The 51,988-nt window shown below is 42.3% G+C and overlaps 2 protein-coding genes across 5 annotated transcripts; one reads left to right on the top strand and one right to left on the bottom strand.

Moving 5' to 3' along the window:
* Positions 1 to 3,883: 3,883 nt before the first annotated feature.
* Positions 3,884 to 28,954, bottom strand: LOC117806134 (nardilysin-like). Of its 2 annotated transcripts, XM_034674844.1 has the most exons (32): positions 28,849 to 28,954; positions 28,040 to 28,265; positions 27,336 to 27,582; positions 26,960 to 27,041; positions 25,991 to 26,144; positions 24,448 to 24,521; positions 24,184 to 24,279; positions 23,864 to 23,986; positions 21,947 to 22,004; positions 21,197 to 21,270; positions 20,499 to 20,568; positions 20,137 to 20,214; positions 18,289 to 18,409; positions 16,735 to 16,793; positions 16,144 to 16,198; positions 15,949 to 16,053; positions 15,378 to 15,501; positions 14,985 to 15,071; positions 12,794 to 12,913; positions 12,591 to 12,642; positions 11,970 to 12,120; positions 9,551 to 9,678; positions 9,176 to 9,338; positions 8,964 to 8,995; positions 8,545 to 8,683; positions 8,384 to 8,431; positions 8,240 to 8,292; positions 7,065 to 7,148; positions 6,735 to 6,825; positions 6,371 to 6,487; positions 4,916 to 5,005; positions 3,884 to 4,825 (listed from the first exon to the last, which is right to left on the bottom strand). In XM_034674844.1, the coding sequence occupies exons 2-32, from the start codon at positions 28,225 to 28,227 to the stop codon at positions 4,601 to 4,603; spliced, it is 3,288 nt and encodes a 1,095-aa protein (XP_034530735.1). In that variant the 5' UTR covers positions 28,228 to 28,265; positions 28,849 to 28,954; the 3' UTR covers positions 3,884 to 4,600. The 2 variants fall into 2 exon arrangements, with proteins under 2 accessions (XP_034530735.1, XP_034530736.1); XM_034674845.1 differs by having other exon boundaries at positions 28,040 to 28,882.
* A 5,379-nt stretch (positions 28,955 to 34,333) lies between these two features.
* Positions 34,334 to 51,201, top strand: LOC117806135 (SLIT and NTRK-like protein 3). Of its 3 annotated transcripts, none has more exons than XM_034674847.1 (7): positions 34,334 to 35,032; positions 37,878 to 38,170; positions 38,367 to 38,618; positions 38,848 to 38,963; positions 39,235 to 40,152; positions 41,450 to 41,669; positions 48,671 to 51,201. In XM_034674847.1, the coding sequence occupies exons 2-7, from the start codon at positions 37,955 to 37,957 to the stop codon at positions 49,802 to 49,804; spliced, it is 2,856 nt and encodes a 951-aa protein (XP_034530738.1). In that variant the 5' UTR covers positions 34,334 to 35,032; positions 37,878 to 37,954; the 3' UTR covers positions 49,805 to 51,201. The 3 variants fall into 3 exon arrangements, with proteins under 3 accessions (XP_034530738.1, XP_034530739.1, XP_034530740.1); XM_034674848.1 differs by having other exon boundaries at positions 34,334 to 37,369; XM_034674849.1 differs by having other exon boundaries at positions 34,905 to 35,162.
* Positions 51,202 to 51,988: the final 787 nt, after the last annotated feature.

Raw genomic sequence — 51,988 nt, 5'->3', positions numbered from 1 at the left:
TCCTGATCCAAAAGAGTGGTGGGACACTGCTGCTCTCTGTTGAACAGGCAGACAGTAGGGCGAGGCAGATTCTTATATTTCCTCAAAAGCACAGAAGACATATGGAGAAGACACAATTTTTTTGGGTTTGTCTAATGATTTCCATTAAGTGGCATCAATTTGGCCTAGTGTTTATCGCATGGCCTTTCAACAGAGGCGACAGTCTTCAAAGCGGACAGCTCAGGTTTAATTTAAACCTGCATCTCCTTGCAGCATGTCATACCCCCCAATCTCTCCCTGTTTCCTATTTTGTCCACTGTATTTTCTTAACAAAGGCATTGGAGTCCCCCGTAACACCTTCATTCTTTGCTTTTATAAAACATGCAGATGAAGCCCCAAATGTAGATTTGTGGCGAAATGTCTTAGCAAGTCCTATTGGCTTAGGTCAGTTTCAGACATAATTTTACGCTGTCATCAAGGTAAAAAACAAGAAATCAATGAGTCAATGTCCTTGGTGAATGACCAAATACGGAAATACTGATTCATTTATTGCAACTCTGGCAAACTGCATTTATAGTGCTATACATGAAGGCTGTCTGTCAGTCAAGGCAGCCTTGCAAGTAATTATGCAAAACTTGCAACCTTGGTGTGAACACTTCCCCATTGGCCTCATTTCTCAAGACTGGACATTGCTAGTTGGTGTTTAGTGCAGTAAATGTAAGCTAGTGGACAGTAGGGTCCTTTCTGACCAGGCTGTAATTCTGGGCATCTTAACATTGGAATCAATGGGGATTCTTGGGCTTTTGCAACCTGCCTCAAGTGGACTCCTGATGAACTGCTGCTTATTCAAACACTGCAATTGTGAGCATGTTAGCATGCCAACCATGGCACCTCAAGAGCTGTTATTTTTTGCATTTCTTTCCAGAATGAAAAAAACAAAACTATTCTGATACTATCAAAACTACAGTTTATAAAAATATTTTTTTTGCCTTGAACAAGAATGAAATCTGAAAAGAGAAAGCAGTCAGAATGTCACAGTTTGTTCTGTTTGAACTGTGAGACCTTTTATCGCCAGAGACAGGCAAAAACTGTCGGTTACAATCCGTCACAAGGAGACTATAGCTACAGTAAATCATGTAATAGTGAAACCACAGAGTGTTTTATTTCTCAGTGAAGACTTTTTTATATACAGCAACTCTACAGAAGTCGAACCAAAGTAATGGAAACATTACCTGGACATAGAGAAGGCTGTAACTCTCAAGTTTCTAAATTGAAGATGTTAGAGTGAATGGCAGGTAGATTTACACCTTATTCAAAGAGCTGTATCAGTCATCACTTTACCAGAGGCTTCAAACGCTTCAGAAGTGTTGTGGAGTGCTGTGTTTGACCTTGGAGCTAACTGCCAAACCTTAATCCTCTGTTCTTAAATGCTCCGTGTGATTTTCTTTATGAAAGATTTCTTCGGAATTTGAAAACCAGTTTCTCCTGTACTGTTTCATAGAGCACACAGTCCAGGTCATATAAAAAACATGTTAATAGAAACATGTCCTTTCTAATATTCAGTTTACAGTTTCCCTTCAAAGCAGCTGTGTCTGTGGTTTAGTGTAATGTAAGACTAGGTATCCTATCCTCAATATCCTGTATCCCCCACTGAGGACATTAATATAGTCGATCAACCAGGGAAGCACAGCTCAGATAACAATTAACTAAAAGCTAATTAGATCTGTTTGTCATCACAAAGAATGCTCTGTGGGGCTGTAGAGAAGCTCATTTTGCTTCCATATTACCAAAACCTGTGAAAAGGGAATTCAGTGAAGTATCATTAATGAGTGGAACAGCACCAGAAAGATTTTTACTTCTCTCCAGGTGGGGCATTCTTTTTGTACTGCGCCCAAGTTCAAAGAGCACAAAAGTATGAAGATACGCCTACCTTTAACTTTTCTGGGACTGGTTGCTTATTTCAGAAGATCTCTCTTCACAGCAGACAGTCAGACTTACAGGCTGAACTACAAACATTAAGAGTGGCTTTGTTTGTATCATATGTCCAAGAAGCTTAAATTCAGGGGTCCCTGAGCAGAAGCAGACTGTGACACCCACCCTGCAAGAAAGAGCTCTACTGCAGGTCATTGACCTCATCTGCAATCAGACTGTTTCACACCAGCACTACGATGTCACGTTAGTCACCCCTCTGCAATAACCAGGTTCCATTACACTTCATTGTAGCTACTTTGGGACTTTTGCACTACGTCTGTCTTCTCGGGTCATTATCTATGATTCATACACACTAAAACATTTTAAGAATTGTATATGTAAATCATTTGAATGCAAACGTGTAATGTGTGCATACTCTCACTTATATTTATATACATTTCCATATGTTTATAAGGTACTCTGAATACTAAGCATCACTCTGCAGCATTCCCTTCACCATGTCATTTTAAAACATACTATGTTTGTCTTAAGCCAGGGGTTCCCAAATTGGGGGGTCGGGACACGCTGGGGGGGTCGCGAGATACAAATGGGGGGTCATGAGATGTCTGCCAGAATGTTTTTTTTATTTTTTAAGTTTTCTAAAATTATTACATTTTAAACATTAAAGTAAAAAATATCTACAAAAATAGTAGCTAACCTTGAAAATAAAAAAGTAATGAGTTTTCTCCCTTTCTTTTGTCAGATGACTCCTAAGTTTAGGATTAGTGAACAGTTAATTATCGATAGCATCAGTAGCAATAGGTTAATTCATAAATGCACAGGAAACACAGACACATGCTCATATAGGTAGGATAATTTTCTGCAGATCAACTAAATGAAGAAATCACTTTGAGGGACAGTGGGGGTCGTAAGTCTTTGGCACCTATACTTTGAGGGTCGTGGGCTGAAAAGTTTGGGAACCCCTATTTTAAGCAGCCTGTTACCATTTTTGTATTTTTCTCTGTGCATAGCTTGTCCATGCATAACTAGGAAGTGTACATAGAGTATTTTTTTTTATATGTTTTATTTTTACCTGTAATATAATCCTGTTTTAACTTTGGAAGTATATTGCCGTATTCTCCTGGCCTTTGTTGTAGGCTGCTGGAACAAACAAATTTCCCCCAATGGGGAATCAATAAAGTATATCTCATCTTATATCTTACCAAAAATTGAACCTGCATAGAAAAGTTTGTGTCAGAACTTGACGTACCTGCTCAGAGCCTTGATCTCAACTCCATCTGACTTCTTTTAATGAACTGGAACGCAGCCCAAAACCGGCTGTTAGATTTAAATGGAAGCAGGTACCAAAATCTTGTCGAAGCATCCCTACGGGAGTACAACAGAAGATTTTAGGATGAGATGTTGAACAAGCCCAAAAAAGTCCAGTGTGTTGACGTCCGTACATATTTGAGTGATTTTTTTTTTTAACTGTCTGCTCTCCCAACAAGTGTACAGGTAATCATTTTATGTGAGGCAGGTGAAGACTTTGCCACAGAAAAAGGCTTCCCTGTGGGCATATTAGTCAATTCTGTTAACATGCTCTGCTGTGCTGGGCTCCGGATTAGTTTTTAATTACACTCAATAGTGCAGAGTCACCAGGCACAAGCCTGACACAATACCACCCGCAACAACCTTTTCCCCAAGGAGAAGAAGGTAGAGTGTGTGATTGATGTACAATTTACACATAAATTAAACCTGAGTAAATTAAACAGCTCCCAGCGTACTGAGTCACCAGCATACAAACACCTCTGACTCTTAAAAGACCTTGCTGTTTGTCACGCCGTGCATTCTGACATTACCGTCCTCTGTTGTATTTGATGTGACTTGTGTGTTAAGGAAATTGCAGTTGTAAAAGTTTAACTGGTGTTCACAGAACGATAAAATGAAGTCTGGACCTCAAAGAGATAAAGCACACAAATAAACTCATAAAGTCTTTGGTTTCACAGGTTTGATTTTATGTTGAAGAAGAGGTCTCAAAAATGTGTTTTATGTAGTCAGTTCATTGCTTCATTGATTCACTCATCCCTCCTTGATTTATTTTTTTGCACAGTTTCATACCATGGCATAATCCAGGTCGGCTAATACGACAGCAGAGTGCACCGAAGAGCTTGAAATCCAGCACACAATCACTCAAACACACACACCTCTGGAGTTCAAGGGATTCAGCAATTCTGCAGTTTTCACAGTTGATTTGTATTTTCAAATTGTATTAGGCTCACTGTGGGCTCCAAAACAAACACCAAGGAAATGCAGGGGTTGGGTGTTGTTATAGCAGCAGAGCTAGAGAGCCAAATAAATGAGAATTTGATCCAACGATCTTCATTCAGAGTGGGATGGTAAAATGGATAAGCACTCCCACACTCCCAGTGTCTGAGGATCTGAAACAATCGAGTGTGAGACAGCAGAATGGATTATCATTTATCACTTTAAAAAAATTCTATCATCACTTCCAGGCACTTTGCCTATACACACAATTCGGGTAAAATCTACAGCTGGGGCCCTGAGACAGAATCCAGGTCCAGAGAGGAGCTGAGACTGTTTCAGCCTTCCTTTACCCTCACATATTAAGTGCCTGCATCTCTAATGAGGCAGTCCCCTCTGTGAGAGGCACAGCACAGCAATCTATCTTTGTCACAGTCTGAGCGTGAGGTTACTCAAGTATCTTGTGGTAAGGAAAGAGGGGCAGGTCTTTAGTGAAAGCAGGAATGTCCATGATAGCTACAGAGCCAACCATCTTGGGTGAGGCAGCAAGGAAGGTGAGCTTTGACACCTCGCCGTACGCAGAGCTGTTGACATCTTCCTTTTTGCCCTCCTCTCCTTCTTGTTTTTTATCATCGCCCTCCTCATCGTTTTCTTCAGGACCAAAGCCCACCACCTTCAGGAAGCAGGGATACATTCAGTATCAGACAAATTTTTGATTAATGAAAATACCTTTCACTTCCTGGATCAAACATGCATTGCTTACATGCACGCTGAGTTTGCGGCTGTTTTCTCCTTGTTGCTCTTTAAACCAGGAGACCAGCTCAGACCTGGTCATCAGCTTCAGTGCTGCAATCTAAACACAGAGAAACACTAATGGTGAGATGGGATGATAGTTCTGGGGGATGAGTGAGTGGTGGTTTTTGTTGACTTATGATGAGGTGTAGTGGCTGTGACTGAGGGCAGAGCAGTGACACTTTAAATTAAAATTGTAATGTAATTTTAAAATATTTCTAATTTTCCTTTTCTTTTCCGTTTAATTATATTTGTCATTTTAATTGTGTTCTTTTATGTCTGTCTGAATGTCTCCAATGCTTTTAATGTGTTAATGTAAAGCACATTGAGTTGCCCTCGTGTATGAAATGCGCTATACAAATAAAGCTGCCTTGCCTTACCGGGTATCGGTACCGTATCGCTTCAAATGTGAAAGGTACCCATCGCTATTTTCAATACTATTAAACTAAAAAATAATATGTTGTATCGTTTCAAAGTATGTGGTATTGAAAAGCATTAAAGCATTGAAAAAATAGACAATCTTAACTGTTCCTGTAGGAAAATTTCTCCACACATTTAAAACATGACAATGTGTCAGTTAGTTCATTCATCAGTTTATTTTTTAGCAATTTGGACAAAATTCAAATTAGCAATTAAAAGGCAGAATAAGTGGAATTAGTTGACTACCATATACAGTATTAACCCAATATTCAAAGTCAAAGGGAAGAAGGCAAGGTCTCTACATATACAGAAACAGTCACACACATATAGTCATAAGTGTATGCAAATCCCACTTATTCTGCCTTTAATTTGGCTTTAAATGTGACTTGCCATAAGATAATGTCAAGTGTATGACACGTATATGTGAAGCACTTTGAACTAGGCAGACGTGTGTTTTACAGGTTAGACATCTTAAATAGGGTAAATATATGTGACCTGTGAAGCTCCAGAACTTCACCTCTTTGCAGATTTGTTTCTGTAAATGTGTAAAAAAAAGTCTAATCCTCCTTTATTTGAAATGTCTAACACGCACCACACAATGAATCCTTGCTGTGTAAAATGTAAACAAAGGCTATGTATGAGTCCTGCTGTTAATGGCCTTGTCTGACACCTTCCCACTGGCAGCGTTTACAGGCATTGAAAATAACTATAGAGAAAAAAGTCAATCTTCTCTCTGATGGTCTTGTTAGCTTTTATGGGTCATATAGAAGCGGCTGTTTTAATTATGAGCTAAAAAACCCTCACAGCAGCTTCAAGAAAAAGGCACAACATGGCAAACTGAGAGTGGATTAAGTTGTTACAGAACGAACACATGATCCACAAAAGCCTAAATAGGATGTATGCATTCTTTTATTGGCTGAAGTTGGGTGTGTGTGTGTGTGTGTGTGTGTGTGTGTGTGTGTGTGTGTGTGTGTGTGTGTGTGTGTGTGTGTGTGTGTTTCCTCACCTCTTTGTTGAGCCTGTCAAACACATACTGCTGCGTAACCACCTCAGCCCAGTTTCTGTCCACCTCCTCTCCGAGGTGCGTGTCCTCGCACTGCTTCAGCTTAACTAAAGCCGTCACCTGTACAAAACACACGGATGCGATGCACAGTGTTTCTACACGCTGCACAAAGCAGACCTGAGTGTGCGACTGGGTCTCACATGGATACGAATTTTTGTTATTAAACCTCCAAACTAACTTTAGCTGCAACTTTTGACACTTCTGTAACTTTTGGGTTATGTAAAAATTGCTGGAACTTTTCCTCTTTTTCCATAACAATGGGGAAACTCACAAATACACAAAATAAAACACACACACAGACACAGACCTGAGTATTAAAGGCCTCCTCAGTCAGCGAATCGAGTTTCTCCCCAAATGAAGCCAAGAACTCTTCAATCTTTAACTCCACCAGCTCGGTACTGAGAGAGAAAAGTTCAGGAGAGGTAAGAGATATATTACATGCTATAGGCTGTATTTGATTCCTTTAGTCATTTATCAGCTCCGCTCGCTTCTCTTTGCAGGGCCACACAGATAAATCGAGCGTGGGTTTGGGTGAGTGGAAAGATATGTTATACCTTGGTTTTGGGGGGAAGCGTTTTAGATAAATCCTATCTTGCTTTTGAGCGGATGAAAGGTTACGATTGTGTTGCAGACTCACTTGAACTTAGTGGCCTGTGTTTCCACGGTGACAGAGAACCCAAGAACGCCTGAGGTGTTTCTGCAGGTGGGGTAGACATGGTACCTGCAGAGCGCGACATGAAAGAAGAAAGACAGCGGTAGAGGGGAGATGTTGAGAGGGAGATAAACAGAGAGAGATCAGAGTGACTACATGAGGGTGAAATCTCTCACCGGTCGTGACTGTCACTTTAAAGTGGAATCAGTCAGGAAGTGTGATTACAAAGTAGAATAAAACATATTCAGCTAACAGAAGAAGTAGTTTTTAATGTGGATAAATACAAAATGTTCCACTGTTGATGGAACAGATAAGGATTCAAAATGACTAGCTTCTGATAAACCCTTCTTATCTGGACATGCTTCTAGTTCTGGGAAATAGAAAAATAATGATTCATTATAAAGACAGAGATGTGTAAGAAGAAGATAGAAGATATCTGTTAGCATCTCTGGTTTGTGCACAAACAGAAACAAACAAAAAATGTTAAACAAAAAAAATGTAGGAAAGAGGTTTGGCAGAAAGATTTCCTGTATCCTGTTCGATATCTTGTCTGGAACATCTGTGCAGAAGAGTTTTTAAACAAAATAATGATAATCTGAATTCTTTTATGGCACATTTGATATTTAAACCTTATTTTCATTGTGGCTCCAAAAGACAGATTTGAAAAACTTGAAAGCTTAAAAAGCTCAAAACATCAAATTAGCAGTAAAGCATGAATACCGAAGGTTATATCCAATCTTTTAAAAGCTCAAGTACTCATCCAGTTGAGTTTTTCCTAACAATAAATTAATGAGGGTTCAACAGAAATGGAATTGATGTTTTTTTTTTTTTGCCCACATGTCATAAATAACAGTTTTTATTAAAGCTGCTGTGAAGAACTTTCAGTTTGTTTTGATTTTGCCACCCCTTGAAAGCTAATCCTGCTTTTGTGTAACAATGAAATGTGTCACTCATTGTGGATATTTACTGTTCAAAATGTTTGCCTAGAGGTTTAAGTGCGCGCCCCATGCATAGAGGCTACAGTCCCTGTGCAGCGCTGGCTTGTTTGACTCATGGCCAAAACTCTGTCTTCCCCCACTCTCTGCTCCTCATAATTCCTGTCTCTCTTCAGCTGTCCTATCAATAAAGGCAAAAATGCCCAAAAGCATAACTTCACTAACCCCAAAGTCTCTTTGGTCCTGAGGAAGTCAAAGCAAGGTTCCTCCATGTGCATCTGAAAGACAACAAAAAGTCAGTCAAGCATGGAGGAACAACAGAATGAATAAAATAATATTTAATGAAGCGGGGGAAAAAAAGGCACACACCACCAACAGCTCCATCAGTGTGTGTTCCTTCAGCGCCTTCAGGCCAGACTTGAAAAGAAAAAAGGAGAAAGAAAGAAAATCTGAGTGAAATAGTTCACTTATAATAAACTATCTTGTATTACTAGTTTGTTAGATTTGGTGTATTGCAGATGTTGCCCCACCTGGTAGTACACAGTGACCTCAGAGTTGGCATCTCCCTTGTTGAGGGATTTGACCTTACAGATGTGGTTCTTCAGAGGAAGCTCCACCACTCTGAACATCACCGGCACCTCTACTGGCAGCTTGGAGAACTGCAGCTTTCTGGCGGAGGAGGTGAGGGAGAGAGCAAAAGAGGACGATGTAGGCAAGAAAACAAAATAGATAAGGAATTAAGGAGGAGAGGAGAAAAGGAAAGGAAAGAGGAGGAAAGTTTGACAGGAGAGGATTAAGAAAAAAAGCATGGATAGAGAAAGTTTAAAGAGCAGCATGGATTAAACAACTGAAGCTAATGCAAATTACAGTGTTTGGAGGCCAACAGATCTGTTTGATTATACAGTGCTGGTGTTTCATTAGGGGGTTTATTCAGTGATGGCTGACTCACTCTGTGACATACTGAAGGAACTGCTGTGACTCCTGCAGAGGAAATACAATACCAGATAATGAAGAGGTAGAGATCAGACGCAGGGATCATACAGACATGACAATAATGTGAAGTACACTCACACTCAGCTGATACAAGTGGAAACAGAAGCATTAATTGACAAATCAGATAATCTTATTTGTTAATCAGTCCATTTGTCTGTGTTCACTCACAGTGCTGCTGAAGTTGCCCTGCACCAGACCCTCAGCGTACAGCTCAGCCCTGAAACTCCGGCTGAACTCCATCAGCTCCTCGCTGCTCAGACCAGCTGTCAGAGCCTGATATTTCTCCACCATGGACCAGCGGGAGTGCTCCAGGATCAGCAGACGCACATCCCTGAGTGAGAGGAGGCAGTGACAGAGAGAGAGAGGGAGAGACAGAATCAGAAAAAGGATAACAAAAGGCAGAGAGGTTTTTTTCTCATTCAGGACTGTCACACATTTCACCACTAGAAGGCATCACAGACTTGAAGATAAGTCAACAAAGAAAATGTCAGACACACACACACTCACTCACAAACAAAAAGAGAGAACAGACAAACGACTCACTTGCTGAGTTTCTCAGGTTTAATGAGGATGTTGAAGTAGGTTTTCTTTAGCTGCTCGGCGAACATGCTGAAGACGCCAGGGGAGGCAGAGAAATCAGCCAGGTGGTCAATGATCAGGTGGAACAGCAGCTGAAGAAAGAAAGACAGAGAGACAGGGGAGGTGAAGAATTACCATAATCACCATGCATGAGGACAATACAAACACCTGTGTGTCGAGAATACGTACAGCACTATGCATACATATCATTGTGTCAATCCAGTTTGGATGTTTTCACACTGATGTTCCATCTAATGTGGTTCAGAGTAGGCTCAGTAACTCACTTAAAGAAGGAGCAGTTTGATACTCTGGGAAATATCCACTTATCTGCTTTCTGTCAAGACTCAAACTACAAAAGTGTTTCAGTTTAACGTCTAAATGTGTGTGTGCGTGCGACGTCATAACCAGGAGCCAGCTGGATTAGCTTGAGCTTTGGAGGCACCGGAAACACATTATTATCAGGATAAGCAAAGTGAGCTGGTTCTTTTTAAGAGGGTACTCAAACACAGGTAAATACACAATAATTAACCCCTGACTCACTAACTGGATGGCAGTCTATACCCCTACATTCCAATTAATTACAAATACAATCAGTACCATCATGGAGGGGAAATAAGGCAATTGCATGAGGTAAAAAAACAACAAAAATGTTTTTTAAGAGTAAAATGGAATACAAAATTACTTGTTTTTCTCCTTTGGCATGCAAAGCTTTCTTATAGAAAAGTTGGCATTCTAATATCAGTATACCTCGTGCTACGCTGTGTCGCACACGATGAAGTCTGAGCCCGCTCTGTCAGACAAAGTACATCATGATATTATTCCTTTACTACTATTCTTTTAAAGCTATTATCTGGGACATTTTGACTTTATTTGACAGGATAGCTGACAGAAGACGGCGGGAAGAGAGAGTGGGGGAAAACAGAGCTTTGTGAAGAACTCAGCACTTGGTAGTTTGGTGCATTGATGATGATGATATTGAGATTACATGAAGTTGAAGACTATGTTGCTGCTGATGCTTTGGTGGTGTATGTAAATATATAAGCTAACTGATACTTTTCACCATACTTCACCACTGATTCGATGGGAAGTATTTTGTGGCACTGACGAATGTTGTGTCACCCTGTCCAGATCTTGCTTGTGTTCTACTTTCCCTCAGATGTATGCGGCTTTTGACCAAAGTGTCTGCTTAATGAAAGTGCAACATTGTAACTGTAAGAGCCATATTCATGTTTTGGGTCAAGCTGTGAAACACAATGTTTATTGTGCCACTGGGTGTCATCGTTTCGCTGATTAAGGGCACAGGTATAAAAGTACGTCACCACCTAGGTATCAGATGTGTGTCTTGACCCGGAAGGGCAGTTGGTTTTTGACTGTTGTCTCGTTGTTGCCTTGTCACGCTGTTACGTTGTCACGTCGTCACGTTGGATGCTGTGACGCTGCGTCTGCAGGCGGCATGGAGAACTGCGTCTCAAAATGTTTGTTCGTTCAATGAATGGGAAACTTGTGGACGCTGTATAACACTTCGTACGGTGATGCAAATAAATGTATTGTTTTGTGCTGCAAACCAGAGTTACGCCTGAGAATTGTTATTTCAACAACTACAGTAAACGGTATTGTATGGACAAACATATAACAGTACAACGCGTCAGCCAAGTCATTCCCGGGAGATATCAAAACACACCGGCAGCTTTAGTACGAGACTAAGCTTCTATAGTAACAGAGGGCGGAGCCAAAGTCGGAATAGAACCTACAACTGCAGCACCCCGTGTTAGCTTCTATACATGGGGTGCACTTTAACCGCTGAGCCAAACTTGCGCTCTGTGATACACGTTTTTAATCCCCCTGAGCATTATTTACTTCATTATATACTGATAACTACGATGGACATAAGTAGGTCAAAACCTTGATCAGTCAGGCTCCTATCTAATTCAGCCAGTCAATCAGTTTTTATTTATAGAGTGCCAAACCACAACAAAAGTTATCCTGGGACATTTCTAAACTGAAGGTCTCTGTGTTGTTTATTTTAAGAAAGCCAACACTTATCCACCAAGAGCAAGCATTGGCAACTTCCCTCTAGCAGGCAGAGCCTTAGGCAGAACTGGACTCATTGGTTTACAGCCATCCTTCTATCATGACAGCCTATTATGTGGTTCTATTAAGCTTTATTGATGTTTACATGTTGTTTAGCTCTTAAACACTCAGGTAAAGTATTCCTAATTAGAATGCAACATTAACATATTATCTTTGGCACTTAGATCAAGTTATATCCACATGTGGCCAACAATTACAGGAGAAGAAAAAGACTGTTCTACTGGTCACATTATCAACATGCGATCACTTCTGTTTGTGTGTTTTTGCAGTTTCTCCCGCTGAATTCACTCACAGGCAGTTTGTGGTTGAAGCCTTTAACCTTGATGACCAAGCCGTGCTCGCCAGCCACCAGTTTATACTCCAGCTGGGCCACTTCAGCTTCGTAGGCCGGCTCTGCAAGGTTATGGCCGAGGATGTTGACCAGCAAGTCGAACAAGACCACGCTGAGAGAGGGAGTGATGAGAGGGGTAAGGAAAGGGGAGAGATAGAAGAGAGATGCGGAAGACATTAGAAAAGATAGAGAAGGAAGGAAGTGAAACGGAGATAGGTGGAGGAAAGAAGGTGAGAGGGATGAGTTGCAGGGGAAAGAGGTGTCGAGGGCGAAAGAAGCGAGGCAGTAAAAGAGACAGGGGAGATAAAAAGTGAGGCGAAGGCAATAAATAAGAGCGAGGAGTACGGGGGGAGGAAAAGAAAGGTGAAAGAGGAAATAGGGAGAGAAATAGGGAAGGACAGCAGGTAAGAAGGGTAAAAAGTGATAAAAAAAGGGAAAGAGGATGAAATTGCAGAAGCAGGGAGAGTCAGAGAGAGAGAGAGAGAGCGGATAAAGAAGAGGGAGGGATGGGAGAAAAGGCAGCAATGTAAATCAGTGTTCTAAACAGTGTTTGCACAAGGTCATATTTGAGCCTGATCTTACTTCTTGGCAGATTGCTGGATTACAGGAGAGATTATGTGGAATCTGATGTAGGCTGCGGCAGGAAGAAAGGACAAACGAGTGTCAATATACTCCCTAATGATACTAAAAGCTTGTACGGAAACATCTTGCATGCTAAATGATGCATACAGAACAGTCACACACAGACAGTCTCCAACTCTCTCTCACACACACACACAAGTTACCTTTGGGGATTCTGAACTTGTTGTCCTTCTTGTACCACAGGCAGCCCCTGTCGCTGTCGGCTATCCGGACAGGGAGCTCGGTGTCTGGGCAGTCAGAGGGCTTCAGGGTGAAGTCGGTGGCTGAACAAACGCACAGAAACAATACAGCAACACAACTCGGCTTGGTACATCTCATAAATAATGTGTGGGCTCAAAATAATTCAATATGCCCAGTTTGGGGTAAACATGCTGCTAGGTGTCAAACCCTAGAGCTGGACCGGGGGGGCTTGTTTGCCATGTTTGGCTTCAAATCTTAAACTCAGGGCTGGATTTCCAAACTCCTGTTGTTGTTTTTGTAAGCATATTAGCAGCTGATAATCACCTGTAATTATCTATGAAGGTAGTCGGACACTTCTTACACCTATAAGATCATTAACCGCTCTATTGAAGTTCTATCAAAACTGAAAACAGGGGTGTGAAATGCTTTTTGAGGCTCCCATAGACAGTATAACAAGATGGATGGTACAACTGCTCTCCGAAAATGAAGCCAAAACATTTAGTGCTCCCCCTGGTGACTGACTGCACTATTTGTGTTGAAGATTGCCTCCTCCATTGTAACTGATGGAACATGGCTCAAACTAGAAAATTAAAATAACCATTAAAAAAATTTCTGCTGATTTTGTGGGTTTTTTTCGGAAAAATGTAGCTTTGATTAGTTCACTGATGCTAAAAAGAGAGGATGTGCTGTCATCAGGGATGGGTACCTTTCACATTTGAACCGGTACTGTACCGATACCCTGTACCTGGGAATCGGTACCGGTACTCAACAGTACCAATTTTTGATACTTTTGTGTGTGTATGTGGTAATAAATGTTAATTTGATAATCATTTAATCATGAAATCTCTAAATTTAACATATTTATTTCATTTAACATTAAATGAACAGAAACAGGATTATAGGAGGTCACCAGCAAAATGTGCCCATGCCCATCACAGCAGTATTTTGACTTCATTTTTCTACGGGAGGAGATGTCGTCCATACACATCTGCAGTCAATGGATTAAATTCCTAGTTTTTATTTCTATGTGCTTTTCTTCTTATTTGATTTATTGACTTCTTGTTTGCTACATGTCCTTCTTACCTCCAAAATGAGCAACGGTATTTTGGCTTCAATCTGGCATGGCGTGCTCTTGTAGAGGTATAATCGTTGCCCCAATACAGGGCTCAACATTATAATTGGCCCCGTGGGCCAAGATGCATGACTGTCAGACCAACTGATTGCCCGATCAGGCCAGTTAAAATACTGTCTCAAGAGATCATGTTGCCTAACAGATCATGTCACATACTTTCACATCGTTTTCCTGTGATACTGTGAGTGATTCTTGTCATCTTGTTAATTATTACTACAGCATTAATGTTTCACAAGCACCTGCACACACCCATGTGTCATAGCTGAAGAAGCTACTGCCGCCGCCAGCTTCACTGCTGTCACTCCCACGAGCAGTCTCACTACACTCAAGGTGTAGGCCAGGTTGGCTGGAAAAGATGCAGCTAAAATTGTAGTCTTTTGCCAAATCGTAACGAAGTAAGCTGAGAATAGAAGAGATAAGGTAGTTCTCTTCTGAAGTTTGCATAATTCAGGAGATCTGCTTACTCAAGCTACAGTATAACTGAGTAGACTCAGCATGAATGCTGTATATGACAACTGTGTTAGCATAATCCCAACGCAGGACTAACAGGTTACCCAATCATTATATTAACCTGCCGACAATGATAGGCAAGCAGAAAGTGCATAACAGAAATTCTCTGAGTAATTCGCCTCTGTCAGTCAGAATGAGGTGTTAAATTCTTGACTGATATTTTCCAAATCAAAAGAAATGTTCCTGAGTCAGTGATCTTGAAGAGCCACTGGGGGCCAGTGGCAAATTTAGCCTTAAGTCAATAGAGATTTTATTGAGTTCAAAAATTTTAGCTTGAATCATCCCACTTCACTCAGATCAGTGACTAACAAGAGAGCGTCTCAGATGGCAGAATACATTGACCTAAATGCACTGTTCCTCTAAGTATGGTCGATATATCTGATGAGTGTATCTGTTGGACGGATGAAGTGAGAGAAATAGAACAAACTGCTAGACCAAGTCTTGTTCACGACCATCTTATTGGACACTTCTCAGATACTTCTGACTCAGAGGAATCTACTTTTTTCACTCACCGATGAACTTGTTCTCAACAGGAAGGTGAAGGTCGCTGTTCAGCTCCAGGCTTCCTGTCCACTGCTCCATCCACTCCTGCTGGACGTCTTTGGAGCACATACAGATATTTGTTGTTTAGATTCATGTTTTGAGTGAGTGACCTAAAAACTTCATTCAAACCAAAAATGTTGACATTTATTATTGAAATATTCCAACACTATTGTTTGCTTTATAAAAGACTGAGATAAATACTGGCATTTCTACTGCTGGCTGTCTGCAATATATCAGACTGAATATCACCACACAAGGGGAAAAAGACAATGTAGTCACTGAATGCCTATATTGTGGGAGGGAGCTGTAACACAGGCAGTAAACAAACACACACACATACAGAAGCACATACAGACACGTACCCTCCACACTGTAGTGAGTGCCAAACCACTTCTCCCTGAGGGGACACTGGTCCTCATGTTCTGGTGACAGCAGCATCAGGTTGGCTTTCTCCGGGGTGAGGAGGGACAGAGCTGCTCTGATAACCTACACACACACACACACACACGAATGAACACATGCATACACAGAAACAAATTAATCCAACTTTCCAAAGAGGAGACTTGTTTTTGTTTTCTTTGTCTCTAGATTACTTATACATGTGAGACGACTTTAGCTTCCAATTACAGCAGGAGGCAGCCAAATTGAACAAAAGTTACACAAAATATGCAAAAGCACAATTACTCTGCAACTTCTGATGAGAAATAATATCCACCAATCAAAGACAAGACAGCATCCACAATTCCGGCAAATATCAGGCATATTTATGCATGAGCTATAAAATCTCCCACATATAAGACAATAAAAGTGTCGACTTTTTTCCGCTTGATCTGCTTTATTATCATCCTTTATCTAAAAAAAAAAGAAAGGTAATATATGATTTTAGAATAAGTCCCTGAACTGGTTCACTCCCTGAATAACTGAACTACTTACTTCTGGCCTGTACTCAAACAACAGCTGATCTCCCGTCAGGAAGTCCTCTTTAGGAAACAGCTGCATGTTCTCACAGATGTCTTCCACATTCTCTATGGGGTCAATCTGAAGAAGAGAAAAAGATTCAATATTAGATTTCTGTTTGTGTGAAAAGCCGTTAATACAGCAGCACATTCATATTCACAGGATTCTTACCTGTTCCTGATAGTGAAACTCGTTGGCTTCAATCTTCTGGATCTCTTCATATATTCTGAACGAATGAACACACAGACTGAAATATTACCTCCCGTTATTTCAGATAGGAGCTAAGATATCAAAATATCAACACAACTTGAGACAGATTAAAGAACATGACAACTACTAAAATGATAAAAGCTGTAAATTCATTAATTTGGATTATTTTTAAATCTATTTTTATGGTTTTGTGAATTTTGTTTGTTTGAAAAAATGTGCAAAAAAAAAGCTGAAAAATTGCAAAACTAAATTTCCAATTTCTTTGCATTTTGCAAAATGGTTTTATGTTGCATGCAGTATTTATGTGTCTATGCGTTTTTGCGGTTAGTGAATTTTTGTTTGGGTGTTCACTAAATCCATTTTTTTGCAGTTGACCTTCAGGGCCACCATAATAAAAATAATCTCCTGTACTACAAAAAAAAAAAAAAAAAAGCGGAAACAGAATTTTTGCTTCAGGGTCCTGTTTTTTTTTTATCAGTGCATCCCTGCTGTGTTGTTTCATGAGACTGTGTGTGTATGTGTATGTGTTTGTGTGTGTGTTTGTGGCTGTGCCTTTGCTGCGGTCCAAGCTTCTGCAGCATCTTCAGGTACTGGAACACCAGATGAGTCACCTGTGAATGACCACAGAGACTCAGATATAGAACAGAAAACTTCAAAATACTTTGGCTTTAATGAATCATCACCAAGTAAAGAGTACAGTTAAATCCTCCCTTTATTCTCCACAGTGATTGGATTTACCCTTTTTTAAAACCTGATGCAAGGTAGGGGCAATCTTGTTGACCATGGTTATTTAATTACTCTTCAGAACAAGCAGTGAGAGTGATATAAAAGGTTTCATTATTTAAATACCAAAATAACTTTTGTTCTTTTTTTTCCAAAAGCAGAGAATGATATGTCTTTATCTCCCTCATTTAAATGAGAACATGTTATTGAAAGTGCAGCCTCTGCTTTTATGACTGAAGAGTTATAATTACAAGCTCAACAACAGTCCTTACCAATCTGTACGAGGAAACAGACAGAGAAGTAGAGTCCTTATTTAACTCTTTTCAAGAAAGCAAATACGCAACCATCTATTAGTTTGACAAGCCTCATAATAATAATTCAGAACAATGGCACCCTAATCCAAACAACTGCAGGTTTACTCTCTGAATGGAGGAGTGGGCGATCAAGTAGAACCTCTTGATCACAGCAAACAGTCTCAAGGCCTTTGTGGCATTAATAAACAGTAATCAAAGCAAGTTTGTTGATTGAAACGTTTCTCCGTGAAGTACTTTGGATTAGGACACCAGCCTCATGTTTGATGTCGAACAACTGCGTCCCTGTTTAACCCCAGCATTGTCATAGCAACTGATGATACAGATTTAGAAACAAAGCCAGTTAGGTCAATGCAGTATACATTTAGGATACAGTCGTTTATCTTCAGTGTTATACTAATTCAGCGTACAAAACTGTAATCAATCCTGATGACCAGAGGAACTCCTTAAGAATGAATTTCTGTGTCATAATATTTGATTATATGACGTTACAGACGTCATGCATTTTCTCAAAATAGAAAAGATAAGGAACACACTATGAGGATCAACTGAGAGAGTATGGCAGCCTTTTATTTCTTGTGAAGTGATTGCCTATGCCGCTTGATGCATGAAAAGGGGTATGGCTTTGTATAAACACAAACTCTGTGATCTGGTGCACTTTCTAATTCATTTTTACATTATTTATTTATATATTTCTCCTCTTTATTACTGTTATTGTCATTATTTTTATTGTCAGTACTATTTTGATTTATTTTTGTGTTTTTCCTGTTTGTTTTACAATACTTTTTTTCCCTTGGCTGTCCTGTGACTGGAAGCCATTTGTATCTAATTCTGTTTGGTTTTCTCTTTATTATTTCTGTTCTTGTCTTTGTTGTATTTGATCTGTGTCTGTATAGAAAATTCAATAAATAGACCATGATAAAAAAAAATATGTTACAGGCGGAAGATTAATGAGTCAACCTCTGCTTGTGTTCACTCTAACTCCTCCAGTCAGGCTAGAGCTGCAGCGTGTCAGTGATTCCAGAAAGTGATGAAGACTTAATGTACTTCAAAATGTTGGTTTGGTGTTTACCTGGTAAAAGTTTTGGAAACCTTCATTGGTGAGGGTGATGGAAATGGAGAAGATAGAGTAGGTGGTGTTTTGGTCGAAGCCAGTTTCACTGTTTCCTCCGAACAAAGCAAGAGCCCAGCACCTACGCACACACAGACACACACACACACAGACACACACACACACAGACACACACACACACACACACACACACACACACACACACACACACACACACACACACACACACACACACACACACACACACACATCAATTAACCAACACTGATTTAAAATTAATCAGACTAATGGTGCAGATTCACCCACTGCCACAAGCTAGAGATGCACTTTAAGACTCAGCGTGTGTGCAGAACAGTAAGTCAAATATGTGACTGCATGTTTCTCTATCGTACACATTTTTGTGCCCCCCTCAGAAGCAGTCAGCACTGCTTTAAAGAAATCCCAAAATGAAGAAATAACATGGATTATTCTGTTATGTCTGCGTTCTGCCTTGCACGCTGCTTTTTCTTCATTTTATAATGAAAAAAAAACAACTTTCAGAGATTTAAAACTTTCTCTAGCTGGTGAGAGATTTTCTCCTCTGCTTTTATCTGCATGACCACATGTTTGAGTGGAATGTGGATGCACTTAAGAGGGGAAGCTTGGCTTGAACAGGCTGCACTGCGCATTACCAACAAGAGATGTTAACTGCAATGGATCAAACCAAGAGAGCCGTAAACCTCTGAAAATTCTCATTCTGCACTGGATTGAACTGAAACCAGTGTTTGAAAAGAAAGCATGAAAAATCTGCAGTTGTGTACACTTCTTTTCTGTTGTGTTGTGTAAAAGCTTGTATGATACATTTTTCATCTTTATTACAAGAAGCAAATCATAAAAGTCAGAATTTAATGCTTTGTATGAAAATTTATTTTAGATAAACATACAATGTTTTCTCAGCATACCTACATTTAACCTACTGGGTGGAAGCCTTGGTATGATGGCCAGGCTTTCACACCAGTTTGATGCAGTCATATAAGCACAAGCTAGCTTACAGATACCCTTAGACAAATTGGTGCCAATCTAGTGATGCAACAACGCCTCCACCTCCTCCCATTGTTAAAATACTGAAGCCAACATACCTCAGTAATGGGTGCTGACATTTTGTGCTGGTGATATATTTTGGAGCCAAGGTATGTGCTGAAGCAACCTGGCTGTTACACCCCCTCCTTGTTTGTAATAAAGCGCACAAAAAACTCCAGTATGGTCCTTTAAACTTAAAGACCTCAGATCAGTGGTACACCAGCAGTTGGTGTGATGGACACATAGATAAACAAACCATTCCCCCAGCTTCACTGAGTGGCCCAATTTCAAACCAGCTTCTTGACGCCCTTCACATTGTGATTTTCTGAATTCAATAAAAACCACCACTCTACTGCCTCAGCAGTTTGCTTCAACTGGGAATTGAGAGTGAGTACACTCAAAGTTTCACTCTTGTCATTTATCAACAATTGAAAGCAGCACACACAGTAAAATGGGAGTATTCTATCAAATGCTCCAAGTGCCTCTGATGGGACAGGGACCACTGGATGGGCTCTTGGTACACTGGGAGTACGGAGGGTTGGCGAACCACTTTGCCACTTAGCAACAAGAGGCTGAAATGCTCTCATTCAACCACATTCATGGAATGTGCGAATCACAGCGTCAAGTGGGCCAGCAGAGTGTACAGTTTGAAGATTGGGCTTCAGCACTCGGGGGCTCGCTCAGAGCTTCAAAAAGCTCATGTATACCCAGCAAATTGAAGACCTTTTAATTGGGTTTTGGAGAGCCCTCAAATCCAAAAAACAAACAGACACAGGCAATAACACTCACCTCTTCCTGAGCACTGAGAGGATGCTTCCTGTGCCTTCATGACCAATCAGCCAAGAGATGTAGTGGAGAGGCTTCACTCTGCAAAAGAAAGGAGGAAGAGCATGAATAGGAGAAACAAAACACATTGATGCAATCCTCCTACAATCAGGGTAAAGCATGGTATCTTTTGACTCATTCAAATCCATTTTTAATTGAAGAGACATCACTGTGAATAATCCAGAGCTAGACACGGGGGAGAAAACATGTTTGATGGAATTTCTTTCACTTTGGGGGAGTACATGTTTTGTTTTTGTTTTTTTGTGGGGGGGGGCTGATTCTGAATTGATGTTCTCTTCATTGTACCTTTACTTTGTTTAACTCACCTGTAGTATTCCTCTTGAGGGGGGAGGGACCATGTGATATTCAGAGCATGAACTTTCCTAACAGGGACAACTGCAAACACAAAGATGTACAATCAGAAAAAATTATGACACCCTATGACAGTTCATAAGTTGCATGTCTTAGTGTGTATAGTTTCTTATGGAATCAAATCGTATTGTACGTATTGTGGTATTGTATGGTTATATATCTAATTGTATCATATATCCTGGAGTAAGGTAGTATGGCATCATATGGTATTGTACTGTATTGTATTGTATCCTATCATATTGTATCATGTCATATCTTATTGTATTGTATTTTAATGTGGCATATGATATCATGTCGTATTCTGTCATATGGTGTTATATTGTATTGTTTTGTATCTTTTCCTATCGTATCGTCCCCTAATGTACTGTATCTTATTGTATTGCATCATATTATACCGTACTGTATGGCGTGGAATGAAATCAGTACTTCAACCAAAATATTTACTTAGACCTCTAAAGCAACACGGTTATAAAGTTAGGTAAGAATCTAGGATAAACAGTTAAGACGATCAAATGGAAAAACATTTTTTTTCAGCCTTACTTTCCTTTAAAGGGTCTTCTGACCCCGCAGGTTTATTCATAGGTTAGCCACAGATCCAGATTAAAACAGGAGTGTTAATTTTTTAAAGAAGCATAGTAAGATTGACTTGTACCTCTGTAAAGCTTGTTGAAGTCTGGTGTGTCAAAGGGGTCCAGCATATCAGAGAAATCTGGCTTGGGCAATTTACTGTGGAAACAAAAAGATCAGAACTATAGGAAGCAACAGCAAAAATACTGTACCAATTAACACACTATTTCAATGTATGTCATTAAATGGGTCTTAAACCCACTATAACGCTTCATAGTAGAATAAAATGTTTAACAGGAGATGAGGAAAAGTTTTCTGGAAGAAGATTAAAGATTACTGTCTCCCATTGTTAAATCCTCAAATGCAGTCTTTCAAATGTTGTTAGCTTGATAAAAGCGAATCAAGGACGTAAAAGAAGCTCTGGAATTTCCATGAGCTCATACATAAGAGAAATTTCATCAAGCAATTCAGAAGCATGTAATCCTTTAATCAAAATGAAAGCATCAAAACTGGAAGTAATGTGGGTTTCATATTACTGTGATATGCCTGCTTATTCTCTTGAAAAAACTGTCTCAGTGACGCATAAAACAAACAGAAGCTGTGTTGTGTAAGGAAACAGTAATTCAGCTCGACTTAAAGGATAAATGATTCCTTTCAGGTGTATGATGTTGAAAAAACACAGCTGAAAAGGGATAAAAAGAGCCGAGAGAGAGAGAGGCGGTGGAGCGCTTGACATTTACATCTGAGCAAAGTCTCAAAGGATATTCAGACTCAATCTATATCACACCGACTCCTCATCATCGCAGTGACTGAGAGGCTCTTCTCCAATACTCACTTGTTAGGCACCTTGCTGAAGATCTCTTTCACCCACTCCTCCAGAGTGTCCAGCTTCTCTAAAGGACAGACAGAGTGAAGGAGGAGAAGTTAGGGATCAAGTGCAACTCAGTCATTCTGGCTGAAAGTCACAACTCGGGGTTTGGAAGGAGGACTCGGTTCAAAGCTGAATGTTTGTTTCATAGAACTGTAGGGTCGACCACAACAAAGAGTTTGAAACATATTCAAGCTTGGATCAGTAGAGTTTTATGGCAGTCAAAATATATACTATTGTTGTGTTATATATATTAACTGGAGATGTAAAATGTTAAAAAAAAAATTAACTGCAGTTCAGTTGTTGTGAGGAACCAGCCTGTGCATATGTTTAAAAAAACGACTTATCTGGGAGTAAAAATAGGTTATTTATGGTCAGAATTTATCTGAAACAACCATTCAGAGTATTAAATTACAATCTCTAACTCTACATCGCCACTGGCAGAGTCTCTCTTTTCTGTGTGGTATCCAAATTACACTCACAAAGGACTCACAGACAAAGATGGATGCATGTTTATCTGATAAAAGCCTCCCTTTTAACTGAACACTCCACTACTCTACGGGTAGGATCCCTTTTTGGAGCAATTAACACTTGTCTTTGTGCAAGCATTCTTTGCTTGAAGTGAAACACTCCTACCCTGCACAGCGTGATGGAAAAAAGCCAATTATTGACTTTATTCTTTCATAAAACAACGTGACGCAATGAATCCTTCCAGCTCTTTTTTGTTTAGCTGATGCAGAGGCTGCTCAAGGCGACAGAAATCGATTCTCTTGTCATTTTGATTGAATCTTGTGTAGTTATTGAAACACACTGGCGGGTACCACTAACCACTGTTGTTGCAAGATTAACAGGGGGTATAGAAAATGTTCCCTTAAAGCTGCTATAATGTCATCTGTATAACCAACTATTGATCAAATGACTATGAGTAACATGACAGGAGATGGTTTAGACCATAGACTCCATATTTAAATGGTCACAAATGTTAGCTGACTGTGAAGCCAAAATACGTGGAGTTCCCCCTACTGACTTGCTGCGGTATAGGTCATAAACCCCGCCTCCTTCATGTTAACAGATGGAACATTGGTACAACTATAAAATTGAAATAGTTATCACCCATTGGAGGCATTTTTTTGACTTCACATCTCATGATGGGATGAGAATGAAGTGAGGTGTTCAGTCAGTGGAGGAGACCAAAATAGAGATAAAAGTAGAGTGAGCTTTAAGAGTCTTTCATTTTACTCCCACCTTTTTTAGGTGTACTAACATTCATTATGTCAACATTGTTTTTAAATCTTGTTAGCATGCCTCAAGATGATCAAAATGCATTGTTGTTTTTAAGTAGCTTTTAAAATGTATATGATTGAAGTTCAATGCCGACTTGAGAGATATCTCAGCTCTTTCAGTATTTGTATTTCCTTATTAGTAGTTAAATGCCATGCAGTTTTAAATAACAACGGACGTTGCTACCGAAATATAGAAGGCAAACAGTTCGTCTGTTAAATAAAGATAGCTTCTTTCAGCCTAAATGTCAACACTTTTCATTATTAAATGTAATCTGTAGTTAATTAGCTGTGTGATATTATCCAAGAAACACACATAAAAACGTGTTGAAATTTCTAATTATATCTGAGTTTGCTTGGAGAAGTACTGTAATTTGACTTGTTGTTTTTCAGAACTGATTAACCACAGCTGGATGAACATGGATAGCATAAATCATCATTAGAGCTGGGAGAAATAATAGTCCAAATTGTGCATTAATCTTAAGATTGCTTCATCAATTAATCAATTTATCTGTTGAATGAAATAATTGAAATCGATTATATTTCTGTCACTCTGATTAGACAAGTTCTTTATGTATAATACAATATAATTGATTATTCTGACCTTTAGACTGCACTGCCAGCGTCATGTAGTGGGCAGAGTAGTATTTCTTCCAGAAGGCACGCAGCCGCTTATAGACATTGATCTTCTTCTTGTTCGGCTCGTGCTTCAATGTCTCGGCATTACCTGTTGTCGTTATAAGTGAACAATCAATCCGGCAGCAGAAGAATAAAACATCTTGGAAAATGTTTTACAAACACAGGAATATCATCCTTAAAGGAGATTTGGCATCTGTCTCGTGGCTTCTGTTTGTTATTGCTGAACATACCCCAAGGAGGCCTTGTGTGTATTAAGTGCCCCAGCGGTTGTGTTTACCAACTCACCCCAGCAGAACTTGCCCATAGGGTGTCCAGGTTTGGCCAAACTGCCAAACAGCATCTCCTTCCTGTGGGAGTCTGACGGCTTAGCCAGCTGGTACTCTGACAGGCAGAAGGAGAGATAGAAAAACTCCAGACAACAGAGAAAGATGGAGATCAATGGTGTGCAAAAGAGCTGCGAGAGGAAGACTCGGCAAAGCAGCTGATGAAAAGTTTAACTCTGAGTCAGCCACATAAAAATGTACTCCTTAGTATAGAGCCAAGACTCACCACTGTCAACCGCCTCCACCTCCCTATCGATGGCGTCTCGGATCATCAGGGGGCAGATGAAGAACTGAGCCCACCTAAGAGGGTTGACAGGACAAAGAGGCTATAATCAAGAGCCACATACCAGCCAGAGACACAGGTCAGAGTGAAACAATCAGATAGAGACAGTTAAACACTGCAGACAACAGCTTAATGGCGGGCGGCTGATTGAGCCCCGTAATGTTTGTCCGAGTTATTACACAACAGGAGTCTGAATTACAACATATCCTGAAACATGAATTCCAGCTGTTTTCTCACAGTTAAGATTTTTCACCGCAGTTAATCACATAAAGGATGCTGTGCGGCTGTAAAACTGATGTTTTGCCATGGATTAGTACCCATATTACACTGTGACAGGTTATATTTTCCAAGGCAAAGTACATTTAGTCAATCCTTGTTTAAATCTTTGAGAGGAAAAAGATGTAATTGCTTTATATCTAGGCTAAGTTGAAATTACACAAAGCTGTTGCAAAAGGTGGTTTTAGATACTGTTGCTCACTGTAGCTAGCTAACTGAAGCCACAAAGCTAACATTAGCTTGCTAGTAGAGACCTAAATGGAATAGGGTTAGAGTTTGCACACTTGACATGACACTTTGTAAAGCTATCAGGAAATACATGAACTAGGGGGCTCTTAAAATCCAAACTTGAAAATATACTTCAAATTATAGACTTCTGATGATAACGTTAGCCTCGCTAAATAACTGAATTAAAACAGATGTGCTAGCTTAACTAGATAGAGCCAACTCAAATAGAAACGTGTCAATACTATTTACTCAGAATTATAAAATGGTGTAATAAATAAAAAAGACACTTCTGTATTTATTGAATAAAGCAGTTATGATAGATAGATAGATAGATAGATAGATAGATAGATAGATAGATAGATAGATAGATAGATAGATAGATAGATAGATAGATAGATAGATAGATAGATAGATAGATAGATATTTAAAAGTACCCCTCTAGCCTAGACACAATAATATAGTATGTGAAATACTCTGTAATGGATAGCACTTTGTTGAACATGTGCTCTTCTTTCTCTAACATTATCTGGCCCAGTATTACATTTTGCATGTGGACAGTTGAAGAAGCACAGCATATAAAGATAACTAGCGTCAGCAGAAACATGTTTTGATATGTGATCAAACCCAGACTCATACAATGAGGATTCAGTGAAACAACAAAACAGACAAATAGTAGATGTGTCAGAACTGTAAGTGGTTTAAACAAACACTTTAAGACAGGAAAATGTTTTGTCTCTGTGGACAACTCTTTGTGTCCCTCTTCTGAGAAAATATTCGGATGAGTCTTGCCATGACGTTTCCAAAGAGCTATCAGTGTGTTGTTTGTAACAATTGTTTTGACAAGTTATTTTGGTTGAGGGGTTTTGTACTTTTCTTAAGCCTGTGTTTTATGTTTGTCTGAAAGTCATTTGGTAGTTATCAAGAAGTTGACTTCCTGAGAGCGACTGCTCTGAAAACAAAGAAACTTCTGATCCTTTTATACCTGTCAAGAGCCTCTTTGAAGTTTTTCCTCTGGATGTCAAACTGGAAGACTGTCCTCTCGCAGTCGGTGGAGGCGTTGTCGCTCCCACCGTGCTTCTTTAGGAAAGCATCAAAACCATTTTCTGAGGGATACTTCTCGCTGCCCATGAAAACCACTGGGACATAATAAAAAAATAGTGAAAAAGAAAAGAAGAGAACATGAAAAAATAAAATGACTTTGAAGGTAAAATCAACCGCAGCTACTCTGGTATGTGCCTTGCATTCATGGTTTTGTTGAGTATGTGGAAAGCAGGGCCAAACACAGACAGAGTGGCATTGTATTTCCAGCGAAGCCACAATAGAATTTAATGTATTTTTTTTTCTAGATGTAGCTGTAAACGTAACTCTAAATGTCGCTGTTAACGTTTGGTGACAGTTTTGATGACAGCTATAAGAAAAGCAAGGCTTTCTTTTCAGACCTTTGGGAGTGAACAATGCTCAAAAGCCACATCTATCAAAGACGCAGATACTACAATTTCTCCACAGACAGACACATCAGTAAAGCCAGAATGCAATTCAGAACATCTGTGGCATTTCAAGAGAGGAGAGCAACTCTTGGTTTTATTGGACTGGAAAAAACTTCAATGCAACAAGTTCCCTTCGTGCCTTCTCTGTGGCTTGTTGGAGGATATTCTGGGAAATGTCACAAATTATTAACCGGAGTAAAAGTAGACAAAACAGGTTAAGGAAAAGAGGGTACACTGAATTATTTAAAATAGCAAAATTACTCCTAGAATCCAACGGGAAGTGGGGTGTTTTCGTATGTTGCACAGCCTTTGAGGCAAATTTTGTTATGTAATTTGAGGCCTTATAAATAAAAACGACTTGACTTAAAGCTGAGACAAAGAGCACCTGTGAGCAAATGAACTCTTCAGAGAGCAAAAATGAGAAAAGAAAGAAAGACTTCGCTCTCTCTGGTTTTTATACTCACTGTGTTCCAGAAAGTGAGCGAGGCCCGGCAGGTCACTGGGGTCGCTGAAGCTGCCCACTCCCACACACAGAGCTGCTGCAGACTGACACACACACAAAAACACACACACGCGCACACATCGGAGACCACATCAGGTTTGAGCCTGCTGGTTTTTAGGAACAGGTGTTGTTAGAAAGTGTGTGTATTTAGCAGCTCTATAAATAGTTTCTCAGTTTGTGCTGACAACCCTCATGCATAAATTATCCCTGCATAATATGTGATTTTTTTGGTTTCAGTATGACTCAAGTTTTTTTTGCTACTCTTCTGAGACATTTAATACGTGTTAAAGCTGCTGAAAAATGAATGGAGTGCGACATTAGAAATATCCCATTAGTACCTGCTTCTCTGCACTTCTTTTCTTCTTATTCCCCTCATCATCATCATCATCACCATCACTGCCCTGCTCATCATCATCTTCCTCTTCATCAGACTCATCCTCTGTTTCATCTCCAGATTCATCATCATCATCATCATCCTCCTCCTCCTCCTCCTCTTCACCATCCGAGTCATCATCTTCAGACGCCGCAGGGCCACTGAAGTCTGAGATGAGCAGAGCCCTCAGCCCGTTTTCCAGCACAATGTACCTGCAGGGAGAGAGCGGGGTCAAAGGTCAAACAGCTTAGAGACCTTTGAGTGGTGTTGCTTTACAGTTTGTTTTGTTTTTTCTTATTTTGAACAGGCTGTTAAATCAACCAGACTGCATCTTATACCCTTTGAGACTCTCATGCTGTACGCTTCTTCACAGCACATTTCTTTGTGTATGCTCCACAGAGGCCTGAGGCACTGGTGTGTGCTTATAGCATGAAATCGTCTCATCACACCACAATAATGCTGCTGGAAGAGAAGCTCGATATCATTTTTGGATCTGGGTTAGTGGATCTGGGTCATTTTCCCGGCACCTTCTAGTTTTAGATAGTATCCTCACTGCATGTAAATCTATGCTAGTAACAATGACTAAGAATAAAGCGCAACACAGAGGAGAAACATCATGTAACAGGGTTATTATAGAAGAAATTGAATACATGTAGGAGTGTCTTTTACCTGTACTGTTTGGGGTCACTGGGGGACTTGATTATCTCACTGTCTCCAACATTGTCTTCCTCTCCTTCTCTTCCTCCTCCGTCCACTGCAGCCCGGTTCTCCTCCAGGACATCTGCCGAGGCTCCTGCTTGGCCCGTGCCTGGAGAGTCACACGCCGGGGCGTTTCTGGATTTCTTCTTCTGCGGCATCCTCGCCAGAGATGATGATGACAGTTTGGCACTGCGGGCTGACAGCAAGGCGCGACCATAAACAACAGGACAGCTCGCTGCCACCGGTAATTTAGCCCTCAGCAAGGCAACACACCGTGTCAGGCTGAACAGAGCTATGATGAAGAGCCTCCCTGACAGACGAGTGTGGTGCAATAAAAGCTCAGACACCAGCACAGATTTAACCAAAACCCCTCTCTGTGGAAGAGGCCTAGATAGGTTTGAACCTGTGCTGTCAAACACACCAGCCAGCTTCCACAATGCAGCTATTCACACAGGCTGTCTGGTGGTTTCGCCCTATTCAGCGAGATGTCAGCTAAAATACCAGCACCCGAAACAAAACCTGAACCTCTCATCCAAACTGCAGCACTCAACACAGCAAGACCCAGCTTCAAAACAGTCAAGCAGAAGCGATGAATTGTCCTCTACATAGAAATATTAACAATAACACGTGGTAGAGGCTATGAAAACAATGTAATGTCAACAAGTTACACTCTTAAGAATGAGATTCAGCGGGTTAAGCTAATGTTCTGCTTTAAGGTAAAGACTATCAAACACTTTTAATAACTTCCTAAAGCCGGTTCAATAACAGGGAAACCATACCTTCCACCCTGCTCTCAGCACAGACTATGTGGGTACGGACATCTCCCCAACAACGAGCACTGTGATTCGCTCAGAGGAGCATGTGCTCCACTTTCCCGCCCTCTGATTGGTTCTCAATTTAGAGAGGCGTGGTCAAAGTGCTAACACGTGTGCAGAGTACAGTCAGGAGTGGTTACAGTGTTACAGCTTCGAGGATGGGACAGAGGCTGAAACAAGCAGACACCTGGATGTACCCAGCAGCTGCTAGCCATCTGTTTATGATTAGGAGATTGAGAATGTTCAACCGACCACTTGTCAGAGGCGGTAAATGTCATAATTTGTCGTATTATTTAATCTGTTCAGTCAATGTAACCGCTCAGGATTGGATTGAAAGTGATTTGTGTGCGAGCTAGCCACATGACAGTCACTTCCCTCAATTGAAACTTTGTCCCACATGCCTCCTGATGCACCTGTGCAGGGCTGCAAACAGGGACGGTTGGTTTAGGGGCCGCTAGGTGGCAGGCATAGGCCACAGGGGATGTTGGGCAAATGTCACCTGATATCTTAGACTTTAGTTTGAGATGAAACTGGCATCTGTTGTAGGGCTAACATTTTTTTTTTCATGAAGTTTCAAGTAGTCCACTGAGAAAAAAAGATGTCGAGAACACAGTACAGCAGTTTTTTGTGTTTATTTTGAAATAGCCAAGATAAGTGAGGCCAAGCTAAAGTAAATCTAACTCAAGTGGATGCACAAAAATGATGAATTTGATTTTTTTTTTGTTGCAAGATTGCAGATGGGAGTAGATTGAAAGTAAGTACTTCCTAAATGAGACTGACAAATATCAGTAGTAAACTCTGCCTCAAACCCCCAATCCCTGTCAAACATTTAAAAAGCAAAATCTTATCATGAATAAGCCACATTGACATTTGTCCAATGGCTGTCCTCTGCCTCCCCTCTGCAGCGTGTTGGCATTTCACCCCTCCGCCGTGCCAATATGTCCTCCCCCTCACTCACCAGCTCTCCCTCTGTCTGAAGCCAATCTGATTTGCCCCTGGGCTTCTGTCGGCAGGAAAAGAGGTGATAAACACCGCAACCATGACAACCGGTGAGCCAGACACACGCCTGAGTTCCTGTATCCTAATGGCTTTACTTGGCATCGTCTGCTGCTTTAATTCATCAAGTCTTGAAGCCCTTACCTGGCCTGATATTAAGACAGCCGGGACGGATGAAGGCAGAGTGGTTGCACCACAGTTTAAGCTGTCTCATCCTCGTCTTTTTAAGATAAACAGCTGGCCGGTCTCTACATCATGTGAGAGCAGTGTAAACACAAAAAAACTCCACATTTCTTAAAATAGAGCCTCTATCGCCCACTGAATAAACATTTCCTCAGTCTAATCAAAATTAAGAGAAATGTTAGCATATTGATTCCCCTGAAGGGCTCTGAAGCAGCAGACAGAAAGTGCCAATCTGATTCCCTCAAATATATCCTATTGATCCCTAATGGAGCCTTTGTGGAAACTCAGGGAATTATGTTTTCAGGGCAAAAGTTCCAACACCAAGCGGGCTGCAGCCATTGCTCTGACTCCAGTTGAAGGTTGTGGTAATAGTGAGGATAAGCAGCCTATTAGAAGTGTGTGAAAGTGCCTTTACATGCCCTGCTGCGTGAAACTTTCTGAGAAAAAATGGCCGCCTTGTGTTGGAGATCAATTGGACTGGCCCTCTGCAAACCATGAACCTCCTTTATAATACCGTCACATATGGCCTTTTCATGGTAAAGTATATATTGTGTTAGCGCAGCTGCAACGTGAGGCGTCATAATTCCTCTCTTTTTTCCACTTTTGTGCCTCTCGCTATGACTGAACCCAAATTGAAGTGCAGACAGGGCACCTCAGGCCTCCCCAGAAAAATGTGTCTGTGTAAAAACACAATGTAGAATGCAGCCAGCTGAATCATTGTGGGTTTGAGGAATTTGTCCTTCTCCTTTTTAGAGTCATTGAAGTAAGCAGTCACAGTGCAAGTCTTTACCTTAAGTTTCCAATGGGGCAAGGTTACCACAGCAACTGATTTGAATCCTAATTAAAACAGGAGATTCGATTAATTAGCTCAACCATGAATGTGTGTGTGTGATCATGTGTCTCTGTATGTGGCATATGTGTGGGAGTCGTCATGTTCCTTCTCTTGAGTCATGGTGTATTTGTGTGTAGTTATGCTAAGCGGGGAGGGGGCTTATATCCCTATATGTGTGTGTCTGTGTGTGTTTATGTGTGTGTGTAGATGAGCCTGAGGGTAAGCTTGTGAATCACGACTGTGTCTCCAACATGTGTGCTCATATGTGTGTATGTTTCGTGTCTCCCGGGAGGCTTGTCCTTGCCTGCGGTACCACTGTGTGAATCAGAGGTGAGTCCTCTGGAGTTGCCCTCTGCTTTAATCTGGAGCTAATGACAGAAACACCTACCCTCCTGGCCACCCCTACACCCCAGCCCCCTCCTTTCTTTCTCCCCCTCTATCTGTTTCCTCCTCACCCCTGTCTCTTCTCAACACATCTCAGCCATCCCCCCAAATTCCCACCGCTCATTCCCTCTCTCCCACAACCAGCCTGTTATTTTTCTTCTCCTCCCTCTCTTTCACTCTCTTTCTACTCTTTCCCACAGAGTGCACAGTGCCCTTGCCTGCCTTCCTGATTGCCTCATCCCGTGCTGTAAGAGACTGAGGGGCAGCGCGGGCCCCCAAAGAAACCAAGACACGTGTTAAGGGACAGCACAACAGTATGGGAACAACGTGTAGCCACAAGGAGATATTCTGACCCGTGGATTAGCAGAGGGAGGACTTAAACACGCTTGCACTCTTGTCAGTGTGTCTGATAGTCCTCCAGTTTTGAGTGTTTTTGTGTGTGTGAGTTTTGCATGCAAGCTTGTCCCAGTGGAAAGGTTGCAAGAAAAAAAAAAGCATAATTGGAGAGCGACAGAAAAAGATGACCACTTCCAGCAATGTTTCCACAGCGGAAGAGAAGAAGGAGTGAGCAGGCAGAGGGGAAGAAAAAAGGAAGAAAAAGAGGGGAAGAATGGCACGTAAACAAGTCTGAGTTGACAAGAGCACACGGGAGAATCAAATAAGGAAGCAAAGGAAGGCAAAAGATAGAGAGGAGGGAAGAAAGGGGAGCATCACAGAGCAAGCTAAGTATTATCTGACAGAAATGATGCAGATGAGAGAAAAGGACCAGCTTTGGAGGAAGCGGAGGAGGAAGAAAGGAGAAGTGGCTGGAGTAAAACAGCATGAATCCCCATCAATTTCAGCACTGGACAGCTCCACAGACAGCACTAGGCCAGTATAAATAGATCCCCTACTTTACAGGCCGCATCAATGCTCCAAAAAAAAGTGCTTTATGTGCGCAGAGCGGCTCCTGCCCCTGGAGAACAGACGTGCAGGTATCTGATGGTGCCTGATAACCATCTTCTCTCAGTTCCTCTCCGTTTGTTTTCTTAATTTAGTGAGCTTCCACGGTTCAACGACAACACCACGGTGAAGGAAAGCGGGTGTTTTTCTTCCCAGATTCTCCGTCACGGGGCATTGTTCCACTCTGAGGTAGACGATATAGCCTCAGGCCTGCATGGGATCACATTACTCCGGCCATGGATCTGGCATCACCAATCATAGAGCTGGAAAAAAGTAAATAACATCTAAAAAACCTCTTTGATATACTTCAGCTGCACGCCTGCATGTTAGAGGTGACCCATGTGTCTGTAAGCAATCTCTACAAATGCATGTGAGCGTGTTGCTGTGCATGCATGCCCAGTGCCTGCCAGCCTGTTTCCATTGTAAGCCAGCGTTAAGTAGCCTTGTGGGGAGGCTGTAATACAGACTAATGCACCTGAGAGCCCTGAAATCTATAACCATCATCTACATCTGCCTGATATTACTGGAACCGTCTCTGTTACTGTTTCTGATAGGAATCTCCAGGGAGAACTCTCCCCCCCCCCCCCGCATAGGGTGAGGTATGCATGGTGAGGTAGAGGAGGGAGTGTCTGTGTGGGTGTGTGTGTGTGTGTGTGCGTGTGTGAGGGAGACACGCACCTCTCCATTTCCTCAAGGTGATTCACCTTAATGCACGCTGAAATCAATGTGAAATTGAACTGAAAATTGAACTTTCAGCTCAGTAATGTGGAAGACATGTTGTTATTAAATCTTTTCCTATAGCCATGAAAGAGGCTGACTGATATTTGAATGCCTTTGAATGCTTGTTTTCAGCAGTGTGGCACCATGGTGTCCTTGAGGGAGAGCCTGTGTATTCTCCATCGGGGACCCCAGGCTTCACGAGGGGCCTATGCCTGTCACTTAGAGGCAGAATTGATGGAGTAGCGGCCACCCATAGGCGGTGATTAGCCAGTGTAGGAGGCTAAATTCCGTGTTGGTGGGGGGGCCTCAACCACTCGGAGTCTTGCGAGGCATCTGTTGCGCCCACCGCCTCCATTTGGCGGGACAGGTGTTTTGATGTATGCCTCACACGCGTCCAGGCCTCCCTGTAATCTTCGCTGTTTCCCTCTCAGAACTACGGTGGCCCTGAAGGACAAAACAAATTTACAAAAGATGAAACACTTTTTCAAAGTTGGAGACAAATTTACATTTTGGAAAATATTTTTTATAAAACAAAGTTACATCAGCAAAACACTACTATGAAGGCCAAAACAAATTTACATTTAAGAAAACAAATTTACATTTAAGAAAACAAATTCACAAAAGATGAAACTCTTTTACAAAGCTGGAGACATTTTTACAAACGATGGAATACTTTTACCATTTCTGAAACAAATTAACATTACATTTTTATGAAAGGGAATGTACCAAATACCGGAAGTGATCCGGAAGTGATGGAGTGAGGGGTCTTTTAGTTTTTTTTGATGGAGAGAAACCAAACGAAGTGACAGGGTTTACATATTAGGACATCCTCGGGTCTCAGAGAGAGGTGTCAGACCTCAGATGAAAAAGCATCATGTCTCCGGAAAAGCTCCGTCATATCTCCTCAAAACCTTCATCATGTGTCAGAATTCAGATGAAACGGCCTCAGACCACATAGCCTCAGGCTAAACGGAGTCAGACTAAACAGAGTCATACGTAACGGTCAAAGTGTTCCGTTGTTTGGAAATTGTCTCCAGCTTTGTAAAAGTGTTTCAGCTTTTGTAAATTTGTTTTCTTAAAGGTAAATTTACTTTGGCCTTGGTAAAAGTGTTTTGCTGATGTAATTTTGTTTCATAAAATGTAACACTGTTTTCCAAAATGTCAATTTGTCTCCAACTTTGTAGAAGTGTCTCATCTTTTGTAAATTAGTTTCGTCCTTCAGGGCCACCGTACAGAACAGTAACCACACTTTTCCTGACTGATGCTGCGCGCGTGCACCCCCAGAGCGCGTGTGCGTGAAAGTGCGCGACGATGCCAGCTGGCACGAGTCGCCATGGTAACACACACCGGTTTCACGAAATCCGTCGGCGCTTAAGGGCAAGGGGAGAGATGAATAAACTAATGAGATTATAAATTATTGTCGGTATAGCTGAACAGTCGGGGTATTTTTACCAGACTGCACGCGCGGGCAACGTGAGGAGAAAGTTTATGGGGCCCATTGTGTGTGACTCTGTTGTGTCTTCTATAATCTGTTTATGAAGAGGAGCTGAAGTGAACCCACCCCAAGCGCGCTGTATACGCCTCGTGTACAAACTCGCTATAGTTGCGTGCTGCCTTATTGCATGATTAATTCCGGCGCCTTCGTCCCCCCCTTTTTCCTCCTCTATGAATTAGCCGGTTGTGTTTGAGATGAAGAGCGGGTCCTCCATCACTACGCAGTCTACAACTCCGCGCTCTGCCCGCCTGTCCAGCGGTCCAGTGCCGCAGCTCCCACGGGCTGCACTGTGGAGAAGCGGACCTGCATCCTAAAGCCAAGCGGTTTTTTCTCTTTCTCTCTCTCTCTCTCGGTTTTTATCCTCTACCTCATTGCAGTCTTATCACGTCCCCCCCCCCCCCCTCTCTCTCTCCTCTCTCTCTCCTCTCTCTTGCTCTCGTCCCCCCTCTCCCACCTCCCTCCCTCCCCATCCGCCTGAGCCGCTACAGGAGAGGGAGAGAGAGGGAGAAGAGTGCGGCTGAATGTGAACGACATGTCGACAGTCAGCCTCTAAAGTGTTTTCTCGGTCGTTCCCTAATTCTTTGGCGGCGGACTGAGTGAGTATTACCCGCATCCCGGCTCTGCTAAGCGTCGCTGTGTGGATCAGAAAGGCTGGTGGGGAGAGACAGACAATGGAGAGTGCAATTGGATTGCGTTACTCTGCCAAGGATTTTCATACATAGCCTGGTAAATGTCTTAATAGGTTCTGTTAATGACTAGGCTGTTTAATTAGTCATGCTTTAATTCTACTAACTATCACATTGTGTGTGTGCTGTAATGTTAGGGGCTAATTGATTTTCTTGGAGGGGCTGTGGGCTATCCAGGCTGTTATAGCCCCCCTTACATTTGATCTGTGATGCTGCTGCTTGCTTGCCTTGATAGTGCGGCTCTGTGTTGGGAGCAGGGGCCCATGTTAAAAAAAAAAAGGCAGAGTGAAGCTCGGTGAGGCTCCGGACAGAAAGGACGGTGAGGTAGACACTGGAATTATGTGACATGAATAATATGCTGAAGAATAAGCAGTGACCGTCATCTGTGGTCCGCTTGCGTCAGTGTGCAGGTCTAGAGGAGAAAGGAGGGATACAAAAAAAGAAAAAAAAGTCAGAGACTTGAGAAAGACAAGGAAGGAAGCCACACCTGTGTCAGGCCTGTTTGCAGATGGATGGACGGACAGTTTAAGATTCTGCTGTGCTGAGTCCTTTCCTTTCTTGTTACCATAATGATGCAGAGCTATGCTGACTCGTCCACTTGGCTGATTGGAGAAAGGAGGTGCGAGTGTTGACTGTGTTTCTTCTGATTAAGGAGGGATGGCCGTCCACCAAAGCAGAATCTAACAGGAGGGATCCCAGTGGGCTATCTGGACTCAGTATTGATCTCCCCATACAGGGGGGGCTTCAGGCCCAGCGATAAACAATGCATTTTCTCTGATGAAGACCTATTGGGACTGTGAATGGCTTGTATTATGTATCGTATTCCAATTTGTCAAATACTATCGAGCAACTTGGCCTAGATTGTCCAATGTTTCTTGAGTTCTACATAAAGGATCTGAACAGTTTCTCAAGCAAGGGAAGAACATGGTATTCACCTCTTCTTTTTTATTCTAGAACTGTCCAACAAGTATTGCAGTATTACACCGGATTGTTACAAAAGCATACACTCTACACGTGTCTCGCTACCTGTTCCTGTACTTGGCAGGCAATAAAAGCATACTTTTTTTAGATATGGTTTGACCTTTCTTGCTTTGTTTCCAGCTCTCTCTCACACACACATAACTTGGCTCCAGCGCTGCTTTCTCTGTGAGGCGGGCGTACATTGTGTGCAGGGCGAGAGGAGGGCTTTGATGTAATCAATATCAGATTTCAGCTGTTTCACTGTGAGCTCTCATCCTGAGTGGCAGCCTTGACTGACTTCTTAGCGCTTATGCAATCCCACTCCTCTCCCCCTCGCTCTCCTTCCCTCACTTCCACCTCGCCCCGTTTCCTCTCCCCTCTGTATCCACTCTCTGCCCATTACTCTTCCTTTATCTGTCTGTCTCTTCTTCCTCACTCCATTCCTTCACCTCGTTCCCATCTTTCCCTCCTCCTCCTCTTCCTCCTCCTCTTCTCGTTTCCAGCTCTCCCTTCGTCATAATCATCTCTGTGATTGCTCTTCCTCTCCCGGGCGGTGATGTTTTCACTGCTGCCTCCTTGTCTAACTCGCTGATGCTAGATTATTGCTGTATGATTACAGCTACCATACCATGGTGATCATTATTGCATTCCGCATGGCAGTGTTCAGCACTGTACGAGCAGATCGAGACGCTTTATCCAATTTAGATCTCATTAAGACTTGAGAGGAAATATCCCCCCCATGCAAGACTCTCATCTCAGCTGTTTTTTTTCTTGTTTTTTTTCTTGTTTTTGTTTCCAGGACTACTGCAACTCTTTCTGTTATTGCAGCGCCGTCTCATCATCATCACCATCAGCATCAGTTCACGTTCCTCGCTGTCATCCTTTTCACATTACCCCTTTTGAAAATGTTGAAGAGTTTGGATTGGCAGCGACGCTTTCACTTCACTGTCATTATCACAATAATGATTATGACGGGACTCGATGGCTGTTGATAACCCAACATACTCTGCTGATTGTTAATACGGCGTGTTTTGTGCCTCTTCCCTCTGTTCTCTGATTGCCATTCATCTTATTAAATGGAGCAGTTCATTAGGCAGAAAACATTATGTATCTAATTTGCATCTTCCCATATTCATATTGCATACATTAAAACAACACATGCGTGACATTTCAGCTTCACCGGGCATTTGAAAAGTACGGATGAATATATTCATTACAAGCTCTCCCCCTCTGTCCAAACACTTGTCCAAAAAGCCACTCTGAGAATGATAAAAATGTGATTCACAGGTGAGGTGAACTTGCCCACGTGTTTGCCTTTTGTTTTGCATTTTCAATGTCAGTGTGTGAATTTTTAATTCAAAAGCCGCGTTATAGCAGCGGAGAGAAAGATTGTTCTGCTTGTTGTTTTTAAATCAATATTTCCCGCTTTGCTGAACCCTGTAGAAACAACACTTTGTTTTCCCCACACTGAGTGCATCTTACATATGTTACAGTTCTGCTCATATCAGTGTATACTGTGGCCTCCAGTTGGCCTATATATCATTAAAGCATCCCAATGTAATTTATCCCCCATGGCACTTCAGTCTGTGTGATTTAACTTTTATTTTCTGACTGCTTTATTATGCCTGTGATGTCTCATCAATCTGATTCATCCTGAGCTGACTTCTGCTGTTGCCTCCCTGGCTGTTAGCCCTTTTTTTACCGTGTGTGTGTGTGTGTGTGTGTGTGTGTGTGTGTGTGTGTGTGTGTGTGTGTGTGTGTGTGTGTGTGTGTGTGTGAATGTATGCATGTGCAGTGCGGTGAAGGGCCGATGCCGGGCTGTAGCCCCAGGCTGCTGAGCTGAGAGGGAGAAGCAGCAGCAGCAGCAGGAGGATGCAGTGGGTCGCTCTGGCAGTGGCCCTGGGGTGCGTGCGTCTGTCCCGGACGTCGCAAGGCCCCACCCCCACCCCCACCTCCACACACACGCCTCTGGTGGACAACTCCGAGGAGGAAGTGGACGAGCCGTGCTTCGAGCCGTGCACGTGCGAGGTCAAAGAAGGAATCCTGCACGTGCACTGCGATGGGCGGGGCTTCACTAATGGCAGCCAGGTAGGTATCATCCCTGCTCATTTAGCTGTCTGTGCACGTGGAGCTGCCCTGCTCTGCACTTTATTGCATTTAGCTCATTAACATAGCATATCTCCAAGTCTAATATCCTGTCTGTAACGTGGCTTATGGCTGTTTCTGACTGTTAAATTCATGTAATTAATGAGATAACTAATCAGACGTCTAATTAATCACTCAGGTGTCACATTCGTGGGTCCGCCCTTTCAAACTCAACCTCCAGAGGAACTCTCTGAGGCGTCTCTATAGCAACGGGTTTCAGCACCTTGGCAACGCAGTGTCGATAAACCTTGGCAACAATGCACTCCAGGACATCCGAGTGGGAGCTTTCAACGGGCTGGCCAAACTGAGACGCCTCTACCTGCACGAGAACAAGCTGGAGGTCTTCAGAAACGACACCTTTGCAGGCCTAGAGGCTCTGGAATACCTCCAGGTAGGATTGAGAATATAATCCTCTTGATTGATGACATTATTGACAAGCTCACCAGAGATTACAATAGATGGCTGTGACAGAAATAGCTAGCAGGTGGCATGTGTGAGAGAATGTTCTCGTGGTCCGTGTGCGTTTTACAGTGGAAGGTGCCTCATCTCTCCTGCCGCATTCAGTCTATTTTTTCAATTGCAGCAATTATCTTCATCACATTTTCTCTCCTCACCTGCAGGCTGACTACAACGTGATCAAACGAATCGACAGCGGTGCTCTGAGGTTCCTCTTCAAGCTCCGGGTTCTCATCCTCAACGACAACCTGATCCCCATCTTGCCAGCTCATCTGTTCAGGTTGGCTTCTGATTATTTTCCTGCAGAATCGTTTGAATCACACTGGGACTGATCTACGGAAATATCAGTGTCAGACACAATTAGCCAGTCTGTACTTCTGCTTTGAATTAATATTTCTGTGGCATTCTATTTCATGTCATAAAAGAGAGATTAATCATCAGATAAAAAGCAGATTTCTCAGCAATGGAATGTGTGAAGCTTCATTTTTCACTTACTATCACGTTGTCCTTTCATCTAACCTAGCTAACTATCCCCCCTCCCCTCGCTCCAGATCTGTGTCTCTGACTCATCTGGACCTGCGGGGAAACCGTCTGAAGAGCCTGGCATATGCTGGGACGCTTGAGTACATCGGCCGCTCCCTGATGGAGCTTCAGCTGGAGGAGAATCCCTGGAACTGTGGTTGTGAGGCGGTGCAGCTGCAGCAGTGGCTCGGTCAGATCCCATACACGGCTGTAGTCGGAGAGGTCACCTGCGAGTATCCCTTCCATCTTCACGGTAAGGACCTGAGGGAGATCCCCCGCAAGGAGCTGTGTGCGGACCTCCCGGATAAGGAGCTACAAGGAGAAGGGGTGGATGCTTCAGCGGGGTCACAGCCCCAACACATTCCACCAAACTCTAAACCCAACGCTCCAGCAGGGCGAGTAAGACCGACTAAACCGTCCTCCATAGTTCACGGCTCACGCCAGAACACTCACACCTCTTCCACTTCTTCGTCCTCTTCCTCAGCTGAGCGTAAAGACAAAGAAAGGCAACCAAGGCCGACAAAAAGGCCTCGGCCTTCGAGAATATCCCCCACACCCCGCAATCAGAACCCCCCTATTGCAGGCTATCAAACCCGCCCCCCCATTCCAATCATTTGTCCCCTGGGCTGCACCTGCAACCTGCACATCACAGATCTGGGCCTAACAGTCAACTGCAAAGAGAACGGCTTCCTTAATGTGTCCCAGCTCACGCCTCGGCCTCTCAATGGCCGCAAGCTGTACCTAAGCGGGAACCTAATCCAGAGGATCTACCGCACAGACTTCTGGAATTTCTCCAGCCTGGACCTGCTGCACCTGGGGAATAACCGGATCTCGTACCTCCAGGAAGGCGCCTTCTCCAGCCTGACCAGCCTGAGGAGCCTCTACCTGAACGGGAACAACCTGGAGAGGCTCAGCCCGCACATGTTCCTGGGGCTGCAGAAACTGAGGTATGATCACTCGTATGTTGCTCTGACGGCACTCAAACCTATTCATAAACAGAACTCACGAGTCAGATAAGCTAATTAGACATTTGTTTATAAGAGCGTGGTGATTAATTTAATTTTGATCACCATTGTGTTGGAGTTTGATATGAAATGAAAGTGCCCATTCTCTTCCAGGAGTGTCATTTGTTAGTCACGCTGCGTGATGGCATGCTTCAACTGAGGTGTGAGCCTACGATGAGTGACAACCTGAAAATTAATGGTTTTTTGTATTTGCATACAGAGGTGTTGATAAGGCGCTGAGACGACTGGCTGATGCCAGGAATCTGCTTTTAAGAAAAAGAAGGAGGTTATTATAAAAACGAGTCATCAGAATGATGCATATGTATCATTGTCAGATTAAGCTCACAAAGATGATCCCTCTGTAAATATTGCATACAGCGAATGACGGTAATTGTATTTATGCAGAGAGTTAAACATGGTTGTGTTTGAAGAAGACTACGGGTCAACTTGTACTCTTTGCTGCACAATGTTTGAGGAGGTTTCAGTTTTCAGCTTCCGTCCATATTTCAAGAGAATCATCAGAAAACCTACAGAACGGTTCATTTGACGATTAATCAATAATAAAGATCCTCTCAGGACATTTGAAAACTCTTCCCTTTAACCTCTCGTTAGCCTTTTTCAGCCACTCCAGCCCAGGGTGAGTAAGTGGTATATTTAAACTAGATCAATGGAGGTAGATTGGATGACTATCATGCAAGGAAACGTCTCCAGTCATACTTAATCCTTTCCTAAATTCATGCTGATTTCTATTATTCAACAAAAAAAACCTTAAAAATCCAAAGTGTATTAAATTTGACATGATGATCAGGCATGCCGAGGCAAGTGTAAGTATTCATCAAAGCGAAATTACAAGATTTTTTATTACACTGATGATCAGATAGTCGGCTTTGAACAGCAGAGGTGCAGATTAAGTCGGATTTCTGTTATGACTTCTTTGCATTAATATTAATTTATGTAATTATCATGCTGGGATGCAGGAGAGGTAAATTACCCACAGAATACTATGAAATAAATTATTCATAATGTGCTGTAATCAAGAATGACTTATTCATACAAAGATAAGACACAAACAGATAAACAGATGACCTTTTTTTTCCTTTTTGTAATGTTGTATGTGGATATCAGAAATCAATCAGTTCTGTGGTGCTGCTCGCTTTGAACCTAATACTCCTGTCAAAGTACTGTCTTATTTTGCTGTAAGGACAAAGAGACACCCTAACACCTTCCTTTCTCCCGTTAGGTACCTTTACTTTGAATACAACGAAATCCGAGAGGTTGATCCAGGAACCTTTGACTCCATGCCGTCCCTCCAGCTGTTGTTCCTCAACGCCAACCTGCTGCGGAGCCTCCCCCTCGGCGTCTTCGCCGGAGTCAATCTAGCCCGCCTCAATCTAAGAAACAATCACCTCCTGCAGCTCCCCTCGGTGGGAGTGCTGGAGCATCTCACCGGACTGGTGCAGGTTGGTGCAAACCTCTTCTCTTGGATAAATGAGCGGGGTTTCAGTGCAGGTGGATGCTTGAAAAAAGAAAACAGTGATACTGACCTGCTAGCTTGCTCTTGTGTAAATGATTCAGATACCTGGCACTGTGCTTTTTAGTGAATTTAGGCCAAACAACAAACAGAATGAATTGCTGAGTGACAGTGGCAGGGTGAAAGATGGAGATTATTGAATTGGATCACCCCCGTTGATTTACTAAACGAACGTGTGCATAATTATAGACTGTATTTGTTTCAAATGTCAGACTGTGAGATTAAGAGAACTAATGGATTGCCAAGACACATTACATTATCCCAGCTTGATGAAACAAACAAAACAAGCAGAAAGCTTCACATCCAGCCATACCCATTTTTAGAACTTCTGGCAGCCCCTGATCTGCTGGCCTCTGGCACAGCTGCAGCTCTCTCTCTGTCATCTGTTGTTTTGAGAGCTCTGCTGTGGCGTGTGGGACTGTGGTTGTGCCTCAGGTATTCTAATTGGAAAATTGCAATTGACTCGATTTGCATAAGTGGTCTTAATAAATCGGGAGCTAAAATGGAGAAAGCCGAACCCCTCAAGTTTTGATCATTGTTGTAATTAACACACCTCTTAGTAAAAAGCTTGTAAAAAAGTACAGTGTTTGAGTCAGACCTTACCATGCACATTTGACTGCTGCATTACAGTATACGACTGGTTGCCGTACACAATGCTACGATAAGAACCGTACCCGAGGTATTACAAATTTTCATCCTGCCTCCTCTCACTTCAGCATATTTAGTGTACCAGGCTTTTCTTAGACAGCCCGAGTAGAATGAGGTAAGGTGGGTGTGGATTAGCCTGAATGTCATTGTAAATTTCTGTTTGACTTTGCTCCACGAAAAAAATCCTAATTCTAGCTCGTGTGGGTGAAGCTGGCAGTTCGGAAGCTGCTTCTAAATGTTTGCTCAGGGGAAGGACGGGAGTGGTTTACGGAGCCATGTGGAAGTGTATTATGTTTTTGTGCCTCTGTTATCCAAGAGCATTAAAGCATTCACCAAATGGAAGTACACCATGAGCCACATTCATAAAGCCCAGTGGTATCACCACTGTAGTTCTCAAAAAATCTGTTACACCTTAATTTAATTCATTCATTTACCAGGGTTGTTATTACTCTGACAAAGCCACATTAGCACTGCAGAAAATAATGTTACAATGATATCACCTGTTGACTCACCGCTGGCCTGTTTGAAGCCCGGGCAGTGGGATTTCTGGGCGCAGACGTGTGTTTTCAGAGCCAGAGTTTGCACAGTAAAATCAAAGGGTAACACAGATGGAGACAGGGTGAAGCTCACAGCTGCTGTAAAAAGCGGGCCATTTTGATAATCATAAAGCAGCAGCATGTATAGCTTAGAGTCATTGTCACCATCAAAAACAGGATTAAACAGCTACACCCACTTACATGCACTGATATCTTAGGAGAAAAAAATTAACTCCCTGATGTCACTTTTATTTAAAACAACCATTAGTGAGACAGTACAGAGCAAATTAAAAGTGCTATGGTGTCAATGATTTCATTAGACAAGTCAAGCCAAAATGAGTCCTCCTTTTAAAAATAACAGTATAAAATCAGGTTATGTGAATCAGCAACATCGGAGTGGGTGCCAGAAATGTGTAAGGTTCAGGCGTACATATGTCTATCTCTGTAAATGCAAAGAACATGTTGTACAACAGAGCCGCTCTCTCATCACTGCAAGCTGCGAGGAAGAAAAACTTGCCCACAGCTACATCTCACCCTGCGCGATGTCAGATAGAAAAAACAATGTGTACACCACAAAAGATTGATGAAAACAACACAGCAATCACCAGGGGCAGGTCTGACATGAAAGCGATGCATGTAATGCCCAACTAATATTCAACTTATCTGTTTTAATTGAGTGTGTGTCAGTACTTCCTGGAGCTACATAAACCACAGATTCAGTTATTCAGTGATGATACATTTTTTAAAGGTTAATTATATGCACAAACTTATACTTGAGGGAATCATTTAACATTTTGGTAAATACACTAAGTACTAGCTTTAGATGAGAAAATTGATATGTCTTCTTCTTTATCTTTCCATTTGACTTCAGGAAACAGCCAGCAGGTTAGCTCTGTCTAGAACGTGGAAGCAGTGAAAAAGCTAGCAAAAGCTAACTTAGTTCTGTTCATAGCTAACAAAATCTTCATTTTGAGGCCCCTGAATTAGTATTAGTATTAGCATCTTGTTTTTTATATCAGTGTAAAATCGTTGAAACAAAAGCAACACTGCCCTGCCTCTGAATTTTCAGCCTATGCTGGCCATTGACAGTCATCTGTTTTAGCATTATAGCCGCTAAGCTATTGTGTGTTTTTTTTTTTTTATATATATATATTTTTGGTCTTTTTTCGCCTTTATTGGACAGGACAGCTGAAGAGAGACAGGAAATGTGGGGAGTAGAGAGTGGGGGAAGACATGCAGTAGATGGTCGACTGGCTGGGAGTCAAACCGGCTACCTCTGCGACGAGGGCTATAGCCTCTATACTTGGGACGCTTAGACCAGCGCCCTGCTATTGTGTATTTTGCTATTTTAAACTCACCATGAAAGCCACAGAAATAAAACTGATGCTATGACTTGATTACCTACTTGAAAAGGGTATCTGCTTAGCTATCAACCACTTAGAAAAAAGTCCTTAAAATGCGATAGACCAAAGCAAACAAACAAACTGATTCAGACTAGTAACTGGAAAACTTAGCTACATTTTAGCTTCACTGTCTTCACTGAGCTAATGATTTATGAACTCTTTAGCTTGTGACATAAATCTTGCAAAACACTGATAAATAATTTCCTCCCTCACACTCACAGCTTGTTAAATGTTTAAATCAACTTGCTGTTATCAGACTAGCAGAGTAGTTTTGTGTTTTAAGTCACTGTTTAGTGTTCGCCATATTGTGGCTATGGTACTGAAGTAGCTAGCAGCTAGCCAGTTGTCAGGGCAGTTATGTGATGTTGTTTGGAAATTGAACCTATTGGCTCATGGTTAAGATATGAAAAGTTGTGTACATGATATTCTGGTGTTTTAGTTGAAAAGTAATTACAATACAGCTACCAGGAAACAGCAACATGGACGCCAGAAGAGCTAGCAAGCGAGTATCATGATATACGAAGTGGGCAGTTGACGCCATTGGGAATAAAAATGTATCAGACAATTATGATTACTCTACAAACTAACTACAAAAACTACACACCACAAAAAATACAATAGTTATTTAACATGCCTTCTGCCATTTCCGACAACTTAATGTAACTGCTTCCAAGAAGCTTTCTGTTAGAAAGTTTGAGAACACCACAAAAGAAGGTGTTGATATGGAATCTTGTCAAAGAAAAAGTAAACATGACCTAATTTTTAAACAACATTATACTTCACTGATGGCAATAATATCTCATAATATATCATACAAACTAAAGGCCTCATCAGATAATATTTTGTAATTCTATTAAAAGGTCACCTGTCAGTACAACTACAGTTTTTTACACTATGGCCTTTACATACAGCTGGCTGGATTACATCCTGGCAAGTAAATACCGTATCTCCTGAAAACAAAACAACGCAGTGGACATGTTTATGCACTGGAAACAAGCAGAAAAAAGGTGGTAATGTCAGCCAATGTTTCTCTTTAAACTGCACAGAACAGCAAAAACACAACAACCACAGGTGTTTTAGACATAAACACATTAGCTGCTGAAATACAAGGCTTTTAGCAGATCTGTTTGACCAATCTTCTGGCAAGCATGCCAGCACATTTTCTATTTCAGGAAGGAAGATGGACCTCATTCATTGACTTTCTGTCTCAATATCTCAGTTATAGTAAACGCCAATAAAGTTAGTTTGTAACAAAACAGGCCCACACACAGAAGGTTGATATTTCATTCAAAATAAAGCTACGATTATTTCTGGAATTTAGAAAATAACTAAATGTTTTCAATCCTCTGCAGGGTTGGTTGGTATCGACATAATTAGAATTGTACTGTATTGTATTTTTATACATTAAAAGAACAAACATGCTTATTATAGAGCTTTGCAGTATACTACCAACAGAGAAAATCCAGATATAGTGCGGCAGCATTAAAGATGGTGTTTGTTTTCCCTCAGAATTAAAGATCAAGGGCTTCTCTCTAGACTCACCATGTTCCACTGATGTTCAGCAATCACACAGAGGCAGAGAGAGTCAGTAGATTTCTCTACTGACAATAGTCTCAATGGAGCAGAGACTCCTGCTCTTTGCTCTCTGCCATTACTACCGCTCTCTCTCCACCTACATGAAACATAAACCGCTGGATAGAACAGGTTCATGCCCCTTCTCAAAGGGTTGTTGAAGAAGCTTTGGGAAATATGGGAAATCACAATGAGAGGTAGAAGTCGACGAGGCAGGGAGGTGAAGTAAGTGTGAGTACAGTACACAAAAAAATACTGCGAGTTAAAAAAAACCTTCCTAGAATGCACTCAAAATTACAGAATGATGAAATTTAACAGCGTAAGAGTATCCATGAGTGAATTGCTGTGACGCAGTTCTCTTGGCTTTGTATGTGTAATAGCTCTCATTAACTGTAGCCAAGAAGACAGTTTTCCAATACACACATTCCTCTGAAAAAAACTTAATTTTGCGTACACTGCAGATTCTTCCTCAAATGCGCTCTTTTCATTTTCGCTCTGTGTATTATTCAAAAGACAATGAAACACATTCATCAGTATGGGGAAGGCTTGGCAAGCTGAAGCTTAGGGGCGTCTCGGCTCGACTAGAGACTACAGCAAAATCCCTGCACCAGATCTTCCAACAACCTGCTTCTATTGACTGTATTTCTGTGAACCAACTGCAGCAATTCTGATGACTGACAGTATTTCGCCATTTGAGCAAAGTGATCAATTATAAGACACACTGCTCACTGAGAACATCCTGAATTTCTCCCCTGATGGGATTTTTTTATGGCACCCAAATAAATCTTGGACAATTATTGCTTGATCTTTGATCTCCGTCATAATGATAAAAACCCACAAGAGCAAATTTACTCTGCTTCTGCGGCCAAAGCGTGGCAGTTTCCATCCAAAATTGATGCCAGTGTTTAAGACGAGCTGAGAGGATTTTTTTGTTTTTCATTACATTTTTCCTGGAAAACAGTAAAGGTTGCACTCAAAACTGAAACATCTAAACAAGACTGCTGGCTGATTTTGCCAGCAGACTGTATTCTGCATATACTATGAGTTAATTATACGGTATAATTTAAATACTATTTGTGCCTGTGTGAGTGGAGTGAGTTTACTAAAAGCTTTTCTGTTTTCAAAAAAACATTATGATTTCATGCACTCTTGTTTTCTCTGCTATGAGCACCTGTTGGTGCTAACTGGAGGTCTATAATTTGCCTTCACAGCATAGCTTTGATTGACAGGTCGACAGCAAATCACACACTAGGTGATCAGGCGTATGAATTTTAAACGGCGTTTGACATGTTGGACAGATGCTTGCAAAAGAGATGGGGATAGATCCCTTGGGATCTGCATTGAAGCAAACGATACCTGGAATAAAATGCCTCAGGAATTTCAACCAGATGGAAGTTTGTTGTTATAAAAGTCACGGAACTGCCAAAACAAGCTAATAAATCTGTTTATTAAATGTCAACTTGTTTTTTTAAAGCGCATTCATGCTAAATTACAGCACAGTTGTGTCACAGTCATGCTAGAGCATGCAAAACAGCACATGTCAGAGGACTTTATTGTAGTAAAAGTGTTCAAACTGAGTTGAAACTGCTGCAGAGAGTTGTTCCTACTCACTCTCCGGCTGCAATCATACCATTATTGCAGCTTCACAAAAGCCCACAGTGGGCTAACTCCAATAAAGTGAAGGAGCTTCCTGTTGTTCAGAGTGAGGCACAGGGAAGTAGTCGCACCATGGCTCCCACAACAGTAATGCTGAATCATCTCAAAAGCATCCATCTATATCTGCAAGCCAGGGAGATGGCCTAACCAAATTAGCATGACAACATTTGCACAAGGCACTTGGAAGTGTGACAGAGAGAATATCAGCTTTCATTGCCAGTGTCATCGCTAAAGATACTGAGGAGATCAGTTCTGCAGACAATAACGTGATGTAAGTGATTCCCTTTCGTGCATAATCTGCTTTAGCCGTGTGGCAAAGTGAATATGTGAGTTTGTTTTAGGACAGGAAATCAAACTAGCTGGTAATAAGGAAATGGATTTACACACATACCTATTGGATTATAGCACACGGGAGGGCTGCATCACCTCCTGTCTATTGTTCAAAAGTGCCCTGATACTCTTGCATGCTCGTCACACAACACCTGCCGGGGAGTTTGGTTGATAACCACTCATGTAAACTCTGAGTGGTCTTTATTGTAAACTGAAATAATTCCTGTAACCTGCTGTAGCAAATGTGTGAACAGGTTTATGGAGAGCCCTTGTGGGTGGTACAAGTTGAATTGGTCACTGCTCAGATTGGTCTCCATAATCAAGAACATACAGTGCCTGCCCACAGCCATTCAGGAAATGTACGCACTCTAATTTTTCCCTGACCCTATAATGACTTTATTTACATTTAATCAGTGCTTTTACATCACCGGCACATTATAAAACATTATGTAAAGACTCTGGCCAAGGTGGAGGGCTGTATTCTATTATGCAAATGCTGAAAAACCCATTTATATATTCTAGCTGGTGAAAGGCACGGGTATCAAAAGAGAGAAAACATCATTTTTCTTGTTGTCATCTTATTACTCTGCTAGCTTCTGGCTTATTCTTCAACACAGGAAACCTTCACCAAGTTGCTTATTTATCTCACAAAAATGTCAGCAAAGTTATCCGCTGCATGTGTTGAAATTCCACAAAGTGATTCATGATTTGAATTGCATTGCAGACCAGTAATTAGTGTGCTGATTCACAATGACAATGCACCGTGGTGTTGTGTTTTTCTGCAGGTGGACTTGCAGCAGAACCCGTGGGAGTGCAACTGTGAAGGGGCTCCACTCAAGCGTTGGCTGGAGGGCCTCAGCGCTGTGGTGGTGATGGGAGAAGTGGTCTGCCATTCCCCGGAAAAGACCAAAGGTGTAGACCTGCGTTCCCTCTCCATGGAACTGCTGTGCCCCGAGCTGGAGCCGCAGGAGGACCAGGAGCAGGAGGAGCAGCAGACAGCCACCTCCACCGCCGCAGACGGAAGCGTATCAGTCGGCTACCCAGGCTCAGGGCTGGGTCCGCTGATCCCCCCAGGGAAGGATTCAATCCCTCTGTCGGTGCTGGTGCTCAGCCTGCTGGTGTTGTTTGTTTCCGCGTTCTTTGCTGCGGCAGCGCTAATCGCCTACGCCCTGAGGAGGAGGGACAAGCTGCCTTTCCGCCGCCAGGGAGAGGTCGACTTGGCAGGCATCCAAATGGAGTGTGGAATCTTCACCGAGCAGACGCACCATCATCACCACCACCACAGCCACCACGGACTACCGGAGACGCCGCCTTTACCTCCGCCAGAACACAACCACGTATATGACACCATTTTGCCCCCGGAGGCTGCGCTGAAAGGTCAGAGCCCGGCTGCAGCCTCGCACATGTGTAGCAACCCCATCTACAAGGAGGACCAGGATGCAGCGGTAAAGCAGCGGCCGCGGACGTTCACAGCTTCCAAAGAAGGCGGGGAGGGAGGTTACAGCTCTGCAGCAGAGAAGGAGAGAGAGTGGACTCTGGAGGTCTCAGCGTCCCCCATCAACACCATCACCGGAGCGATGGGACCGCTCGCCGGCCTACATGGTAACGGCATCCTCTGCCCCACTGTCATCGACAGCCAGGGCCCTACGCCTAAGGTAGAACTGGTGGACTGCCTCTTCAGACTCCCCACACCTGAGTTCAGAGACCTGCCAGACAGGTACGCACGGCCTCCACCCTGCTATCCCCACCCCCAAGACTCAAAACAGGAAGCCAGGCCTGACCAAACGCTCGTGGTCACCACCGCCAGCTCTACGGCAGGCGGTGGCAACGGAAGCCAGAGCGAGCAGGGAGCAGGGGAGCAGAGACTGAGGACCACTCCGGACTACATGGAGGTACTGGACCGCTCTTACCAGTTTTAACAGTCCACCTCCTCCTTCACCTTATCCTCTTCTTCCTGCTCCTCCTCCTCTCTTGTCTCCTCATCATCTCCCCCTCCGGTGATGAATCATGCGGTAACAATGACTCCTGTACAGAGGCTGGCGTGGCTTTGAGAGGAGCCTGTGGGGGAGCGGGACTACACTACACACCATGTTTATTCCTGGATAACGAGCTGAGGTCAGTTTTTTGTATTTTCCCCACAACAGGTCGGTGTTCTGCAAGGATTAGCTGATCCCAGAAATCCACCTTGAGGCGAAACTTCAGCTGCAGCTACTACAGAAATTTCCCCTCCATTACGCCTCACAATCATAAAAAAAGTACTGAGGCAAATTTTTTTTTCTACTCAGCTCCACATTGAGCCGGAGACATCGTGGTATCAGTAACGGTGAGCGTTAATGTCCACATTATCACCCTCGGAGGACCGGCACAGAGGTGAAACCCACCAGTCTCTTTGCAACATCAAACACAGAGTCGTAAAAATGTTGGACATGTTGGATGGAGAAGCAACTGAGAAAAAGCAAGAAGGGGGAGAAGTGACTGAAAACAGCCAAGTGCCTTAGCAATGAACAGCCAGCAGCGTGGTCAATGCTTATTTTTCTATGAATACAGATCTATTTATCTAAACAAAGAGGTTTGACTACCACCGGATAGGACGCTGATGGACGACCGAGACTGAAAGCAATCAAAGCCGCCGGATAATTGCATTCCCTGGATGAGCCAAAAATAATAATATACCCAGTCAATATTGGAGTTGTTTGTATGCAGTTCAGTTCATTTTCATCTCATCCAGTTCACTTAATTTTGCTTATCCAGTTGAATTTTTTACAGGGCTAGATGAAGAACTTATCCAGGAGTGATGGAGGATTGCAGAGGAAATGATACGCATTTGTTTTTATTAACGCCAGACTTAACGAAGGAAGGCCGACGTACAGATGGACATTGTGGCAATGGATGCATTTTGGATTTTATTCATCAGTCAGACTTAATGGGGCCGGGAGGACCTCTGCTCCACATTTTTCTTTCCTGGGACAAAGGCACTGCGGTTATTGTATTGATTTTTTGAGTATTTCTCAAAGGAAAAATTGAATGGCAGACAAAAAAAAATGGACTAAAAAACTAGGCTTTTTTTTGTCGGGAAAAAAAAAGACTGACACTTCTATCAACTATCGATTATTATCTTTTACGGAGGTACCTTTTTATGCTTTCATCTCCTACCAATAGTAGAGGCAGTTGTGAATATATTTATTCTTAGTTTTTGCGTGTTGAAGCTCTCCTGTAAGGGATCATGTTATATTAATGTATAGGATGATTCTGCATCTGGTTCAGCCTTCTTACCGCCGACCCACGAAATACAATAAAGGGTGCTACATAAAAATTTGCGCTGGAGGCTAATGTGTGACAATCTGACACATCCACACACACACACACACGCCCAGACGACCTTAAATGCACATCCATTGCCTTAATAGTGCATGAAAGGAACAGCTCGAGGTGTGTTAAGCCTGTAAGCTCATCCACGCAGCGTGTTGAAGAGATGAGCAAAGCTGAGGCCTGCAGGGCTCCTCACACTCAAAGATGGAGATAGGAGCTAATCGTGTGAAATCGTCCACATTAATGGTATAAAATCAATACAATCTATTTGTGAACTGAGGACATGTGGGGCTGGTGGCCCTGGGGCCAAGCCTGTGAATTGTTCCATCTCCCTCCAGCTCTGCTCCTCTCTTAATGATCATCCCACTGTCCTCTCTTCTGTTTCCTCTTCTCTCCTCTTTTCTCCTTCTCTCTTAACTCCTCTACCTTTTCCTTCTTTGCTCTTTCTTCTCTCTTCTTTATTTCCTCTTCCCTCTCTCCTCTTTTCCTGCTGTCAGCTCAGCCTCACAGGACAGACATACAGAGATGCTACTCTATATGCTGCTCGACTCACAGGTAGCATCTCACTGAGGGGTGCCTACGTGTGTGTGTGTGTGTGTGTGTGTGTGTGTGTGTGTGTGTGTGTGTGTGTGTGTGTGTGTGTGTGTGTGTGTGTGTGTGTGTGTGTGTGTGTGTTCTGCCTTTCTTTCTGCTGTGCTCTTTCCATCCTTCAGTGATGAGTGCAGTTCTTCAGACGCCTCCTCACTTGCATTCAGAACTCTTGCACAGATAATCCTCCTGTGTGTGTGTGTGTG

Source organism: Notolabrus celidotus, chromosome 22 (assembly GCF_009762535.1).
Source record: "Notolabrus celidotus isolate fNotCel1 chromosome 22, fNotCel1.pri, whole genome shotgun sequence".
Lineage (NCBI taxonomy): Eukaryota > Metazoa > Chordata > Actinopteri > Labriformes > Labridae > Notolabrus > Notolabrus celidotus.
This window is presented reverse-complemented; position numbering and strand designations above follow the sequence as displayed.

Excerpts from the sequence above, each read along its gene's own strand:
- LOC117806135 (XM_034674847.1), top strand. The coding sequence starts at position 37,955 with ATGCAGTGGGTCGCTCTGGCAGTGGCCCTGGGGTGCGTGCGTCTGTCC. Across the intron at positions 38,171-38,366 it reads GCTTCACTAATGGCAGCCAG|GTGTCACATTCGTGGGTCCG; the intron begins GTAGGTATCATC and ends TTAATCACTCAG. Across the intron at positions 41,670-48,670 it reads ATCTCACCGGACTGGTGCAG|GTGGACTTGCAGCAGAACCC; the intron begins GTTGGTGCAAAC and ends GTTTTTCTGCAG.
- LOC117806134 (XM_034674844.1), bottom strand. The coding sequence starts at position 28,227 with ATGCCGCAGAAGAAGAAATCCAGAAACGCCCCGGCGTGTGACTCTCCA. Across the intron at positions 27,042-27,335 it reads AAAGAAGTGCAGAGAAGCAG|TCTGCAGCAGCTCTGTGTGT; the intron begins GTACTAATGGGA and ends TGTGTGTGTCAG. Across the intron at positions 15,072-15,377 it reads CACTCACTACAGTGTGGAGG|ACGTCCAGCAGGAGTGGATG; the intron begins GTACGTGTCTGT and ends TGTGCTCCAAAG.